General features: G+C 42.4%; 1 protein-coding gene across 3 annotated transcripts; it reads right to left on the bottom strand.

Annotated features, from left to right (window-relative positions):
* Positions 1–6891: 6891 nt before the first annotated feature.
* On the bottom strand, positions 6892–44488 carry RIC3 (RIC3 acetylcholine receptor chaperone). 3 transcript variants are annotated; one of them, XM_034770098.1, is made up of 6 exons: positions 44218–44488; positions 29806–30029; positions 26622–26700; positions 24009–24102; positions 10767–10915; positions 6892–9598 (listed from the first exon to the last, which is right to left on the bottom strand). In XM_034770098.1, the coding sequence occupies exons 1-6, from the start codon at positions 44351–44353 to the stop codon at positions 9105–9107; spliced, it is 1176 nt and encodes a 391-aa protein (XP_034625989.1). In that variant the 5' UTR covers positions 44354–44488; the 3' UTR covers positions 6892–9104. The 3 variants fall into 3 exon arrangements, with proteins under 3 accessions (XP_034625989.1, XP_034625991.1, XP_034625992.1); XM_034770100.1 differs by having other exon boundaries at positions 10767–10912; XM_034770101.1 differs by having other exon boundaries at positions 6892–9412; positions 44218–44486.
* Between the last annotated feature and the right edge of the window lie 23095 nt (positions 44489–67583).

The following is a 67583-nucleotide window of genomic DNA, read 5'->3' as shown; positions in this document are numbered from 1 at the left end:
CCCACGAAAGCTTATGCTCCCAATACTTCTGTTAGTCTTAAAGGTGCCACAGGACCCTCTGTTGCTTTTTACTGTGTTTTATATGCACATTATAAAAAGAGAACACATACGTGCCCTAAGTAACTTTTAATGTGTTGTTTTTCCAACATTGCTCAATATGTTTTATATAAATGCACAAGAAATTTCAGCAGGTGTCAGTTAGTTTGATCACATTTAACGTCTACTGTTTGCAAAGATTAACCCTAAAACAAGTTAACACCATTGTTTGTTATCAGTGCAAAGTATCTATAAAGGAACACAGTCAATTGAAGATAATCGATTGATTGCTGCAAGTAACATGAAAGATAACTATCACGTAAAGAAAATATTTTTTAAATTTGTTTAGCTTGTGCACATGATAGAAATGATGTGTCCAGTCAATCAGTAATGCCCCAATCTTGCACTGATCCTGCACTGACTTTCTGTGGGGGCTCTGTGCAGGTGCATTGGTTCATCAATGCACCTCTCATTGAAGGATTAGGGCCTTCAGGATTAGGGATTTCTCCCTTGTTGAATAGATTCTTATAAACATGAACAGGGGAACAGAAAAATTATAATTTTATTAAAGGACTTTTTTGAATGCAGGGCATGCTTATTAAAGCTGGATCACAGAGAGTGGATATTATTGCAATTATTCATTTTCCAAAAGTCCAAGTTTATGTTGACCCCTTAAACTAAAGTAATGCGTCCAAGCACTAGTGTGATCCAGCTAATGACAATGATATTGGGTATAAACTAACCTTTTTAGGATTTGTTGGGGGTTATTTGGCTCTGTTAAGGAAGATTAATCTTTGTTTCTGATTTCTGTTGACTTAAACTTCCAGAAAGTAGAAATTGTAGATGCTACATGTTTGTTTTGTTTTTGTTGTTCCTATAAAGGGAACATACAAAGTTTGCTAAAAGATTCTTTCCCCACAGTAAACATTTTCTAATTCATCACTGTGCCTTTCCTAAAACAAACCAATGATTATACAGTAAAATTTGACTATGTTACTGTCTCGATTTCCTTTAAATGTGAGGATCAAAAATGGGAAATGTTCAGAATTGGAAAAGTTTCTGGGTTAATCTTAAGAACAAGTATTTAACCAGTCATACTTTTTTCAGAATGCCTAGAATGTGATATGTCTATTTCCACAAGACTGTCTTATCCTGTTTTGAGTGGTCAGGCATCTTATTTTTGTTCAGAACTATATGGAGTTTTAGATAAATCTGCAAAAATGTGCTTTTCTGAAGTAAAATTTTTAAAGAAACTCTTTGATATTCTGGAGCAAATGTATTTATCAGTATATGTAAGAACTAATTTGGTATTTTCACAATTACATTGTGTATGTTGTAGAGATTTCAGTGTTTGTCAATACAAAACATCTGCAGAAAAATTAAACTTGAATTGTTTCAAACAAATATGACCTTTTTTAAAAAAGGTAGGGAATCTCTAGCTAGAGAACTAGTTAAGCATAAACAGAATGGGCTCCCCGCCGTGTTTGTCAATGAATTTTCATGTTTAAAGCAAACACAATCCTCATAAATTGTAATGGGCCCAATTCAGCTCGTCTCTAAACTCGCTGACTTCAGTGGAGCTGTAGCCACTTGCAGCACTGCAAGTTTGTACTGAGCTGTATCTTACACACTGTGAACCCAAGGACTTGAAACTCTTGCATGAGGTGCAAAAGCTCCTCCCTCCTCTCCTCAGGTGAAGGGGAGAATGACCTCTAGATGTCGTAACTGGCCATGGGGAAGTTTTCAGGTGTGACAGAGGCCTGATTCACTGTTGCCCTTTCTATTACATGTCTGATTGGGACCACCTTGGCTGCTATCCAGAGGGGATAGACTGACTGCTTTCTCCTGGCTGCTGCCCATCAGCCCAAGGAGCATGCCGATCTGTTTCTCCTGACCAGGGGCCGCACACCTTCAGCCCTCTGCAGAGAGCAGATTGGTGCACGCAGGAGAGAGACGGGGTGGGCAGCCTGTGATGGGAACTCCAGGGTCAGGCTTGGGGTGAGTGGGAGTGCTTGGTGCCTGCTGACCCTACATTTGTTGAACCTTTTGTATAAAATGAAATGAAAAAATCAAAGAAACCATCCATTAAACTGAAATAAATAAAATAGAAAAATGAGTATATAAAATTCAAAAACATCTAAAATAAAGCGCTATGAACAATATATTACATTAGCCACATGGTTGGGGAGGGAGACAGTAAAAAAACCCAAGCAGCTGACTCCAAGTAACCACTCATCCCAGAGGCTGCTGAGAACAGGAGGTGTCGGGGTCAAGATCAGCCAGGGAGGAGGCAGTAACACCCAAGATGCTTGGGAGGCAGGCTGAAGGAATGCCAAGGCGGGGGGAACAGCCCCAGAAAGGGGTAGGAGGAAAGGCAATCACCTTGGGGAAAAGTTACTGAGTCTGGGGAGAGTTGGGCGTAGGTGGGGCCTGAATCCCTAGGAAACTTTGAACTCACTAGAGAGGTCAGTGAACTTATGGGGAAATGGAACTAAAGATTCTGGGTGTAGAAGATAAACTAAATAGTGATACTCCCCTTTATAAGTATTACTACAGTCTCTCTCTCTCTCTTTCTCACCACATACACCCCACTAGGCATGCTGCGGTGGAACAATTGCTAAAGCGACGTTTAGCTGATTGCCAATACTCATCTTCCCCGGTTCTAATTTCTTAAGCATTAAATAAAAGATCTGGTCTTTGCTGATACCACAGCTATGGTATTTGTCTGTGATTTGCTGCTGTGTATATGGAACTTAAAATGTGTCAGTGCTGAAATAACAGACAGAGAAATGAACTGTTTTTAAAATCTTACCTGGTGTCTTGCTCGCTGTCGAACTGAGAGAGATGAGGGCAGTCAGAAAGGATTGATTGTCTTGTTTGGGTAAAGTAGTTCTTAGCAGAGAATCAGATTGTGCTGGGTCCTAGGGCCTAAGCTTATGTTGTACTTTTTACAACATGCCATTAAACTGAAAAAGAAAGAAACCCAGCAATGGGACTTAATGGGTGTCAATGAGTGATTCAGGTGGAAAATTACATGAGTGTTTAACTGCTACCCAAATGTCATCCCACTAGTTCCATTTTTAGCATTCTGTGTACCCAGCACTGATCAGGTAGTGCAGACATCATTTTGTAGTCTGCTTGTTATGCCTGTAATTGACGGCAGTGGTAAACAAAGTAACCCCCTACACTTAACTATTTCTGGTATATATAATTTTATTGGAACAAAAGGTTTCACTTAAGCAAGACGCTCGCTACTTAGTTTACTTTTAACAAGCTGCGTATTGCTTTAAATTGCTGGTGTGGGTAACGCGGATGCTTGTATATCAGTACAGTACAGTGATGCTTGCTTTCAGTGACCCTCATAGCATTGGGAAATGACTGTGATTGTGCCTGGATTGTGCCAGAGTGATCACAGTTTACCACGATCCCAAGTTTGAGGGTGACTGGATCTGGGATTTTGACTTGGCCAGTTATCGAGGTCGGCACTCAATCTATGAAGTTCTGATCTGGATCCAGATAAACATGTGTCCAAAATGTGGAGCTATCTCTACTCAGAATTAGAGGCAGTACTGATAGTGATGCCAATAATTAAGGCTGCCCAAAGCTTTCTGTTATAAGACACTATTTTTAGATGCTTATATAAATATATACTTATCTAGAAAAGGAAACAAGGTAAATTAATGTAAACAAAAATAAGTTAGTTGAGGTAGAAGCATATTATTCAGTTCAAGACTTGCCTGTAGAAGGAAGGCTATCTACCTAATTCAGAGGAGAGAGATGCCATTTTTAACTGCAGTCTGAGGCTGGACTATCAATTCAGGACTCTATATTCTCCCTACAGTCCACAACAGACTTTCCATTGATGTCAAAGGGAGGTTTGCACAAAGACCAAGGAGTGAATGCAGCATTTATGTAGTTATTAAACTTCATGTATTGTTTATGTGGTACCTTACTATGTCACACTCAGTGAGAAAATACGGTGCCCTTTAAGCAGTTTATCTGTCCACACTCGCATACTATCCAAGCCATAATACTTCTGTTATTTCTCATTGGGGGAATAAATCACTCCCATCAATTCTTTATGTGCTGACTTTTCCAGCTTCTCTCTGGCATAATCTTTAACTCTACCTGTTTGATACCTAAAATGGGTTTCACTTTCCAAGACAGTCAACCTGGCACCTATACAAAAAATTACATCCCCTTAAATACATTTAATTTAAATACAGTTTATATATGTACAAGTACAGTATAATTCCAGTTATCTGAATTACCTTTATCTGAAAATTATCTGTCCCCCATATAGCCCTATGTTGGCTACTCACCTGCTAATAACTTCTCAATTAGCACGTTAGCCTTATTCGCTGGCTTTGTATTTGTATAGCGGTTTTGAGCAGTTACCTAATCTTGTTTCAGCAACAACAGCTTGGCAGGCAATGTCGAAAAGAAAAAGATCTATGTTTGGATCTAAAGCAGACCCCACAGATTCTCAAGAACTCTCTATTAAGCAACATCAGCATTACTCCCTTCATTCCCTGTATTTCTATACCAGTGAAACTGCAGCTCAAAATAGACCAAGCCTTGCGATGAATTGTATTTATCATGCCTAGTCATCCATCTCTGCTAGGGCTACTACTAATGCTCTAAGCATTTTCAACCATCTGTCAACTCTATGAAGAAAATAGAAAAACTGTCATGTTATTTAATTTTCTATCCCTCGACATTTGGTATTTCCCATCATATCTACATTCATCTGTGATGATCAGTCCTGGACCAAGGTAGGTTTAAAGTCTAGTATCTCATGAGCTGTTAAGGCTAGGAATATTTAGAAAGTGAGAACCTCTCCCCTTTCCATAAGTAGCTTTTGGTAGAGCCCAAGTTATCAGACCTCAAATGTGTCACTGGCCAGGGATTCACTATTGCCTTGGTTGGGCGTTGGGCCAACTCAATTAAGTTCTGAAATATTGTTTTAGGTTTTTTAAAAGATTTATACATTTTATCAGTTATTTCTCTTCCTTTGAGGTCTGGTGTTAAGCCAGGCTCTATGGAGAACTGGATATGAAAATAGTACAAATGTGTCTTAAATGAAAAAAAAAAAACCCTCTGTGATAATTTTGCTGTACAAATGCCCAAGTATACATACATCACATAGTAGCATGGTACAAAGATTTTATTGACACATGTTTGAGATATTAATGAATTATTAAGGGTGTTTTTACCAGTCCTCAGTAAAGTGGCCATCAGAAACTTAGGTTTATATCCTGCCTTCCACATCGTGTATGTAATCTATACGGTATTGTACACAGACAAGTAGACGCTTGCTGTACTAGCAAGTTAAAAGCTCTTTATGGCAACAAAAACATTCTGACATGCTACTTGATAGTTTGATACACTTACGTAGTATTGCTCACACAATTGTTCTTTTATTAGTACTGTCTTTCAGATTATGCCTTTGGTTATTGAATGGATCTGAATTGACTTTGCTATTCCAAAGAACTTCCTGTATTTTAGCATCAAATGTTATTAAAGAGAGTTAACTCTCAAGATGCATGTGGCACTTTTAGTCAATTTACATTTGTTTTGAGATGTAGAGCAAACAGCAAATAAAAACAAAGAGCTCTTTAATTTCACAGAGATGTATTTATAAACAGAAGCATACCTGTGCAGACATTAGAATTTCCTAAACCCTAGTTTCCATGAACCCAGATGATCTCTTTGTTCGTCATGATACCATTTGGGCTCCTGCAACAGATTAAAATGCACCGTGTGCTACATCAAGTCTACAAAACAATGACTGCAGGTGATAATCCTGTTTAGTCAAATATATTACTCCTGGGGGAATTCTGTGCCAAACAATTAAAAATTCTGCATACACTATTTTAAAATTCTGCATATTTTATTTGTCAAAAATAACAATATAATCACACCAGTTTTCATTGTTTTGGTCATTTAAATACCCGCCAGCAACTATGCCTGTGCCAATACAGACAACAAAAAAGATTCAGGAATTTTTTTTTTTTTTTTGACAAATAGATTCCTTACAAGACATATTAATACAGAACTCTGAGTAATAATTCATTTAAACTACACCTCAGAACTGTTGTCTGCACCCCTCAGAAACAGTGCAAATGCTGAGGGAGGACCTGAAGGAGAGGGAAGTAATTGCTGGGAAGGAGCGTGGCTGCGAACTTGGAGAGTTGTTGGTGTGAGTGGGAAAAATATGAAACCAGTTTTTGGGGGGGGGGGGGGGGAATGAGTGTTAGGGAGCTTTGCCCATGCAGCTCCTGGCTGACCCCTAGCCTCTCCCATTCAGTCAGGCCCATCTGTCTCTGTCCTGATGTGTCCCTCCACCCCCACTCAGACACCCAAGCCCCATGTGTCCCTGCACCCCCTCCCCCATATGTGTCTGTGCCCCCACTCAGCCACCCCCAGGTGGCCCTGCACACCTTCCCCTCCCCAAACCCCATGTGTCCCTCCACCCTCCTGCACTCTGAACCCCTCGGTCCCAGCCCTAGTCCCCTCTTGCAGGCCAGACCCACCCCCCCGCACCCTTGCCCCAGCCTTGACCGCCTCCCAAACCCCGACCGCCTCCCAAACCCCAACCTCCTGCCCCAGCTGTGAGCCCATCCTGCACACAAACTCCTTCCTGAAGCTCACACCCCAAACTGCCTCCAACCTACTGACCTCTTACCCCTCATTTCTGGCCTGACCCTGGAGCCCGTACCCCATCCCACACCCCAACCTCTGGCCTCAGCTTGGTACCCCTCCTGCACTCTGAACTACTTGGCCCTAGCCTGGAGCCCCCTCCTGTACCCTGAACTTCTCATTTCTGGCTGTACCCCCTTCCCACACCCCAAACTCCTGCCTCACTCAGAGCCCTCTCCCACACGCCGAACCCCTCATCCCCAGCTCCAACCCAGAGCCAGTGCTCTCACCCCTTCCCATGCCCCAGCCCAGTGAAAATGAGCGTGCGAGGGTAGGGGAGAGTGAGCGACAGTGGGAGGGGGCTGGAGGGGGGGGGCAGAGCTACTTCACCCCCCTGTGGCCCTCAGCCTCCACACTCATTCAGCCCCTGCCACAAGCTGTTCTCCCCGACTAGCCCTTATGAACCCATGTCTGTGATCCCCCAGCAGCCCTATGCTGCCTGAGGCCCTGTCTCCTGACCGGCACTGGGAAGAAGGCAGGGTCATTCTCTTCCCTACGGTAGCTGGGGTTGGCTGGGAGTGGCTGCTCTGCTCTAGTGCCACAGTGCCCCTTGGTGGGCAAAAGGTGGAACTGCAGCAACTTTCCAGCAGGCGTTATTTTCAGTGGGAGGGGAAAAAAGCATGGCACGAGACATATGCGCTCATGCACTGGCGCAGAATTCCCCCAGGAGTAATATATGAAGACTTCTGTTAACAGCCAGAAGTGTCCACAGTCCCCCCGACTGCCGTTCCCTCCCCTGGAGTACTTGCTTCTCACACAAGTGTTAGTACAGTGAATAAAGTATTTTACAAGCACTGATGCTGGAGCTACATGGAGAAGAAATGCCGCTTGTAAAGGGCGGGAGCATATTTCCTAAATGAAGTGGCATAATGTCTTGCCACTGAGAAAAGTGCCCTTTTCAGCAGCTGGGTTGTATGTAGGCAAACAAGAGACCAAGCAGCTCCTTAGAGCATTTGTTTGCAAGCACACGACAGTATTATTGGGCAGGGCGCATGAAACAACTTCTGGTCTGGTAATCACCTGCCGTTACTACTCCAGCTTAACACTTCATTAAATAGAGGTGAGGAAAACAAACAAACCTTCAGTAGCAGCACAAAGCTGCTCCATTGGCGAAGGGGGTGTCCACATGTTCCAAGTGACTGGTGCTATGTGAACCACTTCTGGCATAGGGGATTGGCTTGGGGCTGCGCAGGGGCCAGGCATGGGATGACTGGCATGCCTTGTGCGCTAGCAATCCCCACCCAGCTGAACAGGGGCTAGTAGGAGGTAAGTTAAGCAATCCTTAGCCAGCTCCAAGTTATGGTGGGGGTAAAAGCCACCTTCCCTTCAGTCTCTCTGTTGAATGAGGTCCATGCTAAATCTTGCTGGGACACATACTCAAAGTAATCAAGCTATTCAAGGCATAGATGGAGCAAGATGGGGTCCTAAAGAGTCCACAACACTTTACAATGAATGCATTTAAAAATAAATATATTCCAACTAGAAGAAGAAAAGAGTTTACAATGTTTTCGCTATGATTTTTCCCTTCTTGTTCCTCTAGGGACTATTTTCCCAGTAGGAAGCTATCGTAAATAATGTACAATGTAAACCTTAGTGTACACTTTGTGAGGAGTTTAAATTAAGACGCCACATGATAAAGGCAATCAGCCATGTGAGCATATGCAGCCCTGAGACACTGTTTCATTTCTTAAGTGCATGCAGGCACTTGGCCAAGAGTGCCCCAGTGGTCAAGGAATGCATATCCTGTTGTGGTGTATATATTAATTAATTACTGTGACAGCCATGTGGTTGAAAAAGGAGTTGGTCATTCATGTTGTCCCTGCAGATCTCCTTGCTGGTTAGGGTAGGAGATAATTACCATCTGCTTCAGAGCAAAAGAGAAGCTATAAAACTTAACACTGTCCTCTACATCTTCCTAAATAATCTGATGCAAATGGTCTTGTGTTCATAACTGATAGCTGTCAAAGTCAGCAGGTAGGCTCTGGACAGTTGGGGCAGGAAGTCCATTCCTAATACTGGCAAGGCAGGACACTACAGTGCAGCTAACATTTCAGAGGAAGAGGTGGTTATTCAGAGGCAGTAATCGCACAGGGTTAAGTAAATACAGAGTGTGGATACTGGAACAGAATCATCTTCTGTTCCCGTTCATAACAGCCTCTAGCAAGCAAGTGCTGGATGTAATAATGGAGTAATTTAAAGAGGGCCATTAGCTTCCAATTCAGATGGTGGTGGCGGTGCGATCATGGCCAAGGGACTGGAAATAGTGCCAAGAGCTGGAAACGGAGAAGATAAATGTGGGTCAAGAACAAAGAGCGCAGGTGTGAGAGTTTGAGGAATCTTGCTATAGCCACACATGGTGGTCCCCATTACTCAAGTCCCTTTGTGTTTCGCTTTCTCAGCGTGCCTACTGCATCTGGATCATTGGCTTTTTGACTTTTCAGTCCTGCATTTTCGTTGTCAGAATCCATGAAGAGATCATCTTTGGCTGTGTCTTCAGTCTCACTGCAGCTGTCAGCATGGAACCCAGCATTCTCTGCTATGACAGCAGGATCATCCTCGTCATAGTGGCAACAGTAGCACTTCTCAAAGTTATGGCTGTGATGGAGGATACCACCTTGGTCACTGAAGCTGATCTGCTGGTCCTTTTTCTGTCCCATATCATGGCTTTCACACTCTGTAGTGAGATCAGACAGTAAAGTTTCACTACACAAATAATCCTCATCTTCCATAACCTCCATTCTTTCAGCTATCTCTTCAGCAGAGGGCTCGTTCAGATCAGGGTAATCCACAAGGATTGTGTCCTGTCTATGCTTGAAGCAATCAGAATGATCATAGACAGGATAGGTCTCTTCTGGATAACCTTAGGAACAAAAGTGACATGCACCTTAAAATATTAAATCCAATTTTAAAAGGAACAGACCATCCTGATACAAAAACCATGCTGACAAATTTGTTTAATGAATTTAGAGTTTGTCATAAGAATGTTAAAGTCTTATGAGAGCAACACCTAGTTTTTACTCTGCTGAGGCTCCCTAAAGTACAGCTAATTCAAATTAATACCATCCCAAACTTGTAGGGGATGGGGTGAAATCCTGGCCCCTTTGAAGTCAATGGCAAAACTCCCATTTTCAACAGCTTTTCAAAAGCACTCCACACCCACCACTGGGGCTAGAGTGAGAGCTATGGGAGCTGCTGGGTGACGATATTTTGAAAATCTGGCCATAGCTCTTTAAGTAAATACATTTCTGAATACCTCAGTGGCTCTCTAAGACATGTTTTGAAGACCTCAGATATAGAATTAAACAACGTCCTCTACAAAGCTGGGTAACTAGATGAAACTGAATGCTTTTGTTTATTTCATTTTTTAAAAATGCATGAAGAACTAGACTAAGAAAGCAGAGCTTGAGGCTACCATTTATGTTTTGAACGATTCAGAAAGCTTCCTAAAAGGCAATAAATTAAGTCTACGGGTGGGGGAGCCTTTAAAATTCAACAAGTTAACAACACTGTCAGAATGTTTTTAAAACACAACCATACAATGCTTACAGCAATGAAAAATCAAAATGAGTTTAAAAAGCAGACTTTTAGAAAGACAGAACTCCTGGAGTTAACGTCTCCAATTATCTTTACATTATTAGAGCAAGCAAAGAAACAAAACCAATAAGTAAATAAGGCAAAATATATTGGTTCTTATTTCTGTGGTATTACTGAAGAAAATAAAACCTGGCCAAATTAAGAAGAGCACAGAAATAAATCTCTGTCAGCCAAGACAAAGTAGCAAATGGCGTGTACTCAAGCTCATCTGCCAATTCTGGCAACAGATACTGTTATCCAGGCAATGTGAGATGCTGGATAGTTCAAAATCCATTTGCTCATTAATATAATTGAAAAGTCTTGGAGGCCACCTTTCTGAAAAGAAATGAGGCAATTGTGCAGAAGTCTGTTTGCATCTGGGGGGAAATATTCCAGTTCTGGCAAAACTACTTTGTTCAGATGACAGTAAAGAAGAAATAAAAGTCTACATTTACCTTCCCAATCCTCCATATAAGGAGCTTCTTCAGCTTCCTTCTCTGGGGAGATGCCATCTATGAGTTTACCTTCCTTCATGACCCTAGTGATCTCTCGGAGCTGCTGGAGTAATCTCTTTTCCTGGTCTGTTGTAACATTTTGGGCCCTGCTAGAAAACATCAAACACCAACCCTGAAGGAGTCTGGATGGCAATATTTTCAGTATTTAATATTTGTGTACAATAGGATGGTCACAACAAGCAGGAGGGCTAGGAGAACGCCATACACAAATTCCAGTTATGAAGCTGCTTGGTTGGTGGAGAATGCAGCATGGGACTTGGCAGATCCTGGGTTGAGAAACGACAGGAAAATGCACGTCCTGTCATGTTGCTTCATTCAGGATCTACACTAAATTTTAAACAACATATGACACAGTGTGTGTGTAGCACCCCATGAAAACTCCTCACTGACTGTGGGCAGCTGCTCAAGCAGCTCCTTAATTGTTGCTTTGACAATACTGGATTCTCATTGGCAAGTTAAAGTATTTTATTTGCAGCCTGGCAGCCGTCATTAAGTCAGTTGGCCAGCAACATAATGTCATCATCAAACAGCAAAGGCGGGATAGCTCCATGGGGCAGGAAGGAGAGATGAAAAATTAGGGTGTTTTTGAGTTTAACCTTAACGGGGGCATCTGGATTTGAATGGGGGTGAGAGAAATGAGGTTATTTTAGGATTAAGTCAAAAGTATAGTCTCTACAGGCATATCATTTCACAGCATTTATTGATATATTTTATTATCCAGTGAATACAAGCTCTTTGCTATAACTGCTCATTGTACAGTAATCTCAGTCTGGTCAGGGGGAAAAAATATTCAGGCAGCAGGCTTTTCCTATTTCCACCCATTGGTTAAAACCAATTGATTCATTGTTTCTGTCGTCAGTTTCTCCCATGCTGATTAAATGCCATGAACAGAGAAGCACTTGGTCTGACAAACTATTCTTGTTACTGTCTTTCTAAAAACAGATAAACATACAGCACAGCTGTGATTTTAAAATGATTGGCCTGCTTCTGCTATCATTTACGCTGATGTAAATCAGGAATCATTCCACTGTAGTCAATGGAGTTATGCTAGCACAAAAGCAGTGAGAAATTAGAATTGTGCATCTGGTAAAACTGTCAGAGTGGTTAGGGATCGTGGGCAGATGCTGTTCTCAGTTACACAGGTGTAAATCCAGAGTAAGCCCCTTGATTTCATTTGAAGTACTCTGAATTTAAACTGTATGACTGTAACTCAGGAACCTCTTTGTCCCAGCTAGGGTGCATAAGGGTACAGGGATCCTCTGGGTCTGGGATCTACATTCTAGTTCGCCAAAGATATGTTATCTAGGTCTGAGAGTTAAGGAAAGTCACCCAAAGGTGAGCCTCACCCTCCTGTTAGGCAGTGAGGAAATTGAGTACTGTATGGTTCACAATGCACGCCCATTTACAGTCTGAGCAAACTGTTAGATTTGTGGGGGGGAAACAGGGTTTATCCTGTGTTGGAGCAAAGACAATGAACTTTTGGAAGTACATCTGAGGTGCAAATGAACACCTGCTTGTTCTTCATCAAGGTGAAACAAGTTGCCACAGGACTTGGCTTCATGAAAGAAGGCGCTCAGCTATCCTGACTGAAAAACGCTGTGAGAAAGAGTTTGGGGGAGGGGGGGGGAGAAAGCAGTACCTTATTCGCGAAGAGGGCATTGTGTGAGTTGAGTTTAGGCTGTTGAATATGTGTTATGATTTTATTTGCTATGCAGTAGAACAGGGGTTGGCAACCTTTCAGAGGTGTTGTGCCGAGTCTTCATTTATTCACTCCAATTTAAGGTTTCGCCTGCCAGTCATACATTTTAACGTTTTTAGAAGGTCTCTTTCTATAAGTCTAAAATATATAACTAAATTATTGTTGTGTGTAAAGTAAATAAGGTTTTTAAAATGTTTAAGAAGCTTTATTTAAAATTAAATTAAAATGCAGTGCCCCTCGGATGGGTGGCCAGGGCCCAGGCAGTGTGAGTGCCACTGAAAATCAGCTTGCGTGCCGCCTTCAGCACCCGTGCCATAGGTTGCCGACCCCTGCAGTAGAACGTCAGTTACGAACATCAGAGTTATGAACGGACCAGGCAACTACACACCTCATTTGGAACCGGGACTATGCAAGCAGGCAGCAGCAGAGACACCCCCCCCCCCCCCAAAAAAGCAAATACAGTACAGTGATGTGTTAAATGTCAACTACTAAAAAATAAAGGGAAAGTTTTTAAAAAAACGATTTGACAAGGTAAGGAAACGGTTTCTGTACTTGTTTCATTTAAATTAAGATGGTTAAAAGCATCCTTTTTCTTCTGCATAGTAAAGTTTCAAAGCTGTGTTAAGTCAATGTTTAGTAGTAAACGTATGAAAGAACAACCATAGGGTTTTGTTCAGAGTTTCAAACATTTCATGGCATCCATCTGACAAAGTGGGTATTACCCATGAAAACTTATGCTCCAATATGTCTGTTAGTCTATAAGGTGCCACAGGACTCTTTGTCACTTTTTACAGATCGACTAACATGGCTACCCCCTCTGATACTAAACATTTCAGAGTTACGAACAACCTCCATTCGGGTATGTCTACACTACGAAATTAGGTCGAATTTATAGAAGCCGGTTTTATAGAAATCAGTTGTATATAGCTGATTGTGTGTGTCCCCACATAAAGTGCTCTAAGTTCATTAAGTCGGCGGACCGCATCGACAGTACCGAGGCTAGCGTCGACTTCCAGAGCGTTGCACTATGGGTAGCTATCCCACAGTTTCCGCAGTCTCTGCCGCCCATTGGAATTCTGGGTTGAGATCCCAATGCCTGAATGATGCAAAACAGTGTCGCGGGGGGTTCTGGGTACATGTCATCAGGCCCCTCCCCCTCCGTCAGAGCAACAGCAGACAATCGATTCGCGCCTTTTTACCTGGGTTACCTTTGCAGACAGCATACCACGCCAAGCATGGAGCCCACTCAGCTGAGCTCAGTTCACCGTCACCATATGTCATTTGGGTGCCGGCAGACGTGGTACTGCATTGCTACACAGCAGCAGCTAATTGCCTTTTGGCAGTAGATGCTGCAGTATGATTGGTAGCCTTAATCGGCGATCTGGGTGCTGGCAGATGTGGGGCTGCATTGCTACACAGCAGCAGCCCCTTGCCTTTTGGTAGAAGATGGTATATTACGACTGGTATCCGTCGTCGTCGTACTGCCTTCCCAATGACGATGATGGCTATCAGTCGTAGTATGCTATTTTCTGCCAAGCGCCCAGTATTTTCTGCCAAGCACCCAGAAGATGCCGAGGGCTATCAGTCATGCTACACCGTCGTCTGCCTGCTTAAGATGTAAAAAATAGATTTGTTCTGTATTCATTTGCTTCCCCCCCCCCCTCTGTGAAATCAACGGCCTGCTAAACCCAGAGTTTTGAGTTCAATCTTTGGGGGGGGCCATTCTGTGTGACAGTTGTTTGTGTTTCTCCCTGATGCACAGCCACCTTTGTTGATTTTAATTCCCTGTACCTGTACGCCATGTCGTCACTTGCCCCTCCCTCCCTCCCTCCGTCAGATACTAGTTTCGCGCCTTTTCTCAGACCAGATGCCATAGCACTGGGATCATGGAGCCCGCTCAGATCACCGCGGCAATTATGAGCACTATGAACACCACGCGCATTGTCCTGGAGTATATGCAGAGCCAGGACATGCCAAAGCAAAACCAGGACCAGCCAAGGAGGTGATTGCAGCGCGGCGACGAGAGTGATGAGGAAATTGACATGGACATAGACCTCTCACAAGGCACAGGCCCCAGGAATGTGCAAATCATGGTGTTACTGGGGCAGGTTCATGCCGTGGAACGCCGATTCTGGGCCCGGGAAACAAGCACAGACTGGTGGGACCACATCGTGTTGCAGGTCTGGGATGATTCCCAGTGGCTGCAAAACTTTTGCATGCGTAAGGGCACTTTCATGGAACTTTGTGACTTGCTTTCCCCTGCCCTGAAGCACCAGAATACCAAGATGAGAGCAGCCCTCACAGTTGAGAAGCGAGTGGCGATAGCCCTGTGGAAGCTTGCAACGCCAGACAGCTACCGGTCAGTCGGGAATCAATTTGGAGTGGGCAAATCTACTGTGTGGGCTGCTGTGATCCAAGCTGCCAGGGCAATCAAAGACCTGCTGATATCAAGGGTAGTGACTCTGGGAAACATGCAGGCCATAGTGGATGGCTTTGCTGCAATGGGATTCCCAAACTGTGGTGGGGCGACAGACGGAACCCATATCCCTACCTTGGCACCGCAAGAGGTACTTTTCAATGTTGCTGCAAGCCCTGGTGGATCACAAGGGACGTTTCACCAACATCAACGTGGGATGGCCAGGAAAGGTACATGATGCTCGCGTCTTCAGGCACTCTGGTCTGTTTCGAAAGCTGGAGGAAAGGACTTTCTTCCCGGACCAAAAAATAACCGTTGAGGATGTTGAAGTACCTATCGTGATCCTTGGGGATCCAGCCTACCCCTTAATGCCATGGCTCAGAAGCCGTACACAGGCAGCCTGGACAGTAGTCAGGACCTGTTCAACTACAGGCTGAGCAAGTGCCGAATGGTGGTGGAATGTGCATTTGGACGTTTAAAAGCGCACTGGCGCAGCTTACTGACTCGCTCAGACCTCAGCGAAAAGAATATTCCCATTGTTATTGCTGCTTGCTGTGCGCTCCACAATATCTGTGAGAGTAAGGGGGAGACATTTATGGCGGGGTGGGAGGTTGAGGCAAATCACCTGGCCGCTGATTACATTTGCAGCTAGTGGAGGAGAAGGGAGAGGTGGTTAAAAAAGACACATTTTAGAGAACAATGGGTACACTCTTTCACGTTAAATTTTGCTGTTCACATTACACAGCACATGTGCTTTTGTTACAAGGTCGCATTTTTCCTCTTATATTAAGGGCCTGCCGGTTTGGTGTGAGAGATCACTCATACAGTGCCAGGCAACAGATTTCGGCTTGCAGGCAGCCATGGTAAGCCACAGTCTTTTGGCTTTTTTAACCTTCTTAATATGTGGGAATGGTTTCAAACAGCAGTGCCCTCATTTCCCATACCAAGCACCCGTTGGGTTGGCCATTTAAAATGGGTTTGCAATGTAAAAGGCGGGGCTGCGGTTTCCAGGTTAACATGCAGCACAAACCCAACTAACCCCCCTCCCCCCAACACCCAATTCTTGGGGATGATCACTTCACCCCTCCCTCCCACCACGTGGCTAACAGCGGGGAACATTTCTGTTCAGCAGAGCAGGAACAGTCACCTCTGAATGTTCCCTTAATAAAATCGCCCCATTTCAACCAGGTGACCGTGAATGATATCACTCTCCTGAGGATAACAAAGGGAGATAAGGAATGGATGTTGTCTGCATGCCAGCAAACACCGGGACCATACGCTGCCATGCTTTGTTATGCAATGATTCCAGACTACGTGCTACTGGCCTGGCGTGGTAAAGTGTCCTACCATGGCGGACGGGATAAGGCAGCCCTCCCCAGAAACCTTTTGCAAAGGCTTTGGGAATACATGAATGAGAGTGTTCTGGAGATGTCCCTGGAGGATTTCCGCTCCATCCCCAGACTTTTCCAGTAGCTGTACTGGCCGCGATTGCCAGGGCAAATTAATCATTAAACACGCTTGCTTTTAAACCATGTGTAATATTTACAAAGGTACACTCACCAGAGGTACCCTCAGGGTCTGGGAGCACGCCTTGGGTGAATTTGGGGGTTACTGGTTCCAGGTCCAGGGTGATAAACATATCCTGGCTGTTGGGGAAACCGGTTCCTCCGCTTCCTTGCTGCTGTGAGCTATCTACATTATCTTCATCCTCATCTTCCTCGTACCTCGAACCTCTTCCCTGTGTGTTTCTCCATTGAAGGAGTCAAAGCACAAGGTTGGGGTAGTGGTGGCTGCACCCCCTAGCATGGCATGCAGCTCCGCGTAGAAGCGGCATGTTTGCGGCTCTGCCCCGGACCTTCCGTTTGCCTCTCTGGCTTTGTGGTAGGCTTGCCTTAGCTCCTTAATTTTCAGGCAGCACTGCTGTGCGTCCCTGTTATGGCCTCTGTCCTTCATGGCCTTTGAGACCTTTTCTAATATTTAGCCATTTTGTTTACTGCTACGGAGTTCAGCTAGCACTGATTCATCTCCCCATATGGTGAGCAGATCCCATACCTCCCGTTCAGTCCATGCTGGAGCTCTTTTGCGATCCTGGGACTCCATCATGGTTACCTGAGCTGATGAGCTCTGCGTGGTCACCTGTGTTCTCCACGCTGGGCAATCAGGAAATGAAATTCAAACCTTCGCGGGGCTTTTCCTGTCTACCTGGTCAGTGCATCTGAGTTGAGAGTGCTGTCCAGAGCAGTCACAATGAAGCACTGTGGGATAGCTCCCGGAGGCCAATAACGTCAAATTCCGTTCACACTACCCCAATTCCAACCCGCTAAGGCCGATTTTATCGCTAATCCCCTCGTCGGAGATGGAGTAAAGAAACCGATTTAAAGGGCCCTTTAGTCGAAAAAAGGGACTTAGCCGTGTGAACGTGTCCAGGCTTAATTCGATTTAACACTGCTAAATTCGACCTAAACTCGTAGTGTAGACCAGCCCATTCCTGAGGTGTTCATAACTCTGAGGTTCTACTGTATAACCCTCCTCCCCCGCAGTATTTCTATTTGCTATCATATGACTCTCTATTCTTTGCTAAATAAACTTACATTTGCTTTTTCAATAAACAAATCTAAATGCTGTGCGTTAAGCTGAGGTGTGCAGTTTCTCTGTGAGTGTCCGGTGGAACAGGGGCTGGCCACTGCAGCAAGATGCTGGACTCGGGTTGGCGTGTGCACACTCTGTATGCTCGCCTGCATACGGGACAGCAAGCCCGCCTAGGCTGAGAAGGGAGTGCTTGTGTTGCCTGTGACTGGGAGAGTTAGGGAGTTGACCCCTAGCAGGCAGAGACAGAGCTCCCTCTCACTATGGGGGCAGATGGGAGCAAGGTGCCCCACAACCATGGGTACCGCTGGGTAGCATTGCAGGGACGGAGATCAAAATTTGGCCCTGTGAGTAACAGAAGATCTTATTTTTAAGTATTCCTGTAAGATGAATATCAAACCTAACGGGGGGTGGGGGAGAGCTCCTGAAACAGCACACAATTGGGGATGCAGGGCTCGCTCTGCGGCTTCCTTGCTCTGCACAGAACTTCCACTCTGGTATAGCTGCTCTGGGAAAGATGAGAGCTGCGAACATCAATTGAGAACTTCCAAATATGGGCCAAATGGATGCTTGACAACAGGCTATATTTTTTCTTCACTCTCACCACACATCCCCCATCTCGTGTTCACACTCTTACTGGCAGAAGACACCTGTACGTCACTCAAATTCCTACTATAGTTGAAATTCTCCACACACTCTGATACTAGAAAACAGGCTGTTTACAGAGCTGATGGATTTTATGATCTTGCTACTTTCTCATTTTTACTTGGATTTTAGCAATGGAACTGGAACTTTATTAGCTCCAGTTTTGTTAACCAACAATGGGCAGGTCTGACAGACAATAGGGAACTCCCAAAGGGCAAGTCTTTATGGATTTGACAAGCCTTGTTTGATAAAATTACACCATCATGCTATAAATCAGATAGGGCCAAATTCCACCTTTGGGTTCCACTAAACTCTGATGGCGGAATCCGCTCCATAAAATTAGTCTGGTTCTAAGATCACAAATGATAAATATCTGAAGTGTGCAGTTGTGGAATTTGAAGACATGTATTTGAGATGAATGTATCATACTATATGAAATGAGTTTTGTCAGTTGTCTACCCTGGGCTGTGGATGAAATAGAACTGCCAGCCCAATCCCCCTTTTCCAGAGACAAAAAATATATAAACTGAAGAAATATTTCCTTGAGACAGCAGCCTACGTGACTCTGTGCTGAGCAGTGCCGGGTTTACAGTGGTGCCAGTGGCTCCATGGAGCCAGGCCCATGCTCAGAAGGGCCCCGGCCTGCTCCACTTGCACTGCGTCCCGAGACCCTGCCAGCCCACTGGCTCCTCACCATCCATCACTTGATCCTCAGGCCGATGGCCCCTCTCTGTCCCCTGGTCCTACTCTCCCTACTCCTCTCTGTCCCCTGGCCGGACCCCAGTGCACCTCAAGCTCTGGGCAGTCTCTGCTTCCACCTGTGGGGCCCCATTTGTCTCCCCAGAGCTGAAGTGACTGGTGGAGAAGCTTGGCCAATCTCAGCCTTGTGTGGGGGCGGGGGATCGTGACAGTATGCGGGGAGTGTGCCTGGGCTGACTGCACCACTCCCAAGTGACCAGAGCAATTCCCTGCCCCGGGACCAGCTCTGGCTGCGCTGCTGGCTCAGCCTGGCAGACACAGTCACCTCCCAGCAGGGCCGGTGAGTGCGGCCAGGAGGCAGGGGGTGGGGAGTGTGTCTCTGGGGGATGTTGGGCTGTGAGGTGGTGGGGAAGATCTGTGTAGGTGGGGCACTAGGGAATGGAAGTTCTGTGGTGGGTGCTGGGCAGTTGTGGTGGGCAGGGCCATCCTTAGGCATATGTAGCATACGCAGCTGCGTAGGGCACCCGAAAATTTGGGGCACCACTGGGACAGCAAATAAGAGCGAGTTGGCTCCTGCACACCCGGCGCACGCTGCAGTATCCTTAGGCAGGGGCCGCACCAGCGCGGCACATTCTGCGTGAGGGAGAGGGTACAGGGGTCTCTGTGGGAAACTGTGACGCTCCTCCACCGTGAGGCTCAGTATCCTTTGGTGCTTCATCCCTCCCCGCTGGGCTGCGAGCCCAGGCTGCCGCAGCGTCTGCTGCATATGCAGCAATGGGTGGGGGTTCTTCTGGGGCTCCACGGGTGGGTGTGGTGGCTGTGCCCCAAGTTGGGCATAGGGGCACCAGTTTAATAATACTGCATATCCTAAGGATGGCCCTGGTGGTGGGGCTGGGGGGGGGAGCGCTGGGCAAGGGTGGTGTTGTGCAGGGTGCTGTGCATTTGTGGGGCGGGGGAGCTCTGGCCATTGGGAATCGGGGGATTGGAGGTGTTCTGGTGTTGGCCGGGGGGGGGCAGTGTGGCGCAGGATGGGCCCACCCCCAAGGGGAAGAGGCATGTTGGCAGCACAGGGCCGGGCAGGCCACTGTGCGTCTGGTAACTGCCGGTTTGTAAATGGTGCCATGCCATGCCCCATTGCCTCGGCTGGCCCCTCGCTCTGGGGACTCATGTCCCTGCGTCATGCTCCACTGCCTCCGTGGGGGCCCACAAATATGTTTGGCACAGGGCCCACAAAAGGTTAATCCGGCCCTGGTGCTGAGGCAGGGCCCTAACATAAGGAAAAGTCTATGAAGAGGTGTTCAGCACTCTATACTACTTATATTTGAAACTCCTGAGTAAGGTTCTACAGTGTGGCTTTAAGTGTCTTGTTCACACAGTGAAATTCACCACAATGCAGGGGGCAGCACAAGTCCTTATGCACTATTTACATCCCACCAAAGCCCTCAAACTAGGACTTAAATGAAACTTAAATTCTGCATAAGCTATGTGGTGGTCTTCTGTACAGGGAGACTTTCACATAGGAAACATTGAATGCCTGGACACTACATAAGAGGAGGCGGCAGACTGTTTGCACTGGCAGAAATGATCATTTCAGAGACCAGCAGGTGTTCGTTCTTGCTGTGCATGTTTGTAGCTCCAAAAGAGCTATTACAATTTATCATGTCAATGAAGCACATGCTGCATTGTGGAATCCCAAAATACTCACTGGCAGGTACAGCAATGTTTTTATATACTTACACTGAGATCATAACAGTTCCTAAGGAGCTATCATGATTGCTATGAAAATCCGTAATCTAACTTGGTGTCTTATACACTTCAATTTGGAGCTCTTGGCCTTCATCCTCTTAAAATAGCACCATTAAAACACAGCTATAGGCAGAAGAGAGATTGTAAAAATGGCTCCATGGAGTTCTATATTTATTCCCTCTCAATTTCCACTGCACATTTGTTCAGTTTGTGGTAAAAAGATGGTTTTTCTAATTGCCATCTCTGTAAATGTGACTTTGTACCTTACAATGAAGTTGGGTCATTTATACCTCCTACCTAATCATCAGAAATAAAGATTTTTGCAGCTGAACATTAGCTGACAATTTCATTGATGCACAAGCCAGAATAAAATCCAGCTCTTTAGTTGCATTGACTCTGCACTGTTGAGAAAAAAATAGATAGGCTCCCCAGCGCTCTGAGGCCTAAGTTTGAAAGCTGGGTTCCAAAATGAGAGTGTTAGGGAAACTCAAGCCATCACTTAGCATATGGGTGTATCAAATAGATATTTGGGCATCTTAGGGCCCACCTGAGTGGAGCCATTAGTTGTTAGAGTCAGACATCCAGGTCTGAAAAGCAACCCCTTTGGAGCAGATATGCTGAATGACAACATACCATTTTTTACATTCTCTTTGCTAACTATAATTAAACAAAAGAAGAAACAAAACTATCTAAGACTAAAGCAAATTTAAACTGCAAAACTATGTCAAATGAAAATGCAGTTCCACTATAAAAAGTAACTAGCAAATGCAGTTTCTTATCCTACATAGCTGCTCCGTGTGTCAGTCAGACCTTTTTACTTCAGTGTAAAAGGAAGATTTTACTGTTTGCTTGACTCATTCCTGCACAGCCACACTGCTTTAGGAAAAACAGATGGATCCTTTGCATCAACAGAATTTTTAACTAAGTTCCAGTTGTAGGGCCACCAGTTCAGTGTATGCAAATTTTCCCCAGTTACACTTGTACAATCCCACTGAAACCAATAGGTTTGGGGGATATAACATGAGGCCACTGGGGTTGCACAGGTGTCACTGGGGGCAGCATTTGACCTATAGAACCTGTCCTGCTGGTTATGATGCGGTAGCCTGAAAGATCCTAGCTTGACATTCAGATCCCAGGCTGAGTTTTTGGGACGAGCACTTAGAAAAATCTTTTTTAATTGTAACCTGAGCAAATTTGATCTGAAAATCACTTTTCAGAGTTAAACTGCACTTTAAGTTCTTGCGCAATATACTGCATGTGCTGCTAAACCTCTTGGTAAGGCACAACAGGGTGAGTTAATGAGTATTTTAAACTGTCCTTTCTGAGAATTGAAGATAGATTCAAGGACACTTGTGTAGTATTTTTGTGGATTAACATGTGCTGGTCATTCAGATATCAAATAACATCTCTTGAATAGAAACTTTATGAATAAAACATCTCTTGAATAGAAATTTAGCAAAAAAATATTTCAAGATATACTGTACATTGAACAGAATGATGAAAACAGGAATATGGCATATGGTTTAGATATTTGTGGGAATGCGTAGAGAAAGATTTGCATATATTGCAGCCATGTCCCCATATTAAAACATTCTAGTAAGAGCCTGGAAGAACAACAGAGATAATAGCCCTACACACCCACAAATCTTTGTTTTCTGTCATCAGAATCTCAGCAAAGATCTGAGCAATCTAGATGAGTAGTTCCTGCAGGGAGATTTTGCAGTGACCAGGAGGTCTATGCTAAGAAATGGAAACCAGCAAATAAACTAAATGTTAAGAAAACCCCGATCCTAACTGGATGCTATAATAAATAATAACAGCATGACTGAATTCACAAACTGGGAAAGGATTACATTTGTTCAAAAGAGAAGACTGAGAATTTTGAGATTGTTTCAAAGCTTTATGATTCATGATGCCCTTAATCAGATGTGTCTATCGAGAAGTCTATATTATGTAAGTAATGTCATCTGTTTCTTGGTTTAGACATTGTTATATTGCCCTGTACTTGTGCCTCTTCCATCCCAGATCTTTCTTTACCTCCCTCTCTGTTAATACTTATAAAAAAAATCCTTTCCCCCCTCTTCTCTTAGCTAGCTCAAACATTCTGTCTTCTAGTTTACTGACCCATTCACTTATCTTAGCACAAACCTTCCACTTTCAGCCTGCTGACCTAGTTACCTCCCGAATCCTGTCTTCCAAAAAATCAGGCCTCTCCCATGTTTAATTACTCACATCAAGCCAGACCTGCAAGAAATATTGCACTTTACTGATCAACCCAGAGATCTGTGCAGATGGGACCTAGGGGACATCAAAATTGGAATCCAGAAACAAATTTTACAAATCAACCCTATTTTTACAAAGGCCCAAACAAAAATTCCAGTTTCAAACCCCAGTTTAGGTGGTTTTCAAAATCTCAATCTGGTCCCCAATTGAATTCACTGGGCATTGGATCAAGCCCTTAAAAATAACATATAAACCATTAGAAACAAAATTAGAGCAGGGCTAAGGTTTTTCATTCTGGATGTAAAGAGTATACATTTAAAATCAAAAGGAAATGGGAGCAGATTAAAAATGGCCCATACCATTTATTTTGTAATTTTGTAAAATGTGTAACAAAATCTCGCTGTATTCAACTTTCATATTACAGCCAAATACAAAGCATATTTCTTGGAGTATTTTTTAATAATTCAGCTTTTTATGGAAGAATATGCAATCATTATTTCAAAATAATTTTAAACAGCGTATATGTTAATAAGTTTTACACCAAATATTAGTGAGCAAATTATCAAAGAAAAAACAAATTTAAAAATACGAATTTAGCAAATTTTCTTTTTTCATATTTACTAACCAAGAGGGTTTGCAAGTTAAACTGGTGGAAATTGCTTACTGGAGCAGATTAATATGCAGCCTTGCCTCTAAGGAAACATTTTACAGAGATTCAGAAAGGCATCTATGTAAAGGATAACCGTATTACTGTTTTATAAAAAGATCCAGAACACTAGAAGCTAACAGAAAATGAAGTAGTCGTCTTGGGCAAACTCATTGGCTTTTTTTGCTTTGCTTTGCTTTTGGGCCTAAGACATTTTCATGTTCAGTTTAGATGTATCTGTCTTTATCTTCCAAATTACATAGTACAATGGGACCCGGGGGGTTCCCCTTAAGGAAACTGACATTGCAAAAAATAATTGAATATAGAATGTGAAAAGAAAAATGTGAAAAAAATAGAGCAAAATATTGTCAACATTATGAAGTAGAAACATAATTACTATTTTAATATATACAAGAGATTTACATTTTGATAAAAAGAAGATTTTCTTCCAAGAGAAAATTTTATTTATCTACCCTATACAGAAAGGAGTTCTTCTTTAAATTCCTGTAATATAAAACATACCTGTCACAATTAGGTCCTACTCTATTGATTAATTTTTCCATAGCCTCCTCAGTCTCTCTCAGCTTTTCTTGTAGTTGCGTGAGCTCATAGTCAGCTGAAAAACAAACACAATCACTAGCAGCTCTGAAAACATATTCCTCTAGTAGTATTACAGACTGGTTGTCTCAGCAAACACAGTATTAAGACAAAACTGGTTCTGAGGGATCTAACAAGAGCAGATGAAAGTTCAGTCTCCATAGAATTATTGGAAACATTCGCTTTCACTTCTCCAGGCATAACAAAAGGAGTGCAGAGAGGTTCCCAAAGGCACAGAGATGCACAGAAAGCACTTCTCAGAATGGCTAACAAGCAACCATTTGATATGCAGATTGAAATGATCTGACAGAAAAAAGCCACCTAATCTGATGCTCTAGAGGAAATTTAGTGATATGCTGCCCTATTGTAAAATCAACAGTTCTCATGGAATGTACCTCTTAAATTCCTGTGAATAAAGATTCAAAGCCACTCAAGTTAATATATTTTCTGCTGTCAGATAATGTCTGGCTCTTCATGATGTGCAAGGATATAGGGAGACAGCTCAAGGAACTTGCACCTATGCACATGAGCCAGCCACAATCTGGGTGGGGGATATAGCCATGGCTCCAACTTCCTGGCTAGCATTACTAACCCATCAACGGTGAAGGCTGGACCCCTTCTAAGGATGGTGGAGCTGCTAGTGCAGCATACACTTCCCTAGTGCCCATAAGAGAATGGAGTGATGGAGGGGAGGAAACATTCAGGTTCCAGATACAGAAATTAATCGTGCCTGTACGGTACAGCCCTGCATGCGAAGCAACTTGCTGTCTCTGAACTTCCTCTTCTTCCCCCCACAACCTCAGTGCACTAGCAAACTAACGTTGTTGATTGGCACATATGGCACATATGCTCTCAGGCAGCAAGAAGGAAGCAGTCTCTCCATTTATTATATGTATTATTGTAACACCTAGAGGCCACAACCAAGATTGGGTCCCTTGTACTATATACTGTACAAACATGTAATGAGAATCTGTCCCTTCTTCAAAGTGTTTACAGTCAGGGCCCGAATTCTGCAAAGACCCTGATTCCACAAAGCATCTGCTTAATTTTATGCACTGTGAGTTTTCAAGCTTTTGTACGATTGAGGCCTAAATAGACAAGTAGACACAGGGTGGGAAGATGAACAAAGGCAGAGACAGGTAAAGTGAGATCCCAAGGTCACAGAGCAGGTTAATGGTAGAACAAGGATTCAGGTCCAATGATCTATCCACTATGCTGCCTCCCCTCTGACTAGTGATAGATTCTTTAATAGGATGCCTGGTTTTCGACCAAAGGGGACCTGACAGTGTCCAGCCAGTACTACTGACTGGACAACTAAAGTCCAGTTACTGAGGGCAGGGGAGGCGGGGAGGTCCCAGGTCATCATCTGCGCCAGCCCCTACTCAGCTGGGGTCACCTCCCACCTGTGTTGGGTGGCTGCAGCTCCCAGCCCCGGTTCCGCAGGTGAGTCCCTCCCAACCCGTGGGTGGTGGGGGACGGAAGAGGAGCAAAAGTGGAGGGGGGCCTCAGGGGAAGAGGTGGGGCCGGAATAAAGATGGTAGAAAACAGAGTCAACAGATATTATTTATCCCTAATTTCTATGATTCTATAAAACATCATGATGTACATTTATGTCATGATTATTACAAAAATATCACCTGAACCCTGTGATAACATTGTCTTTTTAATACTCTATCAAGTATTTGTGTTTTCTATGAGAATTTAGCCAACTAAATAAAATACATTTAAATGTTATTACAAACAACTGCTCACCTGAGCTTTAAAGCTAATGTATTAAATTATCCAACAAACGTGTATATTTAGAAATAGGCAGATTTGTTATTTCATTGGTATTGTGACCATACAACTTGGGGGAAAAGAAACAGTAACAGCTGGGTGGAGGGGGGAAGCTGGCTGCTTCCTTTACCTACACATATCAAATGTTTCAGCAATTTAAATGGTATGCCAATGGGAAGAGAATGTAACAGACAGCCTGGTAACTGCCCAGAACATAGACATTAAGAAAAGGCATTTAGCTGTGAGAAGTTTACTTCTCAGCTTTTAGAATTTGTAGGTGGAGTGTTCTTTATACTACTAATGAGCACTGGTTAAAAAAAACATTTTTTTAAAACACCGTGATATTAAGCTATAACCCTCACTAATTTGTTTATTCAAGCAGAACAAAGAAAAGAGAACAGACACTTCTTGTACTATGTTGTGTTGCTCCCACTCATTGCACATTTCACCTTTTATTGTAAACATGTCAATCCTTTAAACGTTTTGATTTTAAACATTCACTTAGAAAGTGATGGAGCAGTAATTTGCTTTACATCATCTCCTCTATCCTACCGCAACATAGAAGATAATGCTTGCTGCTCTATTTTCCTATTTGGCATTGAAGGTTCCAGAACAAATTCAGGGAAACAACTTGTTAGAAACTACTATCTAACATCAACTTTACATGGAACTGCAGATTTACAATGTATCCAGAAGACAAAGACACTGTCCAACTGTATGGTTATGTGGGTAATTTCTAATCACCTGGGAAATAATACTTACTGATTTTCCTATTCATGTTTCCAGGTATAGGAGAAGGAGATTTCCTCTCCACTGTAGTGGTTTTTCCCTTGGACGAGAGCTGAAAGTGGAAAAAAATTACTATTATAGGAATTTACAGCAACAGAAGTACAGAAGCCCCACAAGCATCACACCAAGAAAAAGAGAGAAAGCTAAAATTATGCTAGAAACTAATCACAGAAAATACCACCAGAGGAAAAAACAGACAGTGATCATGAAAGAAACTATGGAAACCTAGCTAACCAAAAACTGCTATGACATATTTATAACTGGCGATTTTTTTAACCAAAAATAAGGATTAACTGAAAAATATCACATTTACATTTAAAAACTGCGTACATTACTCTAAAGGCCCCAATCCTATAATCCATCTGTACACAGAGACCCACTACTAAAAGGGGTTTTGTTTGGGCAAAGACTGGTCTTTAAAAATACTGGGGGGGAATTAAGTCCAACCTATTTGCCTCTCTTTCTTTGGCAAAAGTTTTCTGGCATTTATGTACTTTTCTGGCTTTGCATTAACACTGTGACAGCAACACAGATGTCATCAGGGTTTACCAAAAAGCGATATGCTCTTTAGTCACGCCCTTTCATCTGTATAAAGGTTGGATGCTGCTAAATGTGCTTAACCAGCCCAGTCAATATGCCTCTTTCCTGGCCTGCAGGAACACTTCTGCCCTGTTTATCCTGGGACTTTCCTGGGCAGAGACTACCAATTGTTCCAAGTTGCCGGTCAATGCCTGGTTCACCCCTTGTTCTGCGGGGAGAAGGAATCTCCCCAAGCTCCTTATGCAGCAGAGATTAGTTTCTCCCCTTTGCAGGCTGACACATCGTGTCACTGGAATTAAGGCAATGTCCATTTCAGCTCATCTGCTCCCTGGCAATCTGGGAGGAAAAGGATGTAACAGTCCTGCAGAAGCTGCTCTCCCTCCCCCATGCTGTAACCTGTGATGCAGGTAGCCCATACACGGCACACTTTACACCCCCTGCATGAACATGTAGTATAAACCTCCATTTTTCATTAAAGTAAGTATTAGGCATTTCTGAGTAGTAAGTATCCATAAAAAGTTCAAGCTATCTGAGAAGTGTTTAATCTGTGATTTAAAAAAAAAAATTATCTTTGGGACAGATCCTCAGCTAGGAGAATGCCAGTGAAGTTAATTATCAGAGGGGTAGGCATGTTAGTCTGGATCTGTAAAAAGCAACAGAGAATTCTGTGGCACCTTTAAGGCTAACAGATGTATTGGAGCATAAGCTTTCGTGGGTGAATACCCACTTGGTCAGACGCATGTAATGGAAATTTCCAGAGGCAGGTATAAATATGCAGGCAAGAATCAGTCTGGAGATAACGAGGTTAGTTCAATCAGGGAGGGTGAGGTCCTCTGCTAGCAGTTGAAGTGTGAACACCAAGGGAGGAGAAACTATTTTTGTAGTTGGCTAGCCATTCACAGTCTTTGTTTAATCCTGATCTGATGGTGTCAATGAATGAACCGGTGATGTTGTAGCTGATCTGGTTAGGTCCTATACCAAAAACCCACCAACCGCTATGCCTACCTTCATGCCTCCAGCTTCCACCCCGGACACACCCCACGATCCATCGTCTACAGCCAAGCGCTGAGGTACAACCGCATCTGCTCCAACCTTTCAGACAGAGACCAACACCCACAAGATCTTCACCAAGCATTCTCAAAACTACGATATCCGCACAAGGAAATAAGGAAACAAATCAACAGAGCCAGAAGTTTACCCAGAAGCCTCCTGCTACAAGACAAGCCCAAGAAAGAAACCAACAGAACTCCACTGGCTATCACCTACAGTCCTCAGCTTAAACCTCTCCAACGCATCATCAGTGATCTACAACCCATCCTGGACAATGATCCCTCGCTTTCACAGACCTTGGGAGGCAGGCCTGTCCTTGCCCACAGACAACCCGCCAACCTTAAACATATTCTCACCAGCAACCACACATCGCACCATAACAACTCTAACTCAGGAACCAATCCATGCAACAAACCTCAATGCCAACTCTGCCCACATATCTACACCAGCAACACCATCACAGGACCTAACCAGATCAGCTACAACGTCACCGGTTCATTCACCTGCAGGTCCACCAATGTTATATATGCCATCATGTGCCAGCAATGCCCTTCTGCTATGTACAATGGCCAAACTGGACAGTAACTAAGTAAAAGGATAAATGGACACAAGTCAGATATCAGGAATGGCAATATACAAAAACCTGTAGGAGAACACTTCAACCTCCCTGGCCACACAATAGCAGATGTAAAGGTAGCCATCTTACAGCAAAAAAAACTTCAGGACCAGACTCCAAAGAGAAACTGCTGAGCTTCAATTCATTTGCAAATTTGTCACCATCGGCTCAGGATTAAACAAAGACTGTGAATGGCTAGCCAACTACAAAAGTAGTTTCTCCTCCCTTGGTGTTCACACCTCAACTGCTAGCAGAGGACCTCACCCTCCCTGATTGAACTAACCTCATTATCTCCAGACTGATTCTTGCCTGCATATTTATACCTGCCTCTGGAAATTTCCATTACATGCGTCTGACAAAGTGGGTATTCACCCACGAAAGCTTATGCTCCAATACATCTGTTAGTCTTAAAGGTGCCACAGGACTCTCTGTTGCTTTTTAGTGAAGTTAATGCAACTCCAATGATTTACACCAGCTAATGATGTTTTCCTTAAATAGTTAAAATAGAGTTAACTATGTCTCTCAGACTTTGTGGAGAAACAAGAATTGTAATGAACCCAGAAAATAGTGGGACTTAAATTATAGGAAGACCTTTGCTGCAACCTAAGGGTACATCTACACTGCAGCAGCTAGGGCCGCACAGTCGCGTCCCCACTGCTATATTTAGCAAGCTAGCGTGGGTACATCTACACAAGATGGATATTACACCTGTGTCTCTAATATAGGCACATCCTTAATTACTGTGTTTGCTATCGTGAAAGCTATCATATGGAATATGCCCATTTGTCACTGTCCCCTAAATTGCTGACTCACTAATTTGTATCCTCTTCTGAGCTGGCTTGAACTAAAAATATTTTTGTCTAAATAATTTTTTAAAACAAGCCCAAAGTTAGACTTTTTAGGAGATTTCACAGATGCATCAGTGTCTTAAAAACAGATGTTTATTCTTACCTTATACAGAATGTACAGTATGTATAAAAGTATTCCAAATCCATAAATGGGTATGATCTGCCCCACGAGACCTCTCCCACTGCCACCTCCTCCTCCACCACCTCCACCACCCTTGGCCTTGGCAACTGCCTCTGCCAGGTGAGACCTTGGAAAATGGGCACCAGAAGACCTGCCATCAGGGGACATCTGGTGATGCATCATTGGTGGAAAACGACTTGTCTTCCCTGAAAAACAAGTTGAAGATTTTTCTTCCATTACTTTTTATTTTTCTGTATAGAAGTGAAATAGTAGTTTGCAGGGTTGGCTTCATTTCTGTGTTCTTGTTTTAAAGCACCACATTTGCATCGATGAAAGTGTAGTGGGCTGAAGATAAAATTGTGGACTATTTTTCCAATAATTCACTATGTGCAATATCGTCAAATATGTAATTATAATTTCTATCATGTTACAGATGGGGAAATAGAGATGTGGATAAGGACTGAGATAAACAGATAGCTAACTTGCCCAACTATAGAGCAAGTCAAGGATTAGAACTCAGAAACTCTTACTCCTGGTTCTGTGCGCTATAGGTCACTAAATATACATCTCTTTCCTGGACAGGCCTAATTCTGCAGTAGAATCTGTTAGCACAGACACAGTGCCCATGTACTTCAGGAAACTCTGCAGGAATCCATGCTGGCAGATCTGGTTACAGGACTGTGATGTTATTTGGCACAGTAAACTGTACTGGATTCTTTACAGCTCATGTAATAAATTAGTATTTATGGTCTTATTTTAATTACTAACTTTTAATTCAAGAAAGGTGTTGGTGGCACAAAATATTTACTTACAAAATATTAATGGAGAGATTGATAGATACAAAGAGCAAAGGAAGTATTTTTGCAGGGGGTGGAAAGTGGAATGAAGGGTATTTCACGGAAAGGGAATAAATTAATATTGGCACTGAATTGAGCGGTGCTTGCCCCAGCATCCCACTAGGCCACATAGCACCTGGGGCCCCGAGTATAGGTTATGAATTACAGTGAGTAGAAAGATTGTTTTAGAGGAAATTATTTTTTAAAACTAATTAAGACCTTATTTTAAAAGTTGCTGACTGAGTAGCAGCTTTTCTTTTTGTTAAAGTGAGCTGGGGGAGTGCATGTCACTAACCTAATTCTCAATCTAACACAGCTCTAACAGCTCTTTCAGAGTTACTATAGTCTATTTTATTGAATTATTAAAAGTGTACCTTGTAAGACATAATATCTTATTTACAAGAGTCTTGTAGATACAGCAGGAATGTTTTGTAACAACAGGTTGCTATGGAAACAATTACAATGTCATACACAAAGCACTATCACTTCAGGTGGGGAGTAAGCAGCAGGAGCGGGAAAAACTCTTAGGAAAGATCTCATATCCACTAAAATGCCCTTTATAAAAGCGATCAGTTGTAGGGTGGAGGGGACAGAAATATGTGAGAGACAGAACTGTTTTAAATTGATTATTTTTCTACATCTTCCATGAAGCACCAACCACCCTTTAAAAACTTAAATTTGCATAAAGAGATAAACTTAGAGCTAAAGGGACACGGTCAACTTGAAATCTAGTCATTTACAAAAAAGGAGTTGAAGTAGTTTCTTATATTACGCCTGCCCCTGAGTTTCACTGCCAATTTTTGTAATTTGGCAATATTTTCTGTTTTTAAAAAAAATCACTTCCCCATCCCTTTCCCTTACTTTGTGAGGACACCCACACCCACACACAAACAACAGAGGAAATTGACTACACAGGAGAATGTGAAATGATGGAGTTCAAAGTGCTGTCAAATCCACAGTCAATAAAGGGAAACAGAGAATTTTTTCCCCTCCAATCTCTTTCAGCTCTAGTAAACTTTGGTGCCAATAGTAGGTAAAAAAGTAATGAAAAGTAGTTTTAAAAAGCAATTTTCACAAATATGTAATATAAAACATTATTTCATATTTGGTATTAGTTGCTTATAAAAGACTGTGTTTCCCTATTAAGCCCTTGGTTGCAGGACAGAGGAAAAAATACAAACACATAAGTATGTTATGCGGTTGCTCATCTCAATGAGAAAAACAGATTTAAAAATACCTTGATTTTTAAAAAAAGAAAATTTGCGTAGAGCCAATATTTCAGCCCAATGCAACTTGAAACAGTTCCCTAAAACACAGCTGATTGTGAAAATTACAACAAACCCTGATAAATAGGTGCTATTATCAGTTTTCAGTGATGTGTGTATGTCACTTGAACGTAGTGCTTGTAAAAGATGCCTGGTTGACATCCCTAGAAAATGAAATCCTCTATCCACAGTGTGATGATATATGCTTTATGGGAATATGACATAATTGGAGTATGTTTTATGCTATATGTGCCATGTAACTTATCTCTGTAAAGGTTATGGTCTACTGAATCTATTCATCCTATTTGTACACCTATATCATTTGTGTACTTGAAGTTATGACTATTAGTTGTATACTTGCTTGATTTATAAGTAAGCTTTGTAAGGCATTTGGTCAGCTTCTTTAGAAAGGAATTTGCAAAGTTAAGTGCCCAAGCAAGAAGCACTTAAAGAACAATGGATCTTGGAATGCTCCAATTCACATAATAAATCTACTTGAGGACATTCAAGGTACCATGTGAACCATGGCTGCTACCTGTAGTTCTGAGTCATGCATGGACATGTGACTTGCCCATGTGACTCCAAAACTCCATCTTGGAGCTAGACTTTGCATAGGAGTGAGGAGGAGGTTGCCACCCACAAGAGAAAGTCTATTTAAACCCTTGGGAGACCCCTCCATGTTGTCTTCAGCTGGCTAAAGAGAGAGCCTCTCCACCCCAAGGATACCTGAAAGGAACTGGAACAAAGGACAGTAACTACAGTGGGTGTGAGTGATTGCTGGACCAAGACTAGAAGGAGACTAGTTTGTAAAAGGAAGCTTACTGGGTGAGATTTTATTTGTATTCAGTTTCTTAGACATAGACTTGTGTGTTGTATTTTATTTTACTTGGTAATTCACTTTGTTCTGCCTGTTACTACTCGGAACCACTTAAATCCTACTTTCTGTATTTAATAAAATCACTCTTTACATATTAATTAACCCAGTGTATGTATTAATATCTGGGGGGGGGGGCAAACAGCTGTGCATCTCTCTCTATCAGTGTTATAGAGGGCGAACCATTTATGAGTTTACCCTGTATAAGCTTTATATAGGGTAAAATAGATTTACTGTATTTTCTGGCGTATAAGACTACTTTTTAACCCAGGAAAATCTTCTCAAAAGTCGGGGGTCGTCTTATACGCCGGGTGTCGTCTTATAGGGCGGGTGCTGAAACTTCCGAGCCGGACTGGAGAATCTGCGGTTGCCGCATATGGTGGGGGGAGCTCAAAAACGGCCGCGGCCGCATCCCCGCCCGATGACGAGGTGAGGGGGCGCCTCACCGGGAAGTTGTAAGTGAAGGGCGGAGCAAGCTGCAGGCGTCCGGGACGCCCGGGGTATGGAAAAAAGAGAGAGAGCGGCGCTGTGCCCAGAAAAACACGCCTCTTTCACCCATCTGGCCCGCCCTTGTATCCTATTACCGTACCTCCTTCTCTGCCTCTCAGATCTCGCTCCTGAGGACTGCAGTGAAGCAGCACAGGCGCGCATGTGCGAGATCTGAGAGGCAGAGAAGGAGGTAATAGGATACAAGGGCGGGCCAGACGGGTGAAAGAGGCGTGTTTGCGCTACCGCTCTGATAGTCTTGGAGACAGGGAGGGCTGGGCAGGCAGGGAGAGCTGATCAATCCAAGCAGGCTTTGTATACAACAACCAGCCAATCGCCGGTAAGGTACATCGCTTGCCGTGATTGGCTGGTTGTTGTATACTGGGTACCACATACAGTACAGCACCAGTATCTGTACCTGTTCATACAGTATAGCACCAATACATACAGTACAGTATACAAATGTCCAACAGTCAAAACCCCATCATGGCTCCACCAGCAAGAAGAAAGAAATATGAAGCCAGTTTCAAACTTAAAGTTGTAAACTTTGCCATGGAACATAATAACTGCGCTGCTGCAAGACAATATGGAGTAACAGAAAAGATGGTTCGGGACTGGAAAGCAAATGAAAAAGCATTGAAGAGTATGCCAAGGGGTAAGTGTGCATTAAGAAGAGGCACTCCACATTGGCCAGAACTCGAAAAACATGTAGCAGACATGGTGAATGAGCATTGCCAAAACGGTTATGTAGTGACACGAAATAAAATACATTTGTTTGCACTTCAGTGGGCCAAATCTAACCCAGATCACAGCAACAGATTTAAGGCCACTGTATCCTGGTGTACTAGATTCATGGGAAGGCATAATATGGTACTGAGGCAAAAGATGAAAACTGCCCCAAAATTACCTGCAGATCTTGATAGCAAAGTAAATAGTTTCCATCGATACGTAATACAACAGCGCACTAAACATGGCTATGCGTTAAGTAGTATTGGAAATATGGATGAAACTCCAATGAATTTTGATATGGTTGGAAATAAAACTGTCCATCAAAAAGGTGAAAAAACAATTTTAATTAAAACAACAGGACATGAGAAGTCCAGTTTTACAGTGGTACTAGGATGCACAGCTGATGGCGCCAAACTGAGACCAATGATTATTTTTAAAAGAAAAACAATGCCGAAATTCAAGTTCCCTGTTGGTTGTTTTGTACATGTGAATGAAAAAGGCTGGATGGATGAAGAAGGGGTAAAGCTATGGCTTGATAATGTATGGAGCAGGCGACCAGGTGGACTTATTCAAAAATGTAGTCTACTGGTGTGGAATATGTTCAGGGCTCATTTAACTCCCAGCACCAAGCAAATGCTTGCAAGACTAAACACAGATGTGGCAGTTATTCCTGCAGGATTGACATCGTTGGTACAGCCACTGGATGTGTGCCTAAACAAGCCATTTAAAGATCGCATTCAAGAACAGTGGAATGAATGGATGGTTAGCGGGGAAAAGTCATTCACAAAAGGAGGAAACATGCGTGCTCCACAGTTGGATGTTTTGTGCAAGTTTGTAATAAAAGCCTGGAATGATATTGATGCAGAAACAGTAATCAAGTCTTTCAAGAAGTGTGGCATATCAAATTCATTAGATGGTATGGAGGACGACTACTTGTGGCAAGATGAAGAGGAAGCCGAAGCTGAGACCACACCATCTGATACGGAATTCGATCCATACGATGACTGCCTTACAAATGTATCACAAGATGTCATTGATGTACTTATGATATCAGATGACGAACAGGAGGATTTTGAAGGCTTTTAAAGGGAAACTGTCACGCCAGCAAAACCTGTAAAAATACCGTAGCTTGCAGTTATGATGGGCGTTGCTAACTCGCCAGGGACTTGCCCGGCACTTGCTCTCTCTCTCTTGTTTGTTATCTTCCTCCTATCATCATCAGTTCCAGTTTGGTTGACAGCTTAGAAAACAAACAGCATGGCAGCTCCCATGGGTTTATTGTCTTATCCTTCCTTTCAGCTTTAGAGTGAATTAGGAAAAGTTTAATCCACTTGCACTGTTTTATGTTTACATGTTTGATGACAAACAGCCTTATGTTTATAAGTGACAGTTTTCCTGCTAAGTACCTGCATGTCATAAGCATTTGAATTAAAATTACCATATTGAAATCAAATCTGATGTTTTTTTAATTTTTTTTTTGGTGTGCGTTGGAAGAGGGGTAGTCTTATACGGCGAGTATATCCCAAACTCTATATTTTAACTGGAAAAGTTGGGGGTCGTCTTATACGCCCAGTCGTCTTATACGCCGGAAAATACGGTATTTGGAGTTTGAACCTCATTCGGAGTTGGACATCTGAGTGTTAAAGACAGGAACACTCACTTCTGTAAGTTGCTTTCAGTTAAGTTTGCAGCTTTGGAGCAAGTAATTCAGACCCTGGGTCTGTGTTGGAGCAGACGGCATGTCCGGCTCAGCAAGACAGGGTGCTGGGGTCCCGAGCTGGCAGGGAAAGCAGGGGCAGAAGTATTCTTGGCACATCAGTCTGGCAGTTCCCAAGGGGGTTTCTGTGATCCAACCCGTCACACATAGAACAGCTACAACTTATGCTCTTCCAGCATGAGCTTCCTTACCCAGCTCTGCCATTGGATGTAGTTCAGTTTCCATACTCATTCACTCCTTGACCTCTCTGCGGAGGCTATAAACAAGATTACTAATTGATACCATTGTACTGGGGTTTATGATATGCACAGTCATCCAGGGACAACTGGACTGAGACCACCAGATTTCACAGAGGCTGCTGAGCATCCATCAGACAGTAAAACTTAAATTCACTACTGTCCTAGGCTGGATGCAAATTGATGATTGGTGAAGGGTTCCAGATTTCATTACTTGAAATGGGTCCTTCTGGTTACACTATTCACATGTTACCATTCACTCGTTACATGTTACTTTAATTTCTCCAAGTTCCTTTATGCCACCCACGAGGATGAATGTTTATTATTATTATTTGCATTGCCCCAACAGGGTGCTAAGTGATTTACAAAAAATAACATACAAAAGATTGCTGCCCTGAGAGCTTGCAAATCCAAATAGATGGTGTATGAATGAAGGGTCAGTGAAGATGAATATAAAGCAGGTCTGTAGATTGATAAGCATACATCTTTTTAGTGCCACAACTTTGTCTGGATTAATTTTTATCTTCTTTTACTCTCTCAATACTACCTATTATTTTGTATACTTTGTCAGGTCTCCTTTCTAAACAATCGTCTCAATCTTTTCAAGCTCTCTTCAGATGGAAGTTCTTTACAACTCTAATATTTTTCATTGTCTGTCTTTGAAACCCCCCCCCCACACACACTATTTTTGCAACACCTGTTCTGAGAGAGGTGACCCTAACAAACCCAATAGCCTGTGTAATGGTGTATCACTAGTTTATATAATAGTATTATAACATTGTCAGTATTTCCCATGCTATTTCTTATGCATTCCAACATTGTTTTCTACACCATGGCTATATAGTAGCAGGGCTTCTTATGAGTTATCCACATTAATGCCCTCTTTCCTGAGTGGTTACACTTAGTTTAGAACCCAGCACCACATAGGAGTAGTTGGGTCCTCTGGGCCAACCAAGTTCAGAAGTGATGCACTAAGTGGTGTTAGTGTAACACCTGGACAGACTCCCTTAGATTCACTAGATGCATTTCCACCTCTTTTGTTTTAAGAGTCAGTATCGCCACATCACCATGTGGTGGGATTAAATCCCCTACTCCAAAAGGTTCATATCTTTCCAGATTAGCACCCAGCCAGGAGGATACCAGAATAGTCCTTGATAGCTATTCTTAGTTTGTAGGTACCAGGAAATAAAGGACTTCTGCCCTCCAGGACCAAAACATTCATAGAATAGTGTGATGTTACACTCCATATTTTTTATGGAACTATGCTTATGATATGGTATAACTGAGATATTTTATGCAAGATGGGTCTTGTTAGGTATCATTGGAAAGGTTATAATTTACTGAATGTGATTATCCAATTTATAGGCATGCATCATTTCTGTATCTAAAGTTAGAAATATGGACTATGTAACAATTACAACTGTGTGTGTATTTGGGAGACACCCACTAGACAACAGGCCATCAGCCTTGATGGGCCATTAGGAAGAAACAATAAGACTTTGAAGAGACTAATCTCTCGCCTTTCTGAGAAGCATCCTGGGACATAGCTGTGACACTACTAAGTCAGGTGGTCCTGTCACCTGGTACTAAACACCATCTTGGACTTCTAGTAATTTTCCACTAAAAGGAGGGGGAGGTCAAGACTGGGAAACAAAAGATTCCCGCCTTATGTAAATCTTATTTAAGGCCAGGTAGTAAGGCAAACAGGACTCTTCTCCATTGCCTTCCTGCCCAAGAAAAAAAGACTGCTGGAAGTACCTGAAGAGACAAAGGAATTGAGTGGCGGGAAAGGCAAGGGCTGTAAAGAGAAATAACTGGAACTCTAAGCTACAGAAACTCTGCAACTTGCCTAAAACAACATTTAGGATGAAAAATTACTTCTTGAAACCAGTCTCTTTAAGATCTTAAGCTTATGCAGGTTTTGTTTTATTGGCTTAGTTATCTGCTTTGTTCTGTTTGCTATCCCTTATAATCACTTAAAATCTGCCTTTTATTGTAAATAAACTAGTATTAAACCTAGTTTGTGCAATTTCTAAACTGAGGGCAAGAAGTTGTGCATATCTTCCTCCACATTGAGGGAGGGGGCGAATTTATGAGCTTACATTGTATACATTTCTCTACAGTGCAAGACAATATTATTTTAGGTGTACTTTCCAGAGGGGAGCTGTACTTGAGTGCTGGGCAATTTCCTAGGTGAGTCTTCTCATAGACAGCTGTTTGTAGACTCTGTGTGATTCTGGGGAGAGGGTATGTGTGCGTGCGCTCTGCCAGAGTGCCTAATCAGCAAAACAGGGAGAGGGAGCCCAGGCTAGTGGAGCAGGCAGGCTCAGTGAAATTCCAGTGCATCAGGTGTCATCCCAGAAGGGGAGGCGAACCCGTCACAAATAGTCTATTACAATTTTTTATCTAGAAGTTATTAAACTGTCTTCCTTCTCTTTCAACTTGAGCTCATTAAATATTCTGCCTCAGTAAGATGACGACACACCTCCCTCTTCCCTCCTGCCCCTAACCAAAATACAAATCCTGATAGAGCCCAAAGCCACATTCCTGTTCTGTCCCCTTTGCTATCTGAGTAACACTGCAGGATCTAGTCCCCAATACTGATAGCAAGTACTGCTTCTATAGGTCCCTTTAACACTTTGGGAAGGGGAAAGTACTATCTCATGGTAGGCTTTATGCAGCCTTTTCTTAAGCTTAAAAATATCATGCCATAGCCCTTTTAAATGGTTTTCTAACTCATTCCTGACTAAGACTGTTACACTCCTGCAGAGATAGATACCAGGTATGGAAGCCTCACATACCACTCCTTGAATGTCTTTGCAGTTTAGTTAACCTAAATCAGAACTTTAGTTATGTAATCATAAATACATCACATCACCTTTCATACTAGCTAAAATTAGATATTAAGGGCAAGCTCACATTAACCTTGTTAACTTTAGTGGGGCTACAGATTCAAATAAAAGAGGTAAGTGTCAAACTGACATTTGCACTGTATCCGTGTGTGTTAAGAGGTTGAGTTTTCTCTAGACTGTAGGTGAAATCCTAATTAGAAATTTGACTGCATGTCATAATCACAGAGTTTATTCATCCTAAAACTGATTAAAGGAAGTTTTAAACAATCTACTCTAATTTAAATGTGATTAAGGAAAACGATACAATAATCCACTTCAAACTCCAAGTGATAACATTCAGAGCACAGTAACAGCTACTTCTGTAAGGATACTGCATGTGGTACAACTAGCGAGACTCTTTTATTGAGTGTTACTATACCCAGCTTGACTATTTATCAATATCTACACATTTTATTTCTCATTAAGATTAAACTGCTTAAATCATAAAACTGGATTTAAGGTGTAATACAGGATTCGGCCGTAGCTGGCTAGCTGCAAAGTGCTGACTTTTGATATCAATGGGACACACAGAAAGTATATATAACCCACTGTCATGTTAAATTTGTAATCCACCTATACAGACCTCTATAGTACTTATATGGCTTCATTACTGTAGTATCGGAGTGCTCACAATCTTTAACTTATTTATCCTCAAACACCTATGAGGGAGGAAAGTACTATTATTCTCCTTTTACAAATCAGGAACTGAGGCACACAGAGGCTAAGTAACTTGCCTACGATGACACAGGAAGTCAGTCTGTGGCAGAGCACAGAAATGAACCCAGGCTAGTGTCCTAACCACTCCACAAACTGTGAACAATCAAACAGCACTAGTTAAACAGACACATGATGCAGCACCTGGGGTAAAAAGCCTAGGAGTTAGAAGACAGGGTCTGGTCACAGCTCTGCCACTGGCCTACTGTGTGGCACTGGTCAGATCACTTCACATCTGTGTTTCAGTTTTCTAATGTAAACTTGGCTTACTTTTGTAAAGTGCTTTGAATTCTAAGGTTATACAAGTGCTAGTTGTTAAGTGAGCCTAATATTAAACTCCAAACAGTTAATTCCTTTTAAAACATAAATGAGATTTGTGTCTAACTTTTAGCTATTAACTTCTGAAATGTAAAATAATAAAAATAAAAACTCTTCTATATTAATCAAAATTTACAAGGTAAAGTTTTTTATATAACTTTCCAGCTATCTGAAAAGTGGCTTCATGATAAACTTCAAGTCCCATGCATAGCACAGAAGAGCTAGAACAAACCATGAAGGAGGCACCTACTCTGTCAGACATTCTGCCACTACCCTAAATTGCAAGAATAGCAGTGAGATACAAAAACATCCTTGACTTTAGGAATGCAAATACTAGTATCGTGAGAAATCTACCTTCAAATTATACTTATGACACTTCATAATTATGGGTTGCATCGGTACCATTTATTCTTTTCCTTTGAGCTTTTCACTATAGGGAGTAAAGAGAAAACCGTTTTTCAGACAATCATTGAAATTAGTAATTAAAAAAAAAAATCAGATCACTCAGTACATCTCCCTCCTATTTCCTACAACATATTTTCTCATGTTTTCTCCAGTCCAGTTTTATATGTTATAAGCCAGGGTGCTTCTATCACTTGCTTTTGAGAGACTATTCTACAAACTAATGCACCTCACTAAAAACTAATGCAGTTTTTCCTGATATTTAATCTAAATTTTTCCTCCAGCCACCAAATAATTTTTATTGCTTTTCTCCGAACTCTCGCTAGTTTGCCAATATCTTTCTACTGGGAACTGAATGCATTATTCCAGGCACAGTCAAACCAAACAAAGATCATATCTCTACCTATAGGAGACCCAAATTATGTTAACCTTTTTCAAGCCACCTTACATTACAAGCTTATGTTTAAATCACTGATCATTAACAGGCCTCTATTTTCCAGGTTTTCAATTCTCACTAGATCTGTGTTTTGGTTATTTTTCTTCACACGTGTTAGTTTTCCCCCAAAATGACTTGTTTTATTTTCTTGACACACCTTGTGTCACTTGAGCTATTGCTAATTATTAAGGCAATGGTGAAGACAACTATATATGCTTTTGGTATGAGCAATTGGTGTAATTTCTCCTAAGAATGTACTAGACGCAATATATATTTCTTATAGAAACCCGGCTTAGGACTGCTTTTTAGGGAAGGATTCTTGCTGTGTTCTTAAAAGTTTAAAGTTGGAAAAAAAAAAAACACATTAAGCTGTTTTAGGAATATACATATTATGAAATTAGGTTGCCAAATGACTAATTTTTGTTTGATCTTATAAAATGTGTGCATAAACACTCAAGGAGAGGGAGTGGGGGAGGGGGAAGAGAAGGTGTAAAGGACAAGATAGTTACCCTTAACAGAAAAGCTCTCACTACCTAGAACCAACCTGACTGAAGGAAATTCAAATGCTAATTGTGTCAAGATCCAGTTGCTCAAAAGACTGATCTAAAGTAGAATCTGTTGTACGCTCAAAATACAGGTGAATGATTTTGATTTTATGATTCAGAATTTTTAATACAGAACTAATTGCAAATCCATTGCTCAGGAATATTTTTTGCCATTCAGACGCAAAGTTTTTTTTTTTTTTTTTTTAAATAACAGTGAATAAAAGGGACCAATGTTATAAAATACACAGGATGCACTGCTGAAGACTATATTTTAAAGTACTTTTTTAAAATGTCAATATAGGCTTTATTCCTCTCCTCTAACCAATAACTTATTTCAAACTCTTAAAAAATTTGAAGATTGTACATAATGTAAACAGGCACTGCCAATTTAAGTAGATACAGGAGTTTTCCGAAATAAAATTAAAGTAGCATTTTGTATGATGGCATAGTGGACATTAAAGATACGTCACCCCTGCTGCTTAACTCCTACAGTAGTGTGTTTTACTGCTTTCTTAAATAAAAAATACTTCTGAACACTGCTTTGCTGTTACAGCAGTTGACATACCCACTAAGTTATAGACTTGTATGATAAATCTCTTTTGGACAATGTCTGATTCGAACAAATAGCAGAAAACTTTAAGCATGTTTTATTCAGGCTAGCGTTGAGGCATTTGCTTTAGGTTTTAAAATAACATCTGATTGAATTTATAGGGTATTTGAAAAAATTGATATTATAGTTACTGTTTAAGAGGACAACTAGTGACAAGAAAATGAATCACAGCTGTTTAATCAAGATTTACTTCATTTTTTATGGAAAATGAAAGTTTAGTCTGTAACAACTGTAATGAAACCACTGCCATCAAACTGAAAAATGGACTATAAACTTAAACTGAAGTTGTGCAGCTGACAGAAGTTACATCCTCAGAGTAAGGTCAGTCCTGGAGGCTGCTGAGCACTGTCCCTGATCCACCAACACACAAACTCAAGCTTAACTTTAAGCATGAGAGTGGCCCTACTGAAGTCAAGTGCTTAAGTGTTTTGATGGATTGGGGGCAGAGAGCTCAGCACCTTGCTAGCTCCAGTCCTTAATGTGCTACCAAAAAAACTAATACTAGACATATAAGCACGTTCTTTCTGCCTTCCATGTTGAAAGTGAGATGACAAAACTATATACAGAAAAAGCTTGTAAATCTGTACTGAAGTCATTTGCAAATATGAACATTTGCAACAAGTTTGGATTTGTGTACTTCTACGATATAAGCACTATGTTAGTCCTCTGGATACAAAATGAGGTCTTCTAGCAAGTACCTTTATAAGAACGTCTTTCTGTTGCTTACACAGGTTATCCCAGGGAGAGTAGAGTTAGTAAGATTATTTAACTATATGATCATATCGATGCCACAGAACTAGAAGAAAATGGAATTTATCAAAGGTGGTGTACAATGAAGTCACCTTATTAAATCCCCATTCCTGCAATTAGATCTGCTAGCGTGGATCCCTGCCCCCTTGCAGAGCCCCACTGATGAAGATAGGACTCTGCACAAGGGGCCTCTCTAGTGGATTATGATTGCATAGTAAGGGGCAAAGAAGTAAATGTACCTCAATTAGCACAATATTTTAAAAAATTCTTACTGTACATAAATAATCCTAACTATATGTATGTAAAATGTGTTATGAAAACCTGATATATTGGTAACAAAATCAGAAATAATATTGGAGTAGGAAACTAAACAATGTAGATGATTTAAATGAACTTTTATTTCATGACACTTCAAAAGCAAAATGTAAAAACATAAGAAAATGTCTTTCAAATAAATGACAGAACACAACGAATGAAGGATACTGTAATTTGATCTCCCTTTACATAACTCAGACAAAATTTACTACACACATTAAGAAATAAAACTCAAATGAAACTTGAAAGTTTTGATTAAAAGGTTTTTGGGAAAGAAGAAATGTAAATCATGTCAGAGATGGGAACAATGAGCTACTACTCCGCCTCTGAAATTCCACGGTATACAAAAGATCTCTGAAATGAGAACAAGAACAGGTGAGATGGTAAAACATGTGGGTGAATTATAGAATACTTTTCATTCCAAAAGCCACCAACGCATTTTATACAAGCATTGCACAAACACTACCATCAAAATGAAAGCTGTAACCTTGGGGGAGCAGAGCTGCAGCCAAACAGACACTATACAATACTAGGGGGGAATTTTTGGCCAGGCAAACATATTCTTACAAAACAGTTCAATAAAATGATCATTTCAACTTGCAAATCTGCAGATCCCATAGTACTTTACACCCATAAGTGAGAAACGCAAAGTATTAAAATGACTCTATGCCTACCTACAGTAGTATTTTAAACTTAGTACCTAAGCTTCTATACTACCAGCTAATGCAAAATGCAGAATGAGAATCCTGAAATTATAAACACCATCCACTGAAATGCACAAAGCACCTTGGGACCGGCTTTTTACCATGTTTGTGCAGCACCTAGCACAACAGGGCCTTGGTCCAAAACTAGGGCTCCTAAGCGGTAGGTAACACAAATAATAAAATGCTGCCAATTGTGGTTGGGGCCGAGACCAGGCTAGTCCCAGGGAGGCTAGTCCCAGGGAGGCTAGTCCCAGGGTTTCCCTATGGTCGGATTCTAGCAGGGGGGCTTCTTGCTGGGCTCAGACACAGCAAGCAGCAGACACCTGCACCGTCCCCTCTGCACACAGGGACCCAGAGCTAGAGCGGGCCGCCCACCCCCTGCACCCAAGAGCGACACAGAGCGAGGGGGTCTCAGCGAGGAAGGGGGTGCACAGCCGGGGGACGGGACGGAGACCAGCCCCAGGGGTGAGGGTGGCAGTTCAGCAGCCGAGGCCCCTGATAGGGATGTGAATGGTCGCCACGTCCCTGGCGGGGGCGAGGGGCCAGGCCCCGGGGAGGCCTCTTACCCTGGGGCGGGGCAGGCGGCGCGCTGCCGGGCTCCTGCCTCCCGCCCCGGGACAGGAAGGTCCTAGGCAGGAGCAGGGAGACGCACAGCACCAGGCAGGAGACCATCGCCACCTTCCGGACGGTCGGATACGCCATGGCCGCCCCCAACGGCCGCACGCGCCAGAGACAGCCCGTCCACCCCGCAACCGACCGGAAACCGCGGAGCGCAATAAGAACCGGCAGCCGGCTTCAAGGGTAACATCCGGGCTGTGGCCCCTGACGTACTTCCGGCACGTGCTGCCTGAGGCAGGTGCACGCTCAGACTCCGCCTTCCTCGCAATCGGCTAATCATCGAGCGTGTCGGAGCGGTGGGAGCATGCGCACTAGCGACTGCTGGGCTGGTGCCGTCCGCTGCCCGGACTGGTTCGGGTCAGTCTCTGCTGCTTCCCGTCCCGGAGCAGAGCCACGCATCGCCAGCGCGCCCCTGTCCCGGCCGTGCGAGCCGGAGCCCGCCGAGGGGGGAGTCCGGGGGCTCAGCTCGGCCCAGCCTGAGGGAGGCGGAGTTTCCAGTTTCTTCGGAAGGGTCTTCTCTCGTTAGCTGGACAGCATCTCCCTAGAGACCAGGCCCCCGCGTGCTTCCCGTCTACACACAGCCCCGCCGCCCATTAAACACTGATCGCTGGGGCTGTAGATAAGGGAGGGGGGCGTCGCGTGTGGGTCACTCACTGGAGTAAAACTTGTCACTTTGCTGCTAAATGCCCTTCTGGGGCAACTGCAAGGGGAACCTTGTGGAGTTTTCCTTTTCCTACAGGCTTTACCCCAGGAATGAGTGATCCAGCTCACTCCGTGTAACTGGCATGTAAGGTTAATGCATTATCATAGGCTCATAGGCATCCTTGTTATGCTGAATAGCCTATCTCGATATGTAATTTTTTTTCACTATACACTTTTCCTCACTCCCATCCAGAGGTTTGGTTCTGTGGCCTATCCTAAGAAAGGCAGCAGGATAGTATATGTGCAATGCTAAAGAAGTGCACACAAGTCTTAGTAACACATTAAGAACAAAACCAAAATCCAAATGGGAAACAGTGCTTTTCGACAACTAATCACTTGGCCTAACTTAAATTATTCTTTATGAGGACAGCAAAAGTTGCCTCCCTGGCCCTAGGACTATCCCTCTGCTAAATGTCAAACTGTTGCTGCATACTCTGGAAGTATTAGACTAAAAAAAAAAAGTTATAATGGCAGTTGATAGGTAGCCTAACTATGGGGTCACTGTTGCACCCCCTATAACACATGTAAGAGAGCATATGATGGTGGGGTCTGGCCTGAACATTTTATTGGCAGTTGTGGTTTACAACTTGTTAGTAACCTCACCTTCTCGGTGAATGAGAGAATGGCACACACCCTAAATGATATTGAGAGTTTAAAAACCATTACAGTACTTTTTTTTGTATTCTTCCACTTGTAATGCCAAATTTCCTCAGTATCATGAATCCAAATGTACAGATCTCAAGGAGAGGGATATCCATGTTCTAAACACCAGTGTCATTTGTACTTCTGCCAACTCATCTCTTTGGGCTGTATGTGTGAAGTTACCTTACAGACAGATGACCTGTCAATTAAGTGGGTTAAGAGAATTATTGAAAACAGAGGAAGGGATAGTAAAACAGAAGTGGTTTGCATATCACATCTAGATATACACATCTCATAAGCCTGGAATGCCCAAGGTACAGCAAAAAATCATTTATTAAATACGTATTTCTGGCCATTTGCTCCTCAACCTGATGCAGCCTTATTTTGGCTGTCCCAGAGAGCTTTCCAGACCTGCTTATCAAGTTCCTTGATCCAAGACAGATCCCTGGTTATTGAGTTTCTCATCAGGTTGAGAGAATAAACATTTCCACAATCAGTGGCTGAAATCAGGGATGCCATCTGGAAAAAATGCAAGGAAATACAATGACCATTCCCTTCATTCTGTTAACATCCCCTATCTTCCTGGCTCCCAGTTAAGTATTTCAAAGGCCACTTCGCAACTCTTTACTTTAGCCATGTTCACTAGTCAAAGCGGGTGGGATTCTAAGGTAATATCCATTGTCCTTGGCAAGAGATGTTACATCATGCCTTCTGTCTAGCTGTATCCAGTCTGTATAGTGGCCTCTCCAAGTGGCAAGAATAGATTTTTCTTGCTATAAATCCCCCAGACCCATTTACTGTGAAACATTGTGGACAAACCCCAGACTCTCTGTCAGTATGAGACAATAGTATAGTGTTCAGGTCCAATATTTTGTGAGCAAGGCTAGCAAGTGCTCTATCCCTTTGAAAAAGTGAGATTTTTCTCTTTCCAAGAGACACTATAAAACTCCTGTTTCTAGTTCTCTCATGTGTTGCAGGGGATCAGTACTTAAATCTGGATCTCAGCAAGTTAGAGGGAGAATTATGCATGTCCCTTGCCCACCTCCTCCCCATCTGCTGATCCCCATCTCTAAGTCTGGGGAAGAACAATGCAACAGAGGTGACAGTCTCTCCCTTTACATCCCCAAGCTAGGATGTAACCAGGTTTCCCCCAGTCCTCCTGGACACGACTCACCCAGCTGCAGATCTCCACTAGTACAGTAACTCCTCGCTTAACGTTGTAGTTATGTTCCTAAAAAATGCGATTTTCAGCGAAACGATGTTAAGCGAATCCAATTTCCCCATAAGAATGAATGTAAATAGGGGAATGTAAATAAATTGATAGCCTGCTGGGCAGCTGCTGCACAGGGAATTTAGGGGAATGGGGAGCTGATGGGGGGCTGCTGGTCCACCCTGGTTCCAAGCCCCCACCAGCTAGCTGCAACGGGCTGTTCTTCCTGCAAGCAGTGGACAAAGCAGGTGGCTGTCAAATGACGTTATAAGAGAGCATTGCACAACTTTAAACCAGGGCTGCCGGGGGGGGGGGCAAGTGGGGCAATTTGCCCCAGGCCCCGCAGGGGCCCCCACGAGAATTTTTCAGGGCCCCAGGAGCGGGGTCCTTCACTCACTCCGGGGGCCCCTGGATCTTCTTCCGCTCTGGGTCTTCAGCGGCAATTCGGTGGCGGGGGGTCCTTCCGCCCCAGGACCCGCCGCCGAAGTGCCCTAAAGACCCACAGCAGGGGGTCCTTCCGCCCCGGGACCTGCTGCCGAAATGCCGGGTCTTCAGCGGCAATTCGGCGGAAGACCCCAGACCCCCTGAATCCTCTGGGCGGCCCTGCTTTAAACGAGTACGTTCCCCAATTGATCAGCAACGTAACAAAGTTAGCCAGGACAATTTTAAGTGAGGAGTTACTGTATGTGTCTGTCCCAACAAGGTCCAGTAGAGTGGTGCTTTGGCTGGGGCATTTCAGGAACAATAATAAGCATAACTCAAATCCAGGGTCATCCCACAAACCTTCAGTGAGGCCCCACCCTTGTATTCAAGGTTTGTCTCCCAGTCTTTGCTTCTGCCAATTCCCATCCTAAAATTTGGTCATCCCTTCCAGGAGAGCCAATCCAGCTGGCAAGCAAGCACCATCTCAGGCCTACAACCAAACTTCTCTCCCACCAAGAGAATTAGAGCTCTGTTCTCCTTCCTGATCAGCCTTCAATTAGGGTAGGCCGCCTTCTCTTATCTCCCTGGTCCACACCTCACACTGGGTGCAGGTGTAGTGGAGTGGAGCCAGCTAGGACCACAGGCATTCCCTAACCCTTTCATTACCAGCGGAGAGCCTTTTTGCCTCCTCAACTCGTTCACATTGCCTGTGTGGGGCCTCTCTGGCTCGTCACGCAGGGATCTGTGGGTTTTTCATTCCCTCAGCATTAATACACAGGGGAAATTGTTTGGTCCCTATAGGATGTAAAGCATTTCTTGTGAGCTGCTGGGTGTTCTCCACTCTTTTTTTCACTTCTGTAGGATTTTAGGGGGCACTCAACAGTACTTAAGTAGCTTTGAGCACCTTTCAGGATCGGGCCTTGAGTTCTCTTTTAGAGAAAACAACAGAACCATTAGTTTTGAACACACACATAATGTATGTGGACTATATGAGGAAAAACCTAACATTGGGTATGTTGGTGTCACTAGGCATCACCCTAGGTAACTCGGGGGGTTGGAAGACCACGAGAGTCGATGAAGCCCCCCCGCTCTAGGCCAAAGTGAACCGAAGCCCCTGCATGTTAAACTTTACTAACCTCACAGGCCAGCAGCTGGGAAGCGATAGTAATAAGGCCTGCATGCTTCTGGCTGAAAGGCAAGATAACAGATCAAAGGGAAAAGGACAAGATAACGGTTCGAAGAAGAGTTACTAACGAGCTAGACTTATAGCCGCCAAGATGACTTACCTGCTTAAATGTAACTGCTGTAGGAGGAGGGAGGGGGAAATGGAGGAACGGAGGGTAGGGAAGAAAGTGGGGGGAGAAAGTAAAGTATAAAAAGAGAGAAACTGCTTATGTTGGTGCGCTTGATTTGAGACATGCTGGTCTCCTAGTGCCTATTCAGAGCTCTTGAATAAACTTTGTCTGCTTCTCCACCCTGGTGTGTTCATTGGTGCGAAGCGCACCGGGCAACGAACCCCGCTGTTGCCCCCTCAGGCCCTCTGTGCCGGCAACAGGTATATCAGCTTGGATAAAAATTATCTTAATTATTTCAGAATCCAGTAGGCTATCTTGAGATTTTTAAAGGATTTTGCAGCAAGTCTGTATTTAAAATTTACTAAGCAGTCAACACTTAATAAGATTATTGCCACTTATGCATATTTTGATGACAAATCCAACAAAGCTCTCAGTAGAATGCCAGTTCAAACTTTTAAAAAACGATGGATCATACTTTTCTGAAGGAAAGATGCAGGAAGAAAGAGTGCAATAAGATTACAGCAAGGAGTAATTTTGGATCCACTATTTACAATACAGAGTATTGTTCGTGTATTTATGTATTCTGATGTACTTAATGTACTTCGTTATATTTTTTTAATGTTTTTTTTAACTGCACCAAGAAACACTTATTGAAAGGGGTCTACATTAGCTATTTCCCCTTAAAATTTCCCATTGCTGTCTAACCCCATTCAGAACAAATCTTGATGACATAGTGGTTAAAATTCCAGCAGCTGCCTGGGATTTGTCTGCTCATGAATTGTTACTAGCACAGCTGGAGCTGCTACAGTGGAAAAAAATAGCAGGAAAAAAAAGCTAATTTAGACAATGTCTTGATTCCTGGGTGTCTCTGGACTGTGTATTTACTGAATCCTTCCGTGAGTGCATTTATTTAAATATAAAGGACAGAACTAGAAATGTGCCAAGCAGCACTAGAATTTTAAAAAATCTGTCCCAACTACTAAAACTGCCAAAAACTTCTTGGAATATACTCACTTCTTGGAGTGATTTTTTTCAGGAGGAAGTCTGAAATCTGAAGATTGCAAATAATTTGTAAGCATGGGCTGCTATTGTGAAAGCCGTCTCTGACACTACCTTTCTAATAAACTCTTCTCTGCTCTCACTCTTTATTGCTAGGGCGAGAGAGGTTCTGTGTTTATACTGGTTCATTCTTACAATCTTAGGCAGAAACTGTGTCACATCAAATTAAATGTCATGGTTTTGTATTTCCATTATATTTATATTACACTAGATTACTGTAGTTGAATTAGACTATTTTCCAGAGGGTCTGGGTTGCAACTGCTGTTTTTAACTCACTTTCCACAAGTAATTGAACTTGAACTGAGGACTGACCTGCTTTCCACTAAGGCACAGTAGACCACTATGAAGGCACAACACTGAAAGGTCTCAAGTTACTATAAAAGTAAAATCACAGTGCAAGGGCTTCTGAACATTTGAAAACCATTCTAATGGTTCCAGTAATTGTTCTTATACAATGCTTCACCTCTGGGGAGAGGGCAGCCTTTAGCTTATTTCCCATTAACGAGAGCCCCTGTGGACTATCTCCTTCAACAGCCCAGTAGGTCTTTTACCAATTCTCAATGGCCTTGTCACAGACCTAGAGGGATTCATTCACCACTCTGTGCAGACTTCTTCCTCCCCATGGGACTCTTCTTCACCACTTCCTATGCCCTCAGCAGGTACAGATAAAGGTCTGCAAACCAAAAATGATATGGAGTACTCAGAATGTCTAGTCATGCTGCTCACCTTAGTGACATCACACACAAGCTGCATCCCAGATTTTTAAAAATCCCAAGAAAAAATACGACAGAAGGTATCGCTCACCACTGTTTTTTGTCTGTTTTGAAACAATGAAGAATTTAACACTGGACTGCAGACTCTCTTGATAATAGGAGAGCAGATTCCTTCAGAGGCAGGTGACTGAGGTTAGTATCCTAGCTCACTCCTCAAAGAGGCTTATGCTTCCAAACAGCATCATCTCTGTCTTCTCCGCATTTAGCTTGAACCAGCTGCTTCACCAATATGCTTTTCTCTTCCAGGCACTATGAAAGTCCATATATGATTATTTGTCCTATTTGCTGAGAAAGAAATGTGGAGCTGGGTTTTGTCTTATGAGCTCTTGTTGTGGTGGGCACTCACCCATGGAGCACCTCCTTGTGGCCCAGTCAGAACTGCATGATACATCTCTGCCTCCATTTCCCCAATGGGCTTTCAATGAGTTCAATTAAGTGTTTACAGACTGAATGGTGCCCTTTCGGGGGTCTAATTTATTTAATCAAAGACCAAACAAAAACACATGGAAGACTTCACTTGAGTGTCCTAGTTGGGGGAGGGAGTGGGGGTTAATCTTGGTCTGTTTGCCCCGTTTGAGTCCACCCATCTCCTTCATATAGGTTCTTTACCACTAAGGCCCTCTTGACCCAGCCCCCACCTGCCCCAGCAAAGGGTTCCTTCTCTGAAATCAGGGCCCCTTCAGAGGTCAAATCACTACAGCTCTTCTCTGGAACAGTGTGTAATTCCTCTGGGATGTGAACCATCAACTGCTGTCTGGTAAGGTCCTTCTACTGAGACCAGGTCTCCTATGGGCTAGACACTTGTAACTCTCCCCTTTCAGAACCTCTTAACTCTAGGAGTATGTTTCCTGGATTCACTTTCCTGGTGAGCTCCCTAGACAGTTCCCCGAGAAGTCCCTTTCTTGAGGAACTATCTGTCTTCTGGCACCCCCTGACAGAGGGCCAGCTACCCTGAGACATCTCTCCAAGACATTTAATGTATATGACAGAATCAATCCCTGCAGAACCCACAAATGAGAATTTTTGGGGAGGATAAGGAGAGCCCATCATGACTGACACATGTTTGCTGCTACCTTCAGAAAGATTCTATTGAGGATCGGTTAGAGACAGGCCAGTAGTTGGTGTTTCACTACTCACTTAGGACCAGATTCTGCCATCCTAATGTTAGGTGGCAGAATGTGGCCCTCCCTTTGGTTGCATTGATAAATGTCTTCTAGTGATGTAGAATTTAAATGACTTTATAGCTACATAGCACAGTCTATGGATCAATTACTGGTATTTATTTTCTTTATCTCTGAAGATTAAAAGGTAATGTGCACTCAACAAAATACCGTTTAAGCTTAATTAAAAGTGCAATATATAGAGATGAGCCGTAGAATGAGTTTTTGTGATTACAAGTAAAAAATATGGTATTTATACATTTTCCTCGGTAGGTATCATCCATTTGAAATTAAGTAAACTTTGTGCTGAGTGCAACATATGGTGTAGATGACCTACATTTGCTGTTTTAATACACATGGCAAGAAATCTTTGAAATAGCATGTAACTTTTGATTTTCAAAAGTCTTGGACTTCCGTTTACATTTAGATTTGAAGTTATCTTTCTATAGTCATTCAAACATCAAACTGGATGACAGCTTTGTGTGTTGAGTCAGAACAAATATCTGCCTAACAATATCAGGATGGATATGAGATGTTGCACCAGCTTAGAAGAATCAGCTTACATGAGGCTGAAGTTTCACAAGACAAAGCCTTTGCCATTCCAGAAGCAGTATCAGTCAACTCAAACAGGAAATCAGTACCATATCAGGGCACCCTGTATGTCAGCATTATTTCCATTTTAAATCTGTCTTAGGACATGCACTCAAGATAGATAGTGAGACCATCTGTAATAGGTCAGAGGCAACTAACAGATCTCTAGCACCTCTATGAGCATCCATATGTCAGGCTGCAATGAATAACTGTCAGGAGACAATTGCACTATTAGCAGTCCTGAAAGTATCATCGAGCCAGTGATGGTTAATATATGGAAAGTCGGGATCTTTTTCCATGAGGAAATCATTTAACAGCATGGAACGGGGGTAGTATCACTGCTAGTGGACTTTTCTTGACATAAGACAAGTGGAAGGAATAGAAAATTCCTATCAAAGGTCACTTGTTTTCTAGCTTCCCCTTCCTTACTTTTCACAATAGGGAGGAATGGAAATACTCACTATACTCTAAAACTCATTTTCCACACACTGGATAATCAAATCCCCAGTCAGACTATGGAAGCACTGTACAGTGACCACTGAAGAAGCATATGGTAGCTGTTGCAGCTCATAGGGTGAGGGAGATGAACAAGTTGGGTACATAAGACCATCCAAAAATGGTTTTTCTGAAATGTTGTTCTAGTTTGTTTGTTTAGTTGGAGCAAGACAGTTGCTGCAATTTTTTATTATTATTTATATTTTTTATTTAACAATTTATAATACAGTCAGCAAATAAATAAAGATTTAACAACTAGTAAAGTGGAAGACCAGTCAGCCATAACAAGGAAAACAAGATATACTGGTATGGATATCAGGACCCAGTATAAAGTCTTGTCACTAAAATTATGGTTAGAAGAACAATTTTCCTCCTTCACCCAAATCTTCATCTCCTTCAGTAAAAATTTTAGGTGCATGAGGTATGTAGAATCAAACTCCATGAGTATTAGGGACTCAATCTTACATCCACTGAAGTCAGTGGAAAAACTCCCATTAACTAAACCGAAAACAGCATCTGGTCCTTATCATATACAAATATACGTATGGAAATAGGATAATAAACAAACAGAATAAGCAAAAAGATGAAAGCCTTGTCAATATGTGTTATGTACTTTGCCTTCTGGGTATAACTATTACCCAAAACAGAGTTTCACAAATATGAATACACTGGTTATTCCCACAACATTTTTATAAAGGGTCAGCCTCATGAAGTGAGGTTTTTTTACAGTTAAGGTACATTGGATGTTGCTTGCCATCACATAGAAGGTGTTTTTAAAGAAGTGATGTCTGCATAAGAGTTGATATTTATTCATGAATCTGCTGTATTGTACTGTGTTCCAAATACAGTCCTTATGGTATTCAAAATAGCAGGATTTATGTGGCAAAACAACTTCCAGCTACTGTAATGTGTGTAAGTTTGCATATAATGGATATTAATAGCAATACTTCCAACCATTAAAGCCAAAATGGTTTATCTTGAACTTCTGAAATTAGACTTTAATTCTCTCTTTTTATTCTTTATTCATTCTCTTTTCCTGACATTGACCCCATCCATTCCCACCCCCACCCTCCCGCTGACCCTTGCTTTCCAATCATCCCAACTTATCCCTAGCACTGGGTGAATACTGAAAACGCATTCAACAACATTTGTTCCATTAAGATGCATGAATTTGCTTTGTTGCTCCATGCTTTTATTCATTTGCTGAGAATATTCGTTTGATATTTTTGTTTGCAAAAAAAGTTCATAGAAACGGAAAATGTGCTAATCCGTATGCAACACAAATATTTACACTGCGTATTTGAATACTCATGCAAATATGTGTTTGCGCAAATGTTTGCACCACAAATTACTTATTCAAGCCTTTTTCCTCTTTACAAAAGTTTCACTCATCCACAGAGCAGAAACATTTCCATGTGATTTTGGTGACTAATCAACAGCACAGCTTGAAGTAAAGAGTAACAACAGATAGCACCTGAACAATATATAGGCTGATATCTGTTCACGTAACACATTAATTGAACATTCTTGAATAACAGAAATCCATAAAAATCAAAGTTCAATTGTTGATAATTTTGTGAATAGAAATATGGTGTGAAATTAGTTGAATGAATCATCTTGGGTCTATTTGTTTCATTTCATCATATCTGAGAGCGGACTTTAAAATGTGGGTCTAATTTTGCTCCAATTTATACCAGTGTAAATAAGGAACAATTTCCTTGTATTCAACAGTAGTACACTGATGTAAAAGTGGCATGAGTGAAAAAAGAACCAGGCCAAGTGCCTCCCAATGATTTGAGTTTCCTGGAGCGCTGATTTGACTCTGCAATCCAGTACTAAAACTTTTGAAAAAGGCAAAGCTACCCAAGATGAGTGGCAGTGTAGAAGAGAAAAGTCTAAAAGTAAAAGGCCAAATTCTGCAGTTCTTACTAAGGCCAAACTCCTTTGGAAATCAGTGGGAGCCTTTCCTGAGTAAGAATGTAAGGCCAAATTGTGGCGCTCCTAAATACCTGTGATAGGCTCCAAAGCTCTTAAAAGCTGTGGGAGGGATAACATCAGTCAAAATGCTCCACCAGCATTGGTTGCTGAAAGCCTCCATAGCAGATCTCTGCAGCTCCTCTGCAAAGAGAATATTGTGAGTAGGGCAGATGTATAGCCAATGGATTGATGACCTGTTTGGTTCCACTAAGATTCCCAAGTAGGGATAGCTGTGGGCTATATGACAGTAACTCCTCACTTAATGTTGTAATTATGTTCTTGAAAAATGCGACTTTAAGCGAAACGATGTTAAGCGAATCCAATTTCCCCACAAGGATTAATGTAAATGGGGGGGTTAGGTTCCAGGGACATTTTTTTCACCAGACATAAGACATTATATCCCTATACAGTATAAGTTTTAAATAATTTTAAACACAATTTAATACTGTACTCACCAATGATGATGGTGAAGCTTGGTTGAGGTAGTGGAGTCAGAGGGTGGATCATGTGGCTGCTCCTCTTGCTGTTATTGCTGAACTTTCCCAACTCAAAAAAACACATCTAGAGATTGTTGTTTTGCTTTTCCTTTTCCTTTTCTTGGTACATTTCTTTATAGCAATTCATTACACCACCAACTCCTCTAATCACTTTGGAGCTGCGTTCTCTGTTAGGATCATCATCACTGCTAGGCACTCCACTATCACTTGCTGGGCATTTTTGACTCATGATGCTGGGTGATACAATCATGAGTTAGAAATGTTCAGGGAATGCTTGTACCGACACAACGTAAACAACGATGGCTGCCACACTGAAGTGGGAGCGTCGCTTGGCTTTCATCACAAAGTAGTTACCTACTAGCAAGCAGTGGCCAAACAACATTATAACAGAACATTACGTGACTTTAAATAAGTATCTTCTGTAATAGATCAGTGATGTAATAACAAAACAACATTAACTGGGACCACGTTAAGTGAGGAGTTACTGTATCTATGTCTTCCCATGTGCCATATTAGTGCTATACAGGGAGCCTGGACTGAGGATTAGGTCCTAAATCCCTTCCATTTAGTTGCTTCTTCCCCATATTAAGAATTTAAGGATTTGACCCCAAATTAGTAGTGATGTGGCTGCAAATTCCCTAGAGACTGCCTGCTTTCCAGCTACCTGATGAGCCCAGGATCAGAAAAAGGAGAGTCAGGGGATTCTACACGGTACAGTATGACCAAGAATGAAGGCAATGAGTGAAAATGGTTGGCTTAGTCTTTGTTCTGGCAAGTGGTGAGGTAAGGACTTTTCCTTGCAACTCCTTTGCCAATTACCTTTGCTGTGGTTAGTGGGCAGAAAGCAAACTCACACTTGGATTCCTTGGGCGCTTCTGTCAAAAATAAGGCAAATAGTCTTCTGCTCCAATTAATTAAACAAACAGATATAAATTCCCTACTTAAATCATACTTTGCATATCCATAATCTCTGCACTACATTTTATGTATACGTTACCCTTGGGTAAAAATTTGTGAGCATAAAAGTGCTTTCTCATATAATCTTGCTAAAGCACACTTTTGCCTATAAATATTCATACCGCTGCCAAAACATTTGCAGGCTTTCCCCAAAGGTGAAATATGTGTAATGTACTTTGCCTTCTGGGTATAAATATTATCCAATACATTTTGGTTAATATGAATACACTAATTATTCTTGTAACCCTTTTAAAAAGGGTCATCCTCATGATGTGAATTTTTTAAAAATGTAATTACAGTAATTGGATACTTAATCTAATTAAAATTGGCTTTATCTTTAATGGGAATTTTTCTAAAGAGGCAGAATGACAATTGACTTTTTGATAATCACTGTTTTCTTTCAGCTGGAGGATGCATTTAGTACAGTAGAACCCAGAGAACATGGTCTCTATATCATCTGCCCACCGTGTCAAACTAGGCAAAACTTTCATTTTAAGTTATTAAAAAAAGTATCTTTAACTTTTATGATAATATTAATTTTCATTGTGGCTGAGGTACAGTTAATTAAAAGCATCCTAACATAAAGCCTTTCTTAAAGTATATAGCTTATCTTATGGACAATGAGATAAAGCAGCTACATACAGAGGCCTCCCTCCTGTGATTGGGTTGATGCGGGCATACCCCTGCACTGGGTGGTGCCCCACTGACTTCAGTGGACTCTGCCTGGGCAAACTCCTGCATGTATGTGAAGTCCCACTGAAGCCAACAGGTCTCTGTGTGGGCACAGAGGTTCTTCTGTATGGATGTAATTGTAGGACTGGGGTCATCGTTAGTACTGTGCTTTCTACAGGAATCTCCTTTGTAGGATGTGACTTACCTATATTAGCACGATAGGTGTATGTGAGTCAGATGGCTGTATAGGGACAGCCGATTTAGCACTGTTACCCTTTCAACATGTGAATGTTATTTTGTACTTGTGTTGCATGGGGGAACCTATCCAGACATAGCTCTCTAAGGATGTTGACTGTGTGACCAAGGAGTTTATTCCTGCTGATGGCTATATATGATCAGGACTGAAAAGAGATCACGTCAAGAAGTGATGGGCAAAATTCATTAAACCTGTTGGGAGGTGGGAAAGAAAAATGAGTCGTCTTGTGGGGTAAAGAAATTCTTCTGGGAGGGAGCTGGAGGCTGCTGGGCGCACACTCCTAGAGGATAGCTGGACATGCTTGTAAACTAAAAGGAGAGAATGTCCTGAGATGGGGACTCATCATACCTACATGTGGAAGGAATCAAAGATTTACCCTATTTAGGAGTCTGAGGTAACAGGTAATTTTGTGACAGAGCCAGATTCTTTGGCCCATTGCAGCCCCTTTGTGCTACTAAAACCCGTCAGCAGCTCCGAGGTAGACGCAAAGCTGCTATTGCCCCAAGAGTATGTCAGGGTGGGGAGGGGCAGGGGTAGGGCCAGAGCACACTGAACTCTGGCTGCCCCCAGCTGGTGAGCAGTGCCATGGGAAACATCACCAGCTAGTGGAGTTGGGATGCTTAAAAACTTAAAACTTCTTGATGCTTAAAACTAGCCTGAGAATCAGGAAGCCCCTCCCCCTGTCTGCTGCACCCAGTGGAATCTGCCCCCTAATTATCTCATCCATCTAACTGTATTTTAGCAGGAGGAGATTGAGATATGGTTACATTCACTTCACCTTGTTTTATGATATGAGATTCTCTGCATTGCACTTAAATAAACTGCTTTTACTGAAGACAAAGTGTCCTGGAGTCTGGTGATAAAGCTCAGGGGTAATCACTGTTGGACGTTCTTGAGAAACAAGAACTGACTTCCGGCCATAAGGTTGGAGGTAACAGTTTGAGCCCTCAGCCAGAAGATGGTTTGGGTGGGATCCATGCCAAAAGAGGAGTGGGGGGCAAGACACTTGCAGTAATCAGAGCAAAGACCACGTGAGTACAGACTTGGTGACAGTGGGATTCTAAGAATTGTTTCCTAAAATACGATCAGAGTACTCAGAGATGGGAAAGACCCATTAAATCATTAAGTTATTCTCCCTTGGAAGGGCATGATATAGTCTCTGTCATGGGTGGCCCCTGACGGCCATGACACAAGTGCATCAGTTTCCCCTCAGTCCAGCCATAAAAAGAGCACAGTCTTTCTCACTATGTGATAAAAAGGCATAATTTATTTGTGTACACAAACAATAATCCATAGAACCATCATGGTACAATCGCACTCCCAAGTCCCACAGTAAACAATACAAAAATACTACCATTTTCATTTCCCCTCTCCAAGGACATCACTTCCAGGTCATCCACCCATTAGTCCACCAGCACACAGGTTCCCTGGTCCTTTCTGCCCTTGTTCCAGGGCCGCACTCTCTCGGCCATTCACCTGAGAGTGATTAGTCTCATGACTCTTCTGTCCAAAACATAGTGCAATGACTCAGCCTCCCAGCATTCAGCTCAAGAAGATCGGAAAGCTAGACCCTCTATTGTACTCTCAGGCAGCTCACCTTTCCTTGATTGTTCTTTATATGGCCCACATGCCTTCTCTGAATCCCAGTTGGGAGACAGCCAACAAATCACAGGTGCACTAGACCCTGATCCTGCTTAAAGGGCCAGTCACCCAGTAGACAATGTATTAGATATTAAACTAATACAGCATCTGGGATCCAATTTTTTTTTGAGCACTCACATATTTTATTTACTTCAGTGGGAGTTTTGGGTGTAAAAGAAATGAAGGCCTGGGCCCTAGCTCATAGCCAAAAGGCTCAAAAGAAGTGGTAAACAGCCATTTTATTTTGTTCTATAGTTTCCTGAATATATCAGATTATCAGCTCAGATAAACTGGCATGGTTGATGTCAATAGAGCTACACCAATTTATACCAGTTGAGGATATGGCCCAGTGTTTCCAGAAGTGGATCTTGCCACATACTTGCATATAATTCTTGTTTTTCTCTTTGTTCATTTCTGGAATCTCTTTGGTTTTGGTTGTTGACTTCCCACTTTCAAGCGATGCTGTACATCATCATGGTAGAAGGAAGCGCTGATAAACTGGGAGCTAGAGCTGGTAAATAGTCCACAGTGAATAATGTATCCAATGAATCACTCCTCTTTTTCTGTTCATAAGTTGACTGTGAGCAGCTCACCATTTTCTCACACAACCCATATTCAGCCACCGGGAGATTACACTCAAATTTACTTGTTATTTAAAATTATTTCCCAGATAATTTCTGGAAATAATATTTGGCTCCCAGGTGCCTTGCAAGCAGTTTGTTGTAAGTATTCACAATTCACACTGTGCCGGTTAGTTTTGATTGGACACGTGTCATATGGCAGGTTTCCATTCCCTGTAGATGGGTATCAATCTTCCAAAGAGGTTTCCTTTTTGAACACTCATGGTTGTAAATTCTGAACTTGCTCTTTGCACACTTTCCCTGCTCCCCTCTGAACTTTTTTGCAACTGCCATGTCAGTGTCAGGCTTACTCATATTGGGCTAGATTGCGCCATTTGGCATCACCCGATCCTGGGGACAGTGTGGGGCATCATCACCCCAGAGGGAGAGCTGGAGGCGTTCTGTTAGGGGGCTCCCTGGTGCACACTCCACACTGCAACACTCCTCTAAAGGGTACAGCATACTTCCTCTCTAGGCAAATGGCCAGCAGAACTAGCTGGCTGGTGAATGGTGCATCGGATCCATGCATCTGTGTACTCTCTGATCCCTCCCTGACCCCTTCAGGGTGGCATTGGAATAATTAAAGAGCAATTCTGAGCCACAGCAGTGCTTCCTGGTTCTTATGCAGACTGTTATGTTCATGACACACACACGGAGAAGTCTGAAAAATACTCTTCCTGGGAGGTGGCCAGTGCTTAATTTGTAATGAAAGAGGTGCCGGGGCACAAGCAATTAGGTGCTGGGGCTCAAACAATTTTTTTACATTCAGAACAGATGCAGTGAGCCCAGCGGTGCTGGGGCTCAGACCCTGGCACAAAGTAAGCACTGGTGGTTGCAACATAACATTACTTTATTGCTTAGAATTCAGAACAACAATGCACAAGAACTCAAAAACAGAGAGACAGACAGACAGACAAATGAGGCTGCTCCCTAAGGCAGAGAGGCACATTTCATCCCACCTTGCTTTAAGCTGTCTGTTTCCAAACTGACTATGCTCACAAGCTTTGCTACAGGACTTCTTAGACTGGAAGCAGGCCCCAGGAACCCCCCCACCCAGCTCTTAGAGTGACAGCTAGCAATTCCAACAAAGCCATCCTCAACACGCCACACATCAATGCAAGGCTAGGGGAGGATTCACATTGTCACTGTGAACCTCCATAGGGTGACCAGATGTCCCGATTTTATAGGGACAGTCCTGATTTTGGGGACTTTTTCTTATATAGGCTCCTATTACTCCCCACCCCCATCCCAATTTTTCACACTTGCTGTCTGGTCACCCTAAACCCACATAAGGACTGGCCAGAATATAGACCGACATGGGTCTAGTTTTTGTGAGAAAACATACCATAGTCTCCTCATTTCTGTAGTGTGTCAGAGGAGGCTCTATTTGATCATTAATATTACTTACAAGAACACATCCAGTTTTGCTTTCTTTAATGATGCACACAATAGGCAACCATTATATTTTGTATCAACAAATATTTCAGCAGCTATTTTACTGTCCTGGCTATTAAAAATTAACCATTCTCCCACCCCCCTGCCACAAAGTGTCTTGTTCACAGAAAGCTTCGTTCCCAGAAAGCTAGAACATTTGCAATGCTGCAAGTTCCCCAGAAGATGTCAGTGCCAGTACAGTAAACAACCAAGAAGCAGAGCATTGGAAGGAGATTGTTTTGTAACTTGTCAGCTCAGAACTGATTTATAACAGATTTTAAATATTTTTTAAAAAGAGGCGGATGATCAGATAATTATACTTCAATGAATGTCCAAGGCAATAACGATAGCACTCATTACAACTTTGGAGTGTGTCTGGTTTCTCAAGGGATCACGACAAATGTTAATCCATCTGAACAAAAACAGGAGACATAATTTAGCAGCAGCTCACTTCTATTATTTTGATTGTATACTATAATTAATTTTAGCTACACATGCTCACGTTGTATGTTGAATCTTCTTCACCCGCACTCAGTTGGTATTGTAAGTACAGGTGTTACAAAAACTACAAATACTTACAGTGGCTGTTAAGTAAAACTGAACACTGAATCCAATTTCAGGGGATGGAGTAACACTTCTTGCAGTGCTCATAAGACCTTAGCGTCCCCCCACCCCCAAAAATGTACTGAAAATGAATAAGGAACACAGCACGGCACCAGTTGCAGTAATATGCTAACTCCACTGTTAAATAGATTACAGTACAATAACTACATTGTCTAAAATATCTTGAGTCTGCTTTCATGTATTCTGCAAGTTGATGTAGGTAATTTACAGGTTGAGGTTAATTTCTGATTATTTTTTGTCACGTAGTGTTTGTGCTATGATTACATATGATTTACTAAAAATAAGTGATCAATAAAAAGAATGGATTGTGCGTCTTTTTTCATTCATTTATTATATTTGTATAGGTCTTTTATTACCAAAAGGCTCTTTTCACAATAAAAAAGCTAGACAACATTTCCATGGGCAGAAGGCCAGTGAAGAGATATTCCATACTTAAAAACATATTCACACAAAATTCATCCCATTTTATTAAGACCTTTTGTCGAGAATCAAAAATTAGCAAAGTCGGTATTAGAATTCCTCTCTCTTGACCTGAAAATCATTCAGCTGGATTCAAGTAGGCCAGAAAACTGAAACTTTTTTTTAAAAGGTGCTGAAAGTTTACAACTGATCCTGCCCTCAGTACCCAACTTAGCGTCTTGTAAGAGCTCACAACATAAATCCATTTCTCTCAAGGAGTTGGCAGTCAGTTGAAGGGGAGAACAACCTTGTTTGGTCACTGGAAGGCTGTGTATTTTCCTCTGCATGGGGCAAAGATACATCTGGTTCATTGGGTCTTCAAAAGACCCTTGATTTTGTGTGACAATAGTCAATATTTAAGTGCACTGAGGATAAATAACCTGAGACCTGATCCAATAACACTCATTGAAGTCAAGGGAAAGATGACTTCAGCGGAGTTCACATCAGGCCCTGGTTTGTTAGCCAGAGGTAACGCAAGGATATTGGTAGATCAACAGAGGTTGTAACCATTAAGATGTAGAATCTTGAAATGCCTGCTCAGTGCAGACAAGCAGGAAGGAAACTCCGGTATTCTTGCCTATGGGAATTTTGTCATTGTGCTTTAGGAAAACTTCCCCAGCCTTGTTTGTCAGCATTCTTAGGAAAGCCAGTGGACCAAATTCTGCTTTCAGTCATACCCATGCAACCCCAATGATTTCAACATGATAACAAGGGTTTAACAAAGAGCAGAACTCAGTCCAGTGAAATCAGTCTGAAATCACTACTGTGGAGTCAGACCATCCTTTTGACATTAATAACTATATAGGGAGGATTTGCATCAGCAACAATCACATTGACTGCAGCAGCAACTGTGGCAACACAGCTAATGGCCTAACTCTGGCAGATATATTGTGACCAGACAGCAAGTGTAAAAAATCGGGACAGGAGGTGGGGGGTAATAGGAGCCTATATAAGAAAAAGACCCAAAAATTGGGACTGTCCCTATAAAATTGGGACATCTGGTCACCCTAGACAGATAGTCCCAAATTGGACTTCACAGCAAGAAGCAGCCTCACAAGCCATAATATTTCATACTAAAAGGCATTAATTCCAGCTTCATGCTAGTCAGGGAAGTGTTTCAAAAGCTGTGAGTTTGAACTCATTGGTAATAGTGTCCAGGAATCTTTAGCTGCTAAACCAGGAATTACTACAATGAGGAATTCAAATATTATTTCCCATGGCACTTGCCAGTTTTGGTTCTCATGATAATAATGCTCTTTCATAGAAAACAGGAATAGCCAATTAATCAATCAATCTCTTGCACTTAAACATCCTAGAAACTTTACAATCAGCTGAAAACAATTAAAATTCAAGGTCAAGTAAGTGAGTCTTAAGAAAATAAAATAGAAGGAAATTCCATAAACAAGGGTTATATCATCATGTCCTCTCTCTAATGAAGGAAACCTTATCTGGCCCAAAAGGTATTATCTGTAGGGTATGAACAGAATCAGTAGAGGTGATACATTTATTTGTACAATAAAATCTTAAACCTCATTTTTTTTTTCTTCACAATGTTGTTGGAGACCCCACAATGGCAAAGTGATGGAAATGTTGGTTCTCATGTCTGCATTACAAGTCTGAAGGCAGGGCCGGCTCCAGGCACCAGCACAGGAAGCAGGTGCTTGGGACGGCCAACGGAAAGGGGCAGCACATCCGGCTCTTCAGCGGCAATTTGGCGGCGGGTCCTTCAGTCCCTCTCGGATGGAAGGACCTGCCGCCAAAATGCCGCCGAAGAATGAAGCGGCGGCGGTAGAGCTGCCGCCGAAGTGCCACCGATCACAGGTTTTGTTTTTGTTTTGTTTTTCTGCCGCTTGGGGTGGCAAAAACGCTGGAGCCGGCCCTGGTAGCAGGGAATCCAAAAGTCACTGTAGAGAATTTCCACGTCCAACAGGTGTTTCAGTATCTTCTGTGGCATTCATATATGACAACATACATTGCAGCACAGAAAGGCTTTTCAAATGATGACTCTAGAAACTCTACAATCAGATATAAAGTTCAGCACAATGTTCCATATCAAAGTAACTTCAAAATTGTGTGTCCCAAGAGCAGGATAAATAATGCAGCTATCATAGGGAACTAATCAAGAAGGAAATTAGATATCCACACTAATGCTACCCATTGTGTGACAAGTCTGCATTCAGTCTTGTCTGCATTCAGGCTGGGATAGTTAAAAGACATTCAAACAACAATTTTGCACTCATAGCCATGTGGCTCACAGAAAACCAACACTGGGTTGGCAGAGATCAAAACAATGGGCCAGCTCCTCAGCTGGTGGGAAAGTGCATAGTTGAATTCAATGGAATTACTCCAATTTTCATCAGCTGAGGATCTGAGCCTGCGTATCTAAGTGATGCTGTCATACTATACAAGTAACACTGAAACCTGCAGTCATGTCATGACCCATATTGTTCAAAAAAGCAAATGAAATAGGATCTGAACTAGATCTTTTTGGGACCCTTCAAACAATTTGAACAATGCTACAAGTGTAAGGTCCCACAGTGATAAACTTTGAGCCCAGGAGAGAGTAAGATTTAGATAAGACCAATGCCGTGCCAGATAAGTTTGAAGATGTGAAACAATGTTACAAAGAAAATGGCAAGTTAGAGAAAGAACAAAATTAGTGAAATTTTCTCCCTGAAAACCCAGCCTTCTCATGGATGAAGGGCAATATTGCTGTTTCCAAATAAGATCTGGACTCTCCTGGAAAAAGAAGAGATTAGCAACACGGGTGATAGTAGAGTATAAGGATCCAAATAGTTCTAACACAGAGAGCTGGTGGTTGCTCAGAGCACAGAACTGCAGCAAGATTATATAAAGAAAACTCAAATGTACCTGGAAACTTACTGCATGAGTGAAACCAGTAGGGGGCAGTAACACACATATTCTTAGCCCCCCGTTATCTACAAAATAATTTGTAGGCGTTTCAGACCTGTGCCTTTGAGGATTTAGGAGAACATCAGTGATTCTAACTAAGATGGCAGAACAGTTTAAGATCCAAGTGGTAGCCCCAAAAGGTGGGAAGTCCACCAGAAGAGTGTACGTGTGTGTTCGTATGTGGGTTGGGAGGAGAGCAGAGGTGTGAGGCAGTGTAAAGAAAAGCTATTAAAGTCTCTCTCCGCTTGTGTCTGAACAACTGGAAGTCCAGGTCCCAAAGAGGGCGGTGTCATCCAGCAAAGGGGCATGACCAATGTGGATGTGGAAGGCACCATTTGGATGAATCTGACCCATTACCAGAGGAAAACTGGCTATTTAGACTAAAGTAGGATAGGACGAAACACCCTTTGCTACCAAGAACTAATTAACCGTCCAGCTAAATACCCAGCAGTTGTTGGTCTCAAGGGCAGTTGTGGTTTTTCAATGGAAAGTAGTGGCTCTCCCTGTTAATTTGTAAGCCCAGACGGCTGGGAATTTCACACACATGTAGAACAACGGCTCTAGTGACTGGCAGCTGCTAAGGACAGCCAGCGGTAAGAACTACTCTCAAATCCAACAGCAAATAGCCTCACTTCCACCAGCACCAGCAGCAGTTCCTCCTTCTTTACAGTCAACCATAGTATTCAGAAAATTATCACAGGCCTAATTATTGCCATTTCTTCTGTTTCTGTCCATGGTGCAGAAACAAATTGGTGGCTCTGGGGTGGGGGCTGTTAAGAGCTGGAAGTATCTGCACTGCTGTACTGTCTCCCCTTACACCAGTTCCACAAAAGCCTCTCTCAGGTACACTATGGGGTTGGCAATCCATGGGCTGGGAAGGGTGGGAGTGGGGCAGCAGGTCACTCACTCGCTACATTCTTGTGTGTCCCCCCCCATCCCCTGACCCCAGTGGGTTAAAATATTGCTGATCCACTTAGTGACAGAAAACCTGCATTGGCACTAACATACGCAACTGTCCATGCACATGCAGACCAAGTGAGCCATAATGGTTGGTAATAGGAATCAGACTCATCAATTGCCATGTTCTGTATTAATTGTTTGTAAGTTGCTATTGTAAACTGAAACCCAGCATCAGTTCAACAATATCTGATTTTATACTGAAAAAGAATTGGAAACACTGGATCTGAATCCTCATAGCCTTCCCCCAGTTTTATGCTGTGATAACTCCATTTGCTAGTATTTTAAAAGTGGCTAACGGGTATTTTCAATTGTTAATCTGCATAATATCATATTAATAATCATTTATTAAAAGAATAAGACTAATTTTGGTGCATCTCAGCAATAAATAACATCTGTACAGAAATACTGTCCTAAAACAACATATAGAAAAAGAGCCTGCTTAAATCATGCCTCATGTTGATGTAATGCCATCTCCCCAGTGCAATTATTTCTGACACAAATTAGACAAGATTCATATGTGTCCTAGTAAACAGCAGATTGTTTATTTGGATAAATGTTTGTTTCCATTTACATGCGCTATTATCCTTTAAATATTTCTGTTTTATTACTCACAGTCTCATCTTCATTCAAGAATATGTCCCCTGGAGTATTAGTGGGGAGTTCACATGCTACTCCACACGTGGCCTTCATCACTCAACTAAGAGATTGTGGCTGGGACTTTCAGAGGAGCACCAGGGAGTTACATGCTCAACTCCCACTTGGTTTCAGTAGTAGCTGAGGGCCCAATTCCTTAGAAAATCAGCCTCAATAGATTGGCAGTGGCAACTCTCTAAGAGCAACATCTATGGCTCCTATTTCTGCTAAATGTAGCTATAATACTATATTTTAATAATGGTGAGGTGTGGCTTATTGATGAAATTCAATTTGGCAGCACATGATCTTTTTTTCCTTTATCCTCCCTCAGGGACCTAGGTCAGCCACCAGTTTCCATCATTTATTTCAATCTTATGCTGGTTTGGTCTGGTCTGGTCAGGCTTCTGAATGTCATGTTGATGGATTTGGCCTTTTTCCCAGTTGTTCTGTGTAATGTTTCTCTAGGTTGCTCTCTTCTTCTCTTTCCAGGTGGTTTCCAAATTATCACTTGCCATAGAAGTTGTGTTGATGGCATCCTTAAAGCAAGTCCTAAATATGTCCATCATCATCTTCTTACTATATTTGATACTTCAGATTGGCTTGTTCAACTTAGTATTTCTGAAGTTGCAAGAAACTCTTTCCACTAGACTGAGGCATTTACTTCGGAATGTGTTGATCTTCTTATCAATTTCTGTTGTAGATTTCCCATTAGCCATTATTTTTGAAAACTCATGGCGATCGGGGGAGGTCCCAGATGACTGGAAAAAGGCTAATGTAGTGCCCATCTTTAAAAAAGGGAAGAAGGAGGATCCGGGGAACTACAGGCCAGTCAGCCTCACCTCAGTCCCTGGAAAAATCATGGAGCAGGTCCTCAAGGAATCAATTATGAAACATTTAGAGGAGAGGAAAGTGATCAGGAACAGTCAGCATGGATTCACGAAGGGGAAGTCGTGCCTGACTAACCTAATTGCCTTCTATGATGAGATAACTGGCTCTGTGGATGAGGGGAAAGCAGTGGATGTGTTATTTCTTGACTTTAGCAAAGCTTTTGATACGGTCTCCCACAGTATTCTTGCCACCAAGTTAAAGAAGTATGGGCTGGATGAATGGACTGTAAGGTGGATAGAAAGCTGGCTAGATCGTCGGGCTCAACGGGTAGTGATCAATGGCTCCATGTCTAGTTGGCAGCCGGTTTCAAGTGGAGTGCCCCAAGGGTCGGTCCTGGGGCCGGTTTTGTTTAATATCTTTATTAATGATCTGGAGGATGGTGTGGACTGCACTCTCAGCAAGTTTGCAGATGACACTAAACTAGGAGGCGTGG

This window comes from Trachemys scripta, chromosome 4 (assembly GCF_013100865.1).
Source record: "Trachemys scripta elegans isolate TJP31775 chromosome 4, CAS_Tse_1.0, whole genome shotgun sequence".
NCBI classification, from domain to species: Eukaryota; Metazoa; Chordata; order Testudines; family Emydidae; genus Trachemys; species Trachemys scripta.
Note: the sequence above shows the minus strand (reverse complement) of the source record. Positions and strands in the feature narration are given on the sequence as shown.

Bases quoted from the DNA above. Each gene is read 5' to 3' on its own strand.
- RIC3 (XM_034770098.1), bottom strand. From the start codon at position 44,353: ATGGCGTATCCGACCGTCCGGAAGGTGGCGATGGTCTCCTGCCTGGTG. The intron at 26,701-29,805 runs GTAAGAATAAAC...TTCCACTTTCAG, and splicing joins TACTGTACATTCTGTATAAG to CTCTCGTCCAAGGGAAAAAC. The intron at 9,599-10,766 runs GTAAATGTAGAC...TTTGTTCCTAAG, and splicing joins TTATATGGAGGATTGGGAAG to GTTATCCAGAAGAGACCTAT.